Raw genomic sequence first — 57,402 nt, 5'->3', positions numbered from 1 at the left:
ATATTCTGTCTAATGACCTTATAGGATATGGCAACTGCAATATTTGCTTCTCCTTTAAAAGCAGTTAGTGCAGTTATACTGTACATTTTGTCACATCTCCATTTCAAGAGCAAGCCATTAAACCATACCGCTGTATCCCACCAGAGAACCTGACATAGAGGGCCCACTCTCACCAAAATGATATGTAGATAGTTTGACATGTAACAGGTGTAATATAGACCTATGGTGCAAATAAGGCAGATGGTTATTGTCCTTGGCCAGGACATCAGATTGTGGAACACAGGGAAAAACCCCCAGGCCTGCTCCTGTACAATGGGTGCTCCTACCTCCCAACCTTGTGGGGGGGTCCTCTGAGGCGTCATCGGCCGTTTGGGCAAATGCCCAGTGGGACGCTCCATTTATGAGCCGGGGAAGAAAAGCTGAAGCCGAATGGGACCTGAAGCAGAAGCTGCCGAAAAGTGCTGAAGCTGCTGTCGTCTAGGAGGAAGAAGACTGCCTGCCAAATTTTAAAGGTAAGTTTTACTGAACATCAATGGTTTTTTTGGGGTTTTTGTAATACCTGGCCACAGTGGTTTTTTTTTTTTTTACTTTAATAGAGGGAAAGCCTGGCCCTGATTATTCTCATGCACATGCCATTGTTTGTTCCCTAATACCATAATCTGTAATACACGAAAACATTTTTCAGAAGTATCTGATTTCAATTCGCTGTGTACAAATAACCAAACAGGAGCAAGATTAATTGCCTTGCTGAGTGTTCCTATCCTATTAGGTTATTTCGGGAGATTTACTGTACTTGCACATTATCTCGGTAAATTGTGTAGAATAGGTTCTGACTAATCCTATCCAATTAAGGGGAAACATGGCATCCAGCCACATCCTATCATGCTAATGTTTGCAGGATTGACGGAGAAATGGTTTACAGCTGGTGCTAAGGGCAAAGCATCGGTCGGAATAATCTTTCCTGGGCAACCATAGAAAGGCTAATAGTATAGGGTAATAAACAATGTAGTCCTGAGCTCAGAACAGGTTTGCTTGTATTTTGGCTGTTAGGCAGTAATGTATTATTTAAACCAGGGGTGCCCAAACCTTTTGCAACGAGGGCCAAATTTGGTGAGGTGAAAATGTGTGGGGGCCGACCATTCAGCCCGACATTCTTTGAACCATTAACATTAAATTACAGGAATCGTAGCAGTAATATTTGGGCACATTAGTGAAATGATCTGCCACTTGGTCTATACTGCTGCCTGTGTGCTGAAGGTGTTGGCAATAGACACGTACTGGAACGTAGTGACTCCATACTTCTTTAGTTACTGTACTGGCACGTCAGTACGTCTATTGACACCTTCAGCGCTAAAGACGTATGCGAGTGCGGCGCGTTTCTACGCATGTGTCTATTGCTAACACCTTCAGCACACAGGCAACAGTATAGACTGGCAGATCATTTCATTTTCACTAATGTGCCCAAATATTACTGCTATGTGCTGATTGCACTGTGCTGGGGGGCCTCATTATTATTAATTTCATGATGGAGGCTGAGGGCCGGTGTAAATTTGAAAAAGGCCCGGGCCGCACTTTGGACATGCCTGATTTAAACTCACATGGCCACCATTGGTTTCCTCTTTCCTGTTCCTATGAAACAGAACTCCTAGTGCTTCTTATTAGTATGCATCGGACCAAGATCTTCCCATGATTCAAAGCTTTCTGGATAACAGGCTTCTGGATAACAGATCCTATACCCATACTGTATAGGGCAGCTATGTCTCATTCCACAGACTGGTCCAGTTGAAGGAGAATGCACATGCAATACAATATTTCCCCCTGTGCTTTCCAATTGAGTATTCATAAGATTTTTTCTAATTTAATTGCATTCGGCCTATTATGACAGATGAGAGGTATTTTTTACAAAGCAAGATAACCAGGGCTACCTTGGGTGCTGATGCAAAAGTCCATTTTTGAACAATTAAAAAAGAATATTTAAAGGAGTCAACTGGTGGCTTCATTTCTCTAATAATTCCCCCTGATGATTCAAAAGGCTACCTGGAGATCTCTGCCCAATATTTAATTTAAAACAACTCAGGATGGATTAAAGTTTGCTTATTTGCACACATCATTAACTAAGGCCCCTCTAGGTTCCCTGAAGAGGGTAGGCACTTCAATACATCATAGCCTTTCGTCTATTGATGATAGATTAGATGGAAAATGCACATGCAAAATGAACTAAAGGGTGCAAGAGAATGCCCCTTAGAGTTCAATCTAACAGGTATGCTACTCCTTTTATTGCACTTTGCACATCGCATGAAGCATTATGCATGTGCCCTTATGTTTTTTGTGAGTTTTTCAAATGTATAATTTTATTAATTTCCGGTGAATTTTTTGACGCCACAATGCCGTATCATGTTATACGTGTATTTTCAATATATATAATGTTTCTCTAACTACAAAAACAGAACACAGGAGTCTCATATAAAATTGATACAGTTATTGGATTTTTCTACAAATACATGTATGTATATGAATGTATAACTTGATTTGTAAAGCGTTGTTAAGGAGCCGCAAGCACTGTATGCATAAGATTGCATAAAAGTACAATATAAATAAAAGTATACATGAGCAAAACAAATCACACACTGAAACAGAGCTCATATCAGAACAAAGAGTTTAAGTGCTGTGTGGTAAGAGACACAGTGGGAAGGAGGTCCCTGCCCCATAGAGCTTACAGTCTAAGTGGATAGGAGGCTAACAGGCACAAATTGGAGATGAAAAAGTGCACAAGGTAAGGTGTAGTCCAGTAGGTACAGGACTAGGCTAATGTTTTAGTGCTCCAAAAGGTAGACCCTTTGTTTTTTCTTGAAGAGATTGAGAGAGGATTCCTTACAAATGATACATAGACAATCAGATAAATCTGGGTTGGCAACAGGAATTAGGAATCTGCAAAGGCAGGATCGAGGAGTTATGCCTATAACCATATACTGTCTGTAGGCCTGGCATCACTGAGCATGGGCGGGCAATATTATGTATTGGAAATAACAGCCTGCACAACAAATGTACTGAACAGCACTAACCTGCAATAAAGTGCTGAAGTGCTGAACATTGTGTTTGGACTCAGAGAAAATAAAGAGGTTTAAGAATTAACCAACTACTGTTATTGGTCCCATACGGGCTGTTACAATTATTCCAATAAACAATTAGTACATATTTGACATTAAAGCAGAGTTCCATAGTACCAACCAACAATGTAGTTATATAGGCAGAGATTACAACAATGACTAACTGTGTTGTCTATGTCAGTTAAAGAAGCGTAATTTATTGTTTTATGTATTATTGCTTTTTCTTGCCAGGTTTGGACTAGAAGATAGCAAGCAGCCAGTGACGGAATTTGTAAGGGTTCTTACACACGGGCGTTTTTTCCTGTGCTCCCCTGCATTGCGCACGAGTAGATGCACTCAATTATTGTGAAGGGGGCTGTACTCACACAGACTCATATAAGCTCCAAACACAGGTGGGACTCATCATGTTGCATTTCACCTGCGTCCGGTGCATACATGCGTCTGTGTGAGTACAGCCCCCTTCACTATTATTGAGTGTGTCTACCCCTGCAGCTGAACGGAAGAAAGCGCAACGCAGGGGAGCGCAGGAAAAAACGCCCGTGTGAAAGAGCCATAAAGCATCCAAATAAAGTAATAGTAAGAAATGTGTCAAAAGCTAAGCGCTGACCCAGATTTTCCAGCCATTTGAGGGATTTTCCTCTTGATTTCCAGTGAATACTGACACAAAAAAATATTTCTGCCTTTCAGGCACCATTCTTTAGTTATGCTTCTAAAGCACAGTACTGAATAATACAATTCTGTGAATGGAAAAATGCCAGTGAATGACTATGCATTTGTCACAACAATGAAACCTTCCCAGACAGACAGCCATGACAGACAGCTTATAAGGCCACATGCAAAACATCAAATCAGCCGAGCATATGAAACATATCTGATGCTTACGCAAGTCGTTGACTAAATAGATGTAATAATTGTGGGAGCAATAATAAGAAACAGCACCAAAAGTATACAATAAACAAATTATAACTGTTCAATCAAATTCTAGTTTTTGCTTTTGTTACTACGGTTGACTGACTATTCCTGGCTGTTGCTCCAAGTGCTTGACAAAAAAATATGCATTATGGTGTAATAAGGGCAAAAGTGCTAATTATGTCTTGTGACTTACCCAGGTCCCGATTGGTGCAAAATATTGCCATTTTTTTCCTTGTTATTCTGGTTTAAATGCTTGTGATCAGCCTGTGAACTGGAGCATTTACATATCTGTAATGATGCAAAAGTGAAGTTTAGGGGGTTATTTATCAAAATCTGAAAATATTTCATTATTTTCTGAAATATACTCCGATCAAATCTGCTCGGGTTATTTATCAACATATTTATCAACATATTTTCCCAAAAAAATCCAGTGCGGGGAAGAAACTCGTGAAATTCGAATCCTAATTTTTCAGATTTTTACCCGAAAACCACAAAATCATTGGATTATTGCCCGAAACCCAGTGCAGATCAGGATATCTTCGGGACTTCTCCCATTGACTTACTGTATTTACAACCTCAGCAGGTCTGAAATGTCAGATTTTCGGATTCTGACTTTTCCATCCACTGGGAATAATAAATCCCGAAAAAAGGTTTTTTTTTTCACTAAAAATTCTGATTTTATAGTAAAAAAATAGTTTTTTTCTTCAAGTTTTTGGCATTCAGACTTTAATAAATAACCCACAAAATTGTATTTCTCATATATTGTCACAGAAATTTATAACTAGCCATACTCCAAATCAAATTAGACTATACAGTTCATTGAAATAATTTCTGATATTGATGTTGATTTTTAACGCATTTACCAAGATTCTTGAGTTAAAAGATACAGTGAAAATGAACTCCTGATAAGGCATGGGGCTTGTTTATTTCAATTATGCATGTACTTCATAGTAAATAGAAGCCCTTAGGGTGAGAAAGGTAGGTTTTGCAAGTTCCTGAGCCTTATCAGAAAATAAAACAGCTGAATTGAAGAATGGAAGAATGTATCGCTTAAGATAAATAATAGATGAGACCCTGGGAACATCCATGCTTCCTTTTTTGGGAAACAATAGAAGTGGGGTAACAGATATGTCCGAATTGAAACACAGCTGGTATTCTGGCTGTCAGTCTAGTCATTTAGTAATTAACTGCTTCACAGGCAGAAATATAGTAGCTGCAATGAATTAATCGCCAAATGGGAGATGCTATTGGCCTCCATATGCACCTTCTCTGCCATTATTAATAATAATAATAATAATAATAATAATAATAATAATAACAATAATAACAGGTTATATGCAGTATAAAAATAGCTTGGGATGTTTTTATATCTGGCCACTTTATTGCCCTATGTGTCTGTCCATAAATATATACATGGTGGCTATTTCTGCTGCAACAATTGATTATGATTTATTAAACATTTCTAGGGAAGAAGAAAGGTGGGGGCAAGGGTCTGCACATGCCTCAGAGAAATGTTCATGTGTAACACGTCTAAAGGCCGTGACAGGGAGGTAACAACCTTGCTTTGTAAACGGCACCCCATACTAAACAAGTAACATTAAGGGGTTGTTCACCTTTAAATGAACTTTTAGCATGATGTAGCATGATGTAGAGAGTGATATTCTGAGACAATTTGCAATTGGTTTTCATTTTTTTATACTTTGTAGTTTTCGAGTTATATTTAAGGTTTTTTTCAGCAGCTCTCTAGTTTGCAGTTTCAGCAATCTGGTTGCTAGGTTCCAAATTACCCTAGCAACCATGCATCGATTTGAAGAGAGAATATAAATAGGAGAGGGCCTGAATACAAACATGCACGATAAAATGTAGCAATAACAATAAATGTGTAGCCTTACAGAGCATTTGTTTTTTAGATGGGGTCAGTGGCCCTCATTTGAAAACTGGAAAGAGTCAGCAGAAGCCAAATAAATCAATAATTTGAAAAAATAAAGACCAATCGAAAGCCTGCTTAGAATTAGCCATTCTATAACATTACTAAAAGATAACTTAAAGGTGAACCACCCCTTTATGAAGGAACCATTATAGCTACTTGTGTTTTCATTGACATGCTCTTTTCCATAGTGTAGCGCTTTTCTTCAGATACTATGTAGCATCACCATTAAGACACAATTCCAATAGTGACAACTTTCTGCTGATACAACTCCAAAAATTGCTTTGGTTATGCAACACTCTGCAATGCTATGGACCTCGTTCAAAATGTGCCAGGTCTCATTTACTAACATTGGTGCAAGTTTCCATTTTACCAGCAACCTGTCAGCTATAAATGGAGTGGTGAAGCCACATTAAAGGAAATATCTGATTGATGAGGCTTCCTGGACTGGGGCAAATTCGTTCCTCTGTACCAAAGGATGTCTCTGCTGTGCCCCAGGAGATGTGCTGCAGGAGATATTATTAGAAAATAAAACCGTTTTACAATTTCATCAGTCACCAGGTGATAAAACAGCAAAGCCAAACATCTATCATCTCCTGCTGATACCATCTACTCCTTCACACGGTGTGACTTTTTAGCAAAGACTTTTAAAGGACTTTTTAAGTGTTAAGCTTAAAAAACTAATTTATAACAGATAGGATTGCTGTTCCTTGAATTAATGACCCATTTCATCTGCATTCTTCAACTTTCTTTTGTATTTACAAATCACAACATGATGAGGAACATGCAGTGTTTGCAAAGGAAAAATCGTTGTGGGATATAAGAGATGACTGGGAACATGAATGGATGTGTGTCTATGGAACGGCTATAGATATAGCTGAAAGGTGCAGAAGAACTGTGACATGGAAGGGTTTATTAAGCATCACGATGTTGGCCATAGAGGGTCTGGTATTATAGGAGGAAACTCAGGGACTGAATGTCTATGCATCACTGATCAGTCGACTTTAACTGGGATATTGGATCTCATAGATATGCACAGCCTGTTTGTACTGATACAGAGATTGATCAGAAGAAGTGGAAGTTCTCAGTATTCAGGCAAAGAACAATTAGTTCTGGATCACATCCTAACAGGGCGGTAACAAGGTAGTTAATCACACAGAGACTCAGTCAGGAAATCTGGAAGGCCACAAGAAAGCGAACTATGTTTCTTAAAAGGGTGGTTCACATTTAAATTAAGTTTTAGTATGTTAAAAAATTGCTAATTCTAAGCAACTTTTCAACTGGTCTTAATTGTTTCTTCATTTTTTATAGTATACTTGCCTTTTTCTTCTAAGGGCTCTTACAGACAAGCGTTTTTACCTGCGCTCCCCTGCGATTCCGTTTTTCTGCGTTCAGCCGCAGGGGAGCGCAGGAATAGACGCATTACATTTTTTCCAATGGGGCTGTACTCACACAGGCACGTGTAGGCGCCTACACGCGCCTGTGTGAGTACAGCCCCATTGGAAAAAATGTAATGCGTCTATTCCTGCGCTCCCCTACGGCTGAACGCAGAAAAACGGAACACGGGAGCGCAGGTAAAAACGCTCGTCTGTAAGAGCCCTTACTCTTTCCAGCTCTCAAATGGGGGTCAATGACCCCATCTAAAAAACAAATGCTGTAAGACTACAAATGTATTGTTATTGCTACTTTTTATTACTCATTTTTCTATTCAGGCCTCTCCTATTCATATTCCAGTCTCTTTTTCAAACCAGTGCATGGTTGCTAAGGTAGTCTGGACTGTAGAAACCAGACTGATGAAATTGCAAACTGGAGAGCTGCTGATTAAAAGCTAAATAACTAAATAAGAACCACAAATAATAAAAAAAAGGAGGGGTTTTGGGAGCACTCCTAAGGCTAAGTAAAAATGTATAAAAGTATAAAGGAAGTGCTACTGACTTGACCAATTAATCAGTGCACATTCCCTGATGCACCGCCATCATCATAATAATGTAGAATGTTATAAGAAAAACTAAAGCACCTTACCACTTCTTGCTGTGAAATGTTTGTTTTGTTGTGCCAGTTTACCACAATAACATTTCGAGGGGTTTACACCTGATAAAGAGAGGTGTAAACTCTCATTGTTCATTGTGGTAAAACTGGCACAGTAACACAATAATTGCACAGCAAGAAGTGGTGAAGTGCTTCAGTTTTCCTTGAAGTATTCTACTTTTGTTTTTTGGCACACTGTCCAAGACAATTAAAAGACCATAAGGGTGATAGGGACAGCAATAACTGCAAGATAGTACGATAAAAAGGTAGTCTTTTCAGTAAATTGTTGATTGTAGATGCAATGTCCATCCTCAGACTCTTGTAAAGCTTTTCCACTTTGCTCTCTCTTACATTCTGCTTCCTTTCCCACAGCTGCACTTGTTCCTCCTCCAGCTGTTTCACACTATGCTGACTCTTCAGGGCTGTGCATCTGGAGGCCCATTTACTGGTTGTGATGATCCTTTATAATATTTATGACCTCCCTGGCTGCTTACAAATTTAATTCAATTTACAATGTAACATCAAGGCCCATGAACAAAATACTACACAGAAATAAAGTTGTACAACACTGTACTCATTTGCAAAATCTAATATCGCCCCCGTTTCCATTCATGTGCTAATGGCACAAGCCTCAAGCTCCACTTATTTTCTCTTCTAAAATATTTCCACTATAAGCATTTCATGCTTTTATACAACGCTATTTAGAGGTGTAACAAAAGACTAATTCAGAAGGTGCTAGGGCTCCCCAGGAGAACAGCAGGACCTATGGGGCATTGACAGATGTGCCATTTCAATCTAAATATGCTAAATAGGCTGCCTTCTCCAAAGGTTGGGTGATGGGAAACCCCAATAAGATTTTATTTTGGGAACCAGTAACTTCTGATTAAGAGACTAACCCTAATTAACACCATAAAATAAGGTTGTACTGTATACCTATGTGTACTGTAGGGTAACAATATGGCTTTCGTGGAGTACAGAGCAGCGCATAGATAGAAGCCAGAGATGCCCAGTGACAAGTGACAGCGCACATTAATAGAGCTCAAGTTCCCAGATCAAACGCTGCAGAGGGAAGATGACAGCAACAGAAACATTAAACAGAGAATGCAGAGTGTCTGGAGGCAAACATATCTGTCCGCATGAGAGATGACCTCAAGATGTTTGTGTACGTGTGCCTAGCCTCGCTCACACTTCATACATATACAATGGTTTTCATAGTTAATAAAAGGGAGGGGAAGGGGGCGACGAACGACAGTGGGCCTAGAGGCGACCACTATGTAAATCTGGCCCTGTGTGTATGGGCACAAGTACCTTTTATTAAGAACAGCAATGTGCAATTTTGTGTCCGTTTTAGCCTTAGTGATTGCAGTAAATAAACCTTCCAGGTTTTATCAAGAGCTGCTACTAGCACCCAAGAAAGCATACACTATTGGTGTTATTAAAGGGGTTGTTCACATTAATTAAACTTTTAGTATAGGTATAGATCCATTATCCAGTAGACTCTTATTGGATGCAAAACTAGTCTGTTGAGTTTATTAAATGTTTAAAGAATTTTCTAGTAGACAATGTATGAAGATCCAAATTATGGAAAACCCCAGGTCCCGAGCATTCTAGATAACAGGTCCCATAATATATGATATAGTATGATATAGTGAGTGATAAGCTGAGCCAATTTCCAATTGGTTTCTACTAGTGAATGTTTCGTGCTTGAAATTGAAGTTTCTGAAATTAGGTTTCTTTACCGGTCTCCTGAAAATATGATGAGTGTGTGATCTCCATAAAACCTTTTAAACAGAGATAATTTGCCTTTTACCATGCAAGGTCCCTTGAAGTCTCTGATACTAAGGCAAAGTCTCCCTCTTCTGGCTGAATTGCAGAGCACAATAGTAAGCAGTCTGTCCCTTGCTATTCACTGCTGGGGTGTTTCTGACTTTTGAAGTAATGTAGCTGATTAAGAGACATATCTGGAGAAGCATCTGACTTGCCCTTGTTTAAAAAGTCAGAAACAGGAGAGCAGAAAGAGAGACACATTTACAAATAACTTTAAATTGAACATGCGTAATTAATGTGTACTGGACAGTTGCATAAAATGATATTCCCTTTTATTAGGCAAAATATTTGTTTTGAGTTTACATCCCCTTTAAGCTATTACAAATGTGAATGAGGATCACCCGGGAGATCTGAAGAGGCTGCTTGTGGACAACCCTTTTCTGTTGTAATCTACTGGCACCAGGTGAAAGATCTATAGATCACATCCTACCTTGTGTGCTGTGAGGCTCTGCTAGATTGGGGATTCCCATATTTTTTTTTAGCCGTGAGCCACATTCAAATGTAACAAGAGTTGGGAAGCAACACAAGCATGAAGACGTCCCTGGGAATGCCAAATAAGGGCTGTGATTGGCCATTTGGTAGGCAAATGAAAAGATCCAATGGCATACAGGACTAAAGCTGGCCATAGATTTTTAAAAGATCAGATCCTGATCGTGAGACCGTGATCTTCTCAGAACGATCGTACAATCGTTCGAATTTACCATCAACTAAAAAGACCAATTTGCCAGGAAAACAAAGGGGAGCTGCCTGCTTGGCCCTGCAAACATAGATAGATTGTACTGGGACCGATAAAGATTTTTTGACCTGGCCGATCAATTTCCTGACAGATGGTGCCGAAAAATCTTAAGATGTACGATCGTTCGAATCCCACTAACCGCACGATAATTTTGAAGTATTGGTCATTCGGCAAGAAGAATCGTCGCGTCTATGAGGAGCTTAATGCAAGTGTTTATTGCAGAATGCGGTGCAACGTTTGGGTGGAGCCCTGCAATAAGCACTTAAGGAGTTGCATTAGTCCTATGTGCCATTGGATCTTTTGTGTGCATGCTATTGGGAGGTGGCCAGACCTCCACCTGTGTGCATCAGGCATCTTTGCTTAGCCAAGAGGACTGGGTGTGTGAGGACCAAAACCATTTGTGGCCATTTGGTAGCCCATATGCGAACTGTCAACCTACAGGAGGCTCTGTTTGGCAGTACACCTGGTTTTTATATGAATGGAAGCAACCCCAGTAACACATGTTCCGATATATACTGGAAAGCCTTCCCAGCAAAGTGAGGTCCAACTCTATATTAATTCTCTGTATTAAGATGGCCATAGACTCAAAGATTCGCTCGTTTGGCGACATCGCCAAACGAGCGGATCTCTCCCCTATATGCCATAAACGGCAAGGCTATATCTGGGGTAATTCGAATGTTCGGCCGTATGGGCGAACTATCGAATTACGATACGCCAAGGGGCTCCGACGCCCCCATACACGGGCAGATAAGATGTCAAATTGGTCCAAACGACCGATATCGGCAGCTTTATCCACACGTATATGGCCACCTTAAGGCAGGATGGGCATCAGATAGGCCTCTCCAGATTTGCAGGCACACGTGAGGCTGGTCTCACAGCCTAAGAATCACACAGCTAGAAGGTGTGCAACGGAACATTATACAGAAAAACGTGTCCGTGTTTGCACAGGTGCCGGATAAAAATAGTTACAGCAAAAAAACAACTAATGGTAACTATTTTCTTGAAAAGAAAAAAAAAAGCTAAAAGTCATCGGCAATATTAGGAATACAGAAATGATGATTCCTTTTAAGGGTAGTCAATGATGCAGGTGCATATGTCTATATGTGGGTGGGATGGTGGTTTAGTGTCAGCATTACCTTGCACCTAGGGTTTCTTTCCAGCATGGGCACTATAAATAAGGAGTTTGTATGTTCTCCCAATTATTGTGCAGCTTTACTTCCAAAAACCAATGAAGTAAGGTTAGCTTCTAATTCAATTGACTAAAGTATGTGAGAGGGACCTTAGAGAATATGCTCCACTGGGACATGGAATGATGTCCAATCGCTGGAAAGATCTATGGAATATGTCAGTATCATATAAATAAAATATAATCATCTAAAAAAAAAAAGGTACGTTTGAGTGGATGCGGGAAATATAGTGAATAAAGTACCCCCTCTTGTAAATTATAGGGATATTATAAGTTATCGAGGAGTTTCATGACCATATAAAAACACGAGGCCGAAGGACGAGTGTTTTTATACAGGTCATGGAACTCCGAGGTAACTTCTAATATCCTCATATTTTGCAACTGGGGGTACTTTATTTATTATAATATACAAGTTTCAGTGAATCATATGACAGAAATGATTTCAGAACTCACCGTTTATAACTGATGACATCAGAACTCACCGTTTATAAGGATATCATTTACAAGATATTCATGGTTTTTGTATATTAAAACATATTAGTAATATAACCAGCAGATGGAGCCAAACTACTGGCATTAAGAGAAAGCTGAGCTGCACATTTTGTAAATCAATAAGGATTTATTAAATCTTAGTTTGAATCAGATATAATGGAAATAATTGTAAAACATTTGGATTATTTGGATAAAATGAAGTCTATGGGAGGTGGCCTACTCGTAACTCAGCTTTCTGGATAACAGGTTTCTAGATATTGGATCACATACTTGTAATTATTTCTATGTATACCATCAAACAGTGATGCAACTGTAGCGGAGGCAGTTTCCTATACAGGTAGAGAAATCCTCCTCCCACGCAGCTGGGCTAAATGGAGTGGGCGTGAGCGGGCAGGTAGGTTCACTCTGGGCCCTTCCAATTTGTTTTGTTGGGGGGGGGCAGTGTCCTGTAGTTAAACCAATTCCCTCAAAGTCTCCCATTCATATCTTACTCTTTCATTTAAAGCACTGCCTGGTTGCTAGGGTAAATTAAAAAAGGTGAGCTAGCCCTTTAATATCATAATGTAGTTTATAATTTGCCAAAGCGTTTGATACTGTGCCCCACAAACAACTGCTTTCTAAACTAAGGTCTGTTGGGCTTAATGAAGTCGTTTGCACGTGGATAGGAAACTGGCTACAGGATCGCGTAAAGAGGGTGGTTTTTAATGGGACATTCTCTACTTGGGGTAAGGTTTTTAGTGGGGTCCCCCAGGGCTCGATATTGGGTCCACTTTTATTTAACTTGTTCATTAATGACTTAGGGGAGGGTATTGTAAGTAATGTATCAGTGTTTGCAGATGACACAAAATTATCCAGCCCAATTAATTCCATTCAGGATGTGGCATCCTTGTAACATGATCTTGACAAACTGGCAATCTGGGCAGCTAAGTGGCAAATGAGATTCAATGTTGATAAATGTAAAGTCATGCACCTGGGATGTAAAAATATCCAAGCCACTTATACCCTTAATGGGACTGCACTAGGCAAATCCATTATGGAAAAGGACCTTGGAGTCCTTGTAAATGATAAACTTGTCTGTAGCAAGCAATGCCAGTCAGCAGCATCAAGGGCAAATAAGGTCTTGAGCTGTATTAAAAGGGGCATAGAGTCACGGGAGGAGGGGGTCATTCTTCCACTGTATAGAGCACTTGTAAGGCCCCATCTAGAATATGCCGTACAGTTTTGGTCTCCATCACTCAAACAGGACATTATTGTATTAGAGAGGGTACAGAGAAGGGCAACTAAGCTGGTAAAAGGTATGGAAAATCTTAGCTATGAGGAAAGACTGGCCAAATTGGGAATGTTCACACTGGAGAAGAGGAGCTTAAGGGGTGATATGACGTCTATGTATAAATATATAAGGGGATCATATAATAATCTCTTTAATGCTTTATTTACCAGTATGTCTTTCCAGCTGACACGAGGTCACCCATTCCAATTAGAAGAAACGAGGTTCCGCCTAAATGTTCGGAAGGGGTTATTTATAGTGAGAGCTGTGAAGATATGGAATTCTCTCCCTGAATCAGTGGTACAGGCTGATACATTAGATAGCTTTAAGAAGGGGTTGGATGGTGTTTAGCAAGTGAGGGAATACAGGGTTATGGGAGATAGCTCATAGTAAAAGTTGATCCAGGGACTAGTCCGATTGCCATTTTGGAGTCAGGAAAGAATTTTTTTCCCCTCTGAGGCAAATTGGAGAGGCTTCAGATGGGTTTTTTTGCCTTCCTCTGGATCAACCAGCAGTTAGGCAGATAAAAAACTAAAAGGTTGAACTTGATGGACGTGCATCTTTTTTCAACCTTACTTACTATGTAATCCACATGAATGAAATGTCAGGATCTGCACTTACAGTCAAGGATATCAATGAGATCATGTGCGTGGTTAACTGGAAAAAGGACACAGGCCCTCGAAGGATCTACTCCACCCAGTTCCACTCGCTGCATCCAAGTCTGGTTACAAGTTGCAACACAGTAAAGTGAGAGGAAGACTGACAAATCCGAAATATGCACTTTATTTGATAAAATGTAAAACACCCACATTATTATCATCATCCTAAACCAACAACGGCATCGTATGGCTTCCTATGTACAAAAACACAAAGTAAGGCTTTGGGGCCAGTAAAGTTTCACGGCCAATGACAGTTTTGGGGGGGGGGGGCGAGGATATTGTCTGTCCAGTACAAATAGCATTAACCATATCATTTTATTCTCATTAGGCAGTGTACAGTTTTCCCAATTACTGGAAAGAAAATTCATGAATGCAAATTTAAAAATGTTTACACAATGACAACAAAGCCTTACTGGCCAATCAGAAGAGCTTCCTCCTATAAAAGAAAGGTTAGGGATTTTTCCCGTTTTTCTTTGCCACTATACATGTACGGAGATTCGGCAGCTTTAAGATGGATAACTGGACTTGCTTTCACATCACAATGAGATAAACAAGGAATTAGAATGGAGTCACTATCTGAAAGTGGAGAGAGGAAAGGTGATTAAAGGTTACAGTATGCCCAGGCTCAAATACAGAACCAATATAAAAGCTGCATTGAGCAGGGCCAGACACTTGAGCTGTTTTCAGGGATACAATAGGTAAAACAGGGCCCCAAGGGAGAAAAGAAAGGCTGGGGCTCTAATTTGGGGGGGAGAGAAAGAACACTTAAATGGTAACTGTCACTGATAAATTGTATTATAGAGAAGCAAATCTTGTTTTTAGATTTATAGTCTTTGGATAGTTAAAGGAGTAGTTCACATTTAAATTAATTTTTAGCAGGGCCAGAACTAGGGATAGGTAGAGTAGGCACGTGCCTAGGGCGCAAAGCTGGGTCCCTCTAATCTGGTCCCCTCTCTCTTTGCTGCATGACTGCGAGGGACTGTGTGAGTGCACCTATTTGCACGTGTGAGAGTCGTGCCCAGCCATGTTACCTAGGGAACCACACAGCTGATTTTTAGTATGATGCAGACTGATATTTTGAAACAATTTGCTGTTGATCTTGATCTTTTTTAATGGTTTCGCATTTTTAATTTAGCAGCTCTCTAGTTCAGAATTTTAACATCTATCTGGTTGCTAGGGTCCAAGTCATGTTAAAAACCATTCTGAGTTAAGGCCTGAGTAGAAGGATCAGTGATGAAAAGTAATAAAAAGGCATAAACCACAATTAAATTGTAGGCTCACAGAGCAATGGATTTTTAAGATGCGGGGGTCAGTGACCCTCATCTGAAATCCAGAAAATGAAAGCAAATTCTACAAAAAAAAAAAAATGGGCACCAACTGAAAAGTTGCTAAGAAAATGGCATTCTAGAATATAATCAAAATTATCGCAAAAGATGAACTTCCCCTTTAAGGTTGTATTGGTAAGCTCCCTTTAAACTAACAGCTAAAAAACAGTTCAGCCATGCTGTGGGGTAGTTTAAATTGAGATCACATACTGGAGTCAAGTTTATTAAACCAAATAAAGAGTCTCCTCTTTCAACCAATCACACCAGTATATTTTGAGCAAATGGCTTTACAGTAAAGTATAAAAAGCAGCCCAGGAAACAAATTCTGCACTGCTTTTCCCACCACAGATATGTGACCCCCTGGGCAGCCACACACACAGCATCGCTGATGAAAATGCCAAATGATTTCTTTTTTACCAGGGATGTTTTCTGACCTGCAGAAAGATGGGGCGAAATGTTGTCAGAATGTTGCCGTGAGACAGGAGAAGCATTAGGATGCCTGTTACCTGTGACAGTTACAAGCCTTCCTATAACATTCTGACTTTTATTATAACTTTAGGCTTCTATAAACAATGCCAATACATCACCCAGACACGCAAATATCTGCATTTTCCTGAAACTTATCAGTAAAAACAGTTAAGTTTATGCCTGTTTTCTTTGCTTGGTGAAATATGAGAGGGGAGTGTTGCCCTTTTTCTAAAGATTAAACATGCAGTTGGTCTTTTCATATTACAATTTGTTTTTATTTTATATAAATTATCCGTCCTATTCTGCTTCTTTCCAGCCTGTGGTCAGGGTTGTTGACCCCAGCAACCAAAAAAAACGGAGATGTGCAATTTTTTAAAATGCATTTCTCAGCTTTCCATTAAAGGCCCTCTACTATTTATCTTCTATTGTGACTTTTAGGGCTCTTATACATGGGCGGTTTTACCTGTGCTCCCCTGCATTTCGCTTTCTTCCATTCAGCCGTAGGGGAGCGCAGGAGTAGATGCAATCAATTATTGTTAAGGGGGCTGTACTCACACAGATGCATTTAAGCGCCAAACGCAGGTGGGATGCAGCATGTTGCATTTCTCCTGCATTTGGCGCATACATGCGTCTGTGTGAGTACAGTCCCCTTAACAATAATTGACTGTGTCTACTCCTGCGCTCCCTTATGGCTGAATGGAAGAAGCACAACGCAGGGGAGCACAGGTAAAACCGCCCGTGTATAAGAGCTCTTACACTAAGGTAATTAAGACCTTAGCAACCAAGTCTAAGAACAAAAAAAAAAAATACAGTAAATGAAGACTGGCCGCAAATTGTCTAAGACAGGAGTCCACAACCTTTTTCAACTGAGAGCAACATTCAGATGTAAAAAGAGTTGGGGAGCAACACAAGCATAAGATATTGGGGATGCACTGCCAAATAAAAGCTGTGATTGGCTATTGGTAGCCCCTATGTGGACTGGCAGCTTACATGAGTCTTTGTTTGGCAGTACATCTGGTTATTATGCAACCAAAACTTGCCTCCAAGCCTGGAATTCAAAAATAAGCTCCTGCTTTGAGGCCACTGGGAGCAACATCCAAGGGGTTGGGGAGCAACATGTTGCTCACGAGCTACAGGTTGGGGATCATTGGTCTAAGAATATCACAGTAGAAGTGCATTTTAAGGTGAAGTTACCCATCAGTTAAATAAACAAGATGAAGCTCATGATACAACTTTTGGAAATAGCATCAAAGCGTTATGTAACAGTAATGAAACAGTTTGAGGAAAGGGCAATTAATGAGAAGTTCCCCAACACCGGGTGTCAGTATCATTGATGGGTGCAGGGGTCTAGCAAGTGAAATCCCCTCTCCATTACGTGCCCTGTACCGATTCTCTTGTGCGCAGTCTCCCTGCCCAAGAGGTAACCCAGTGAACACCAAAATCTTGTAAAATACTTTTGTGGCATATAATATTACAATTGTACATGTAGACAAAAATATAGATCTCATATCTATATATAACATTTGTATATATATTTATATATTGGATTCCAAGGTGTTTTTTTTGGATATCATTTTTGCAGTAGTCACTATGATTGTTCAAGTTTTGCAGTTTATTTATCCCTCCATCACCATTACCACCCCTCCCCTCTCACCTAGTCCAATGGAATTTAAAAAAAAAAAAAAAAGAAGGCATTGGCATAGAAGTTCATGGATTTTTTAACCCATGAAACCAGCGAAGTTCTGCAGGAGTGTAAACGGGCTACTACCAACGTGACCCACGTTCTACACAGTACTTGGCACTAATCACACTTCCCATGTGAAATCGCATTCCTCCAAGTTAAGGTCCTGCTACGTACGGCCTCCCAGAGCAAAAGGGGTTTGGAATATACAGCGTATTGGTAAACAGTATGTACAGAGTCTTGGTGTAGTGAATCTTTAGTGAGGTCGACTGCTGTTAGAATCAGAAGGATGTCTGGTCCTTGGGCTGGTGAAACCGTTCGTGTAGCCGTTAGTCTGCCTCTTGGTTAAACCTCCGTTTAAAATATCCTGAATGTGTTGAACAATGAGGTTTATGGCAACTGCAGAAGAAAAGTAAAACACGGGTTACAAAAACGCCATAGTGTCATATTTACAGTATTCAGTCATATTCAGATGAAAATGGGGCCCCTAATCTTGGCACAAGGGTTCCAAGAAACCCAAATACATACAAGTGATAATATACCCCCCCCCCCAAACCCACTGCTTTGGAAATACAAGGATATTAAAAGTCTGAAAAGAGTTCTGCAGCTGCAAAAAGACACACAAAGGGTCTAATATTTCTTAGTACACATTAATGGGGTTATTTATTTATCAAGTGTCGAATTTTAGAGTTTTTTTTAGACCTCGAATGAACTCACAACTCGAATGGTTTCTAATTTAAGAAAAAACTCGACAGTGAGTCGGGGGATTAAAACCCCAATTAATCGAGTTTTTGAGCGAAACCCTCTGAAACAAACTCGATCATCATGAACATCTTCAAATGGTTCAAGGGACCTCTGCTATTGACTTCTGCGTGACTGACAGGTTTTAGATGGGTTTTTTTCAGATTTCAGAGATTTCCAGGGTAGGGTTTAATAAATCGTGAAATTTTTTTGTTAACCCGAAAAATTGATTTTGAATCAGAAATAGACCCCTAAAACTAATTTTTTTGTGGAAAACACAACTCGAACCTTAATAAATCTGCCCCCTAGTCTAATGAGAATCCTATTGTAAAATTTGTATTGGCCATTTTTCTTCAGAAATGAAAAAGATTACATTATATGGTATAACATAACATTTGCTACAGTTTCGGAATGTTGTTAATGGCTTGTTACAGATCTCAGGTAGTAACAACAGAAATATAGGGAGAAAGCAAAGGCTGTATTGTACTTACAACCAGAGAATAGGGCGGCCCACACAAATTACAATTCATCCGTTTAGCACATGCAATTAAACACATATATATTTAATACACTGTATATTAGACTTTCCAAAAATAAAGGGGGGGGGGTAATAAAAGAACTATCAAGTGCTGGATCAAGGGGAGGATTGTGCAAAGTCTAGGGGATATTTATGAAAGGCTGGGTGCAGAACTTTTTTGGAAGCAGCTAACCTCAGAGAAGCATCAGTGGCTTAGGAAAAAGAAAAAGCAAAGCTACCAGCCAAAATCACAAAAGGGTGGGACCCCGGCACTGCAGTAGGTGTGAAGAGCTAAAACTGCCAAGATGTAAATGCCACAGCAGTTTCAAAAGGTCCCCCTTGTGATCCCATTTACCCATCTCCACCTGGGTACAGCACAGTTGTTAGCAACAGAAGAAACACAGATGCGAGGCAGACTCAACAGCAGCAACTTCATGACATTCTCCCCCATTTACACTCGGCACACAGAACATTCCATCTTTCCGTGTTCCATATTCCCTGGAAACGAGAGATGCCATGTTGTGTGCAGGGATTTTTGTTTTATTGAAAAACACAGAAAATATCAGCTCCCTCTCGTGTATAGATATATAGATGATTGATAGATAGACAGACAGACGAGATAAAGAGAGAGAGACTGGTTATTTAAGGCTGAACCTTTCACTTGTTAAAAATCCTTGATAAAACGTCCCAATAGTGTCCATATTCTATTGACTCTGTGGGGCAAATTCACTGAAGGGCGAATTTTCACCAGGAAACCATCTGCCACACTTCACAAGACATAAATTCATTACCACTGCGCTAATTCACTAAAATACGAAGTTGCGTCTCAGCAACGGAGAGCCGGCGAAGTTTCAATAGCGTTAAGGTGGCCATACACGGGCCGATAAAAGCTGCCGACAGACCGTGTCAGCAGCTTATTGGCCTGTGTATGGGGCCCCCCCGACGGGCTTCACCGACTCTCGATCGGATGGGACAAAAAATCCCGTCGGATCGCGGCCGCATCTATTCGTTGATGCTGTCCCGCAGACCGACCGCCCATTGGTATTCGTTAGGATCCGATCGTTGGGCCCTAGGGCCCACGATCGGATCAGCCCGATATTGCCCACCTCAAGGTGGGCATATCGGGGAGAGATCCGCTCGTTTGACAACATCGCCAAACGAGCGGATCTCTCAGTGTATGGCCACCTTAAGTCAGGACAAGCAGTGATCTTTCGATAGTGTTCATTTCTGCCTAGCTAAACCTTATGCCTACTCTTACGCTAAGGTCAATTTGAATAGGGAGGGTACATAAGGTTGTATAGACATCTTTATTAGAGATGTTGGTGCAAATGCTTAAAGTGGCCATTTATTATCAAAAATGTCCAAAGCAAGCAAAATAAAGACAGAAGAGATCCTCTAATGCCCTAGACATAAGCCTACCCTAAAACAAATGTGGCATGCCCCTCAAATTGGTTAAAAAAAAATTAACAAAAAATCTTTAATAATTAGAATTTTTGCTTTAAAATATGAAAAAACGCCATCGTTTTTTTAGAACTGTTATGACTTTTCAGCATACAGGCTATGATGTCACTGACATAAGATAGAGGAGGATGTAGTTTCATCTTATCAGTTCACTAGGTCTAAGCTCGCAAAGGAAACTCTGGCAAAAGAGGTTAACGTTCAGTAAAATTCACATTTTAGTAAATTTGCGGAGTAACGATCATTCGCCTGAGCGAAAATGCACCTGGCGATAGGGCACTCAACTACGCTAGTGAATTGTCCCTGCAGATGAGATTTCTGGCGAATTTTCGCTACCGACGGCCACTTCACTTCACCCTTTAGTAAATCTGCCCCTTAATCTTCCATGGTCCAGAACAAATACATCAAATACAATTAGCCAGATGGATGGGGTTAACATACACCAAAATACAAGCACCTCAGTCAGCGCATGAGGGGGGGGGAGTAAACTGCCTTTTTTACGGTCTCAGCACATTCTTTGGGAAGAAGCCATCCTATAGACAGTCCCTCACCCACTATTCTGTTAATCCACCCAGGCCAGTCAGAGAGTTATTGTGTGCTGTGCTCAGAGGTCTGCCAAGGACAGAAGCAACAGACAAGGCCTGACTATAGTTAAACCTTGCAGGCCATGAGCAGATAGATACTTAAGCGGTATTGTGTCCCTGCAGCCTACGTTCTTTGCTCTCTGGAAAGCAGCCCAGAGCATATCCCCCTTAACAAGCTTTCTGGAAGTTAATTGGAGCCAAAACAACCAAAGGGGGAATGTGTGGGTTAGCAACATAGTTCATACCTGCTGCATAGGACATTCTAAAAAATGAATGCATGCAAGAGATTCGATAAGATAGACGATGACAGACAGAAAGATAAATGCCAGTAAGATAAAATTAACCGATTTTTTTTTTTACTGGGGATTTTCTAACCTTGAGCACATTTGACTCAATGCTCTAACCCTAATCACAAGTAATCTACTGCAGGCTAAATAGAAGAAGTAAAAACATGACTGGTTGCTATGGGTTACTGCACTAAGGCAGATTTGCCTAAACTTTCTTATTACCTCCCCAGGGTTTACAGCAATTAATACATGATGATTTTGAGAAGGACCCACCCATTCAAGTTTATCTTCTTTCAGCCCAAAGGCAGACAGGATACGTAATCAAGCAATTCTTTAAATGCCGATGAGGAGCAAGGCCCAATGCTTTTTTAAAGAACTTGCTCAAGATGGAAAGCACGTCATTGAGGCTAAGGGTAAGAAGACACAGGACATTGTCCCTGCACAACGTTGCCTCTAGCGTGGGTGACAAAACATCCACTAAATATTTGTATTGCCTGGAATTTGAGTGTCAAACATATGGCTTTAGTTTAATGTGTGTCTCTAATATGAAGCAAGGAACATTTTTCAGAAGACAAAACAAAGATGAAACATGAAGTTAAGAAATGTAGTCTGTGATGTAAGAAGAGACAGAGGACTTCACTTTGGAAGAGTTAAGTGTTTTACTTTGGGGCTTAGACTTATTCCATTGAATATTATATTTACAATCAGGGAATTAGTGCACATAAGTTTCACAGCCTTAAGTGAAAACTCAGCCCCCATCAGATGCCCGCATTGTACCAACTTACCCACATTGTCAGCACCTCTGGGAATGATTACATCAGCATATTTCTTGGTCTAGAATACAAGAGATCAAGCAGATTAAAACACACACACATCTAAATATAGTAGACTATCTCCTTTCCGTATATAAATATCTGACGACTAAAGTTTCTAAATTTCACTGTTCAGGGAGGTTGTGCTCTACAGACTGCATTAGTTATATCTCCTACAGTAAAGTCAAAGGAAAGAAACATGGCTGCTCCCACAAATATCAAGTACAAACAGGAAGAGGAAACAAATTCAGTGCACACAAATGCTACATACTTTAATTTTCACCCTTTTAAAGGGCAAAATGTATGCACTACCTCCCCCTAAAGTTCTCATACATTTGCACTTAATCGCTGTATTTTTGGCTCACCTATGTGTATAGAAAACCAGAAAATCATGCATTGAGTTTAGCTCTCCTTCGGTAAAATGCGGCCGCCGTCTTGGTAAAGGATTTACTGGCTTCCTTTTCCTCTGTATTGCGCATGCGCAAAAAATTCCGCTTAACGCATGAAGCATGCGCAATAGTAAGTAATTTGGCCCAAAGCGACTCAAGGCTGCCTCGGGCAGCAGGGAGGAAGATGCCTGAAATCAATGACGTCACTGGACTACGCTGCATTCTCAGATGAGCGCGGCTCCTAATGCTAGACACCAGGGACACAAAATTTATTACACTCTATAAGTTATCAGTCTAACAGACTTCTCATTCAGCTTTATTTATGATTTGGCTCTCCTTCTCCTTTAGTGCATGTCCTACTTTTATTATTTTATATATTTTTATTTCGTATAAAAACAGACATGGTCCAGGGACTGCAAATACTGGACAATCCCCGGTTTGCAAAGATATATAAAAAGGCAAACATAATTCAGTAAAGCAAATATCCTGGGCCAAGTAAAATAATAAGCGCAATAAACAAGTACGACAAAATATGGGCTAAGTGTAGTGTCCGAGTGGGAAAAGAGAGAACAAGTGGGGTTTCGCCTATAAAATTGTCTCAAGGATTAGAATCTCTGCGTTGAATCTGGTTAGGTTTTCTGTGAGTCCTTTTTCAAGCTGGCTAGTTTCTCTAAGACCAACACAGTGTCTAGTTTTGTTTTAACTAAGTGGAAATCTAGGACTGGGGATTTCCAAACAGCAGCTATAACCTGTTTCGAGGTGGAAAAAAATGTGTTATCAATTTCCTGAGATATTTATTGCCTGCTGAGATTCTTTTATGTATTAATGCTTCTGCCGTGTCCTTTCTTGTCAAACCAGTGACGTTTGTAATAAATGTATAAATACAAATCAAAAACCGAACAGCTTTGGGGCATTCCCACCAGATGTGCATAAAAGTTCCCTGTTGGCCAGAGGTTCTGAAACATATGGGGAAACAGGTAGAGTACCATTTTGCTAACCGTGTGGCTACTAAGTACCATTGGTGCAAGACTTTTTGGGAAGTTTCTTCTTCTTGGCTATATTAACAGAGCAGTGTACATTGTCTTTAATGATATCAGACCATTGATCTTCCTCCATACATATGCGTAGGTCGTTCTCCCAAAGCTGGATAAATCTCAAGTCCTTTATAGGATTCAGATGGGTAAGATGATCATATATTATTGAGCTTGCTTTTGGGAGAAAATTATTTCTCTTACCACAAGGAACCTTTGTAGTGCCTTATTTGGTGGTACCTTAGAAATTTGCTTTGTGGGATGTTGTAAGATTCTGGATTGTTGCTATAATAATAGATAGTCTGATTTGATCAGGTAGTAAACCATGTGTAAGTTATATTGTGTCCACCAGCGAAAGGAACCTTTTTCTGCTCCCGGTGGAAAATCTGTGCTTCGAAATTTGCTACTGGTACGTGTGGAGAGGTCAGGTTATGTTTGGGAGTGATCGTTTTTCAGATCTTGAGCAAATGTGTTATAATTGGGTTGTTACTTGTCTTGCCTGCTGATTTGTTTTGTCCATCTCAAGTTTCCATTAAAGGTGTCCTGTTCCAGTTGTGCCCACAGAGCAATGTCTGTAGTCCAATGCTAATTTATAAGCTGGCTCAACTGGACTGCTATAAAGAAGTTTTTCAGGTTGGGAATGCCAAGTCCTCATTTGTTCCTGTTTCTAGCCGCTGTGGCAAAGTTTAAGCGGGTTTTTGTAGTGACCCAAGCATTCCTTTGCATGGAGTGTCCTGAAAAAGGTATAAGTGAGGAAGTGCTGACATTTAAGGCAGTAATTCTTCCTAACCAAGCTCCAGGAGGTTACTATTTCATCTGAGAGGTTTTGTTATCGTTACCTTGTATAGTAAGTGCGGTATATGTTCACTCCCAAGTACTTTAGACTTTTAGTCTGCCAATGAAATTGGAAGTTAATTTCTAAGAGATTAACGGTATTGCTGGGTAGGTTAATGTTAAGGGCTTCTATCTTGCTTGCTTGAGTTAACGGAGTCCAGAGACATTCATGTAGCACTTGATACAAAAAGGGGAGAGATGTCATGGGGTTTGTGATTGAAAGCAAAATATAATCTGCATATAAGGCACATTTATGATCCATATTACCCACTCCATTTATTTAGCTTTATGCCCTGATTGCAATTGTGAGAGGTTCAATGGCTAGGGTAAGCAACAGCACCCCTGCCGTGCGCCCGACCGATTGAGAATTTAGAAGAACGGGAACCCATATGATTTACATGCGCTGTTGGGTGTTCATATAGGGCTGTGATTACATTAAGGAAAGGAGTTGGGAAACCATAATGTATAAGTTTTCAATAAATATGTCCAGGAGACTGTGTCAAAGATCTTTTCTAGGTTGAGCGCCAGTAGCATGGAGGGAGTGCCGTTAGTATAAGCCAAGTGTACTAAGTTGATAATTCTGTGTATGTTATCATTAACTTGCCGGCCAGGTATAAAGCCTGATTGGTCTCTATGCTGAAGAATGATATCAGTGTTGGTTGTCACTGGTTTCATCAGTTTCCTGAGTTGGATTGTTGTTGGGAAGCTGCTCTGGATGCATTCATTATAGCTTTCTAAGATTTGAAGTAGTGAACTCTGGCTATACCTTTGAGAGGAGCCCCTTGCTGTCTGGGCCCTAGGGCCAGTGAACTCTATCCAGTATTAGTTGTTTAGGTACTAGGTCTTGTAGTAGTTCTACCGGCAGTTGATCTCAAGGTGGAGTCCAGAAGGCCACGGATCCTTATATTGTTCCAGTGCAATCTGTTTTCCAAGTAATCCATGCGATCTTGGAGATCATTCAGCTGTTGCAGCAATATAGCGATGAGCTGATCAAGTAAAGTGACTTTGATGAGCATGTTGTCTACTTTATCCTCTACCGCTGCAGTTCTGTTCCCCAAGTACTGTAGTTCCTTTATCACGTGGTCGGTGATTTTTGCTGTGACTGCAGACAACTTGGTTTGCAGCAGCTTTTTAAACTGACTGAAAAGTATTGCAACTCAGGAGTATGTCAGCCTGGTCTCCGGTTCAGATTCCATCAGTTCTGAGTCCCAGTCGGATTGAGGGCAAGGTCAAGGAGAATTAATGGTGTCGTCGGTCATCTTGGATGCTGTGGCTGCCTGAGGTGCCAGTGGAGGGGAAGTTTTGCCCCGAGGGGTACAGACCTTAGGTATATTGCACATTTTATAATAAATGCTGATTTTTGAGCATGCAGATTCTTACAATATTCCAAGAAGGCTTTCATACAGAGCGCACAGAATAAAGCACCCCTAACAAACCTCCCAGTGTCAGTGCCAACAGTCGTGAGAACACATACACCAAGCATAAATATAGTGGCTAAATATTTACATGCGGCAGCAATTCAACAGAATTCCAACTGAAACCCCAGTGTAAATGATTAACTGGAAATGATTGAAATCTTACACAACATTAATAAAGCTCTTCCCAGCTTTCAGGCTATATTCATAAAAGTATGGCAGCCACCTCCTCCAGCATGAAGGACATAGAAGAAAATCATCTATGTATTATTCACAAAAGTATTTATAGTTCAAAAGATATTCTGCAGCCCAGTGCAATAGAATAGGGTGTACATACAGTAATCACACCAATACTGACTGATACAGGAGGTAAAGAAAGCCCTGCTCATTTACTGAAGCTTTAGAAACATACTGTAAGTACAGTACTAACCAGATACTGAATTTTGATTTCTTAAGACGTCAAAGGAGAGCAACAGAGTTCACAGGCATCCTGCTCATTTCCTGTGTTTGTGTCTCCTTTATAAAGGGCAATTACAAAGCCAGAAATAAGGAAGCACGTCTATTACTTACAGGCAGGCAGAATTCTTCAAAGGCTGGCTTCACAAAAGTGATGTACTGTGTAAGAACTTGCTCCAGGTCCCTCCCGCGCTCATTGATGTCTCGAAGCACTGTGTGGGAGAGAGACCACGGCACATGAGTTGTTTGGGTATTTTTTCCAATAGGCTGTAATTGTTTCTTAAAGTATCAATGCACCAAGAAGAGGGACTCCATACATTGAGGGATGCTGTTGTTGCCTACTGTTATGAGTTTTAAAGGAAATCGCGTGAGCTAAATTCTGGTGATTTCACTTACAGGGGTGGTTCACCTTTAAGTTAACTTTTAGTATGTTATAGAATGGCTGCATTGATATCAATATAAATCTTAGAAACCCCTTTGAGTGGGTTAGGCCTTACGCCTATGGCCCCACAATTCATTTCTTAGTTCTAAATTTAGATTTTTATGTTTGACAGATAACTATGGTAAAAAAAAAAAGAAAAAAAAAAGTAGAACTCTATTTATCCATTTAAAGCAATGGTTATGAAGAGTACTCTAAACAGACCAATTCTGTCCTCAAGACTAAGAAGAATTGTGAAAAAATAAATAACAAACGCTAAACCCCAAGAAATGGGAAAGGAAACCCAAATGTATGTTTTTAAATCTCAAACAGAGAAGTAGCCTTCATATGAAGCAGAGGTAATATAAGGTGGAGACTTGCAGACCATTGGTCTTTAGACCAAGTGTGTAGATGGCACTTGGCCTGCTTTTTACTAGTTAGCACCACTACACCAAAAGTGAGCTGACGGCAGTTGCAAGTGAAGCAAAAGTCTCTGAGACCTGTGACCCACAGACCAGCACCAATATATGCAGATTCAACCATTCAACCTCCAACTTGTGGAATACCTGCACTGCTGTGGGTAAAACACAGGTATCGACCTGCTGCACAACTCTAATAAAGAAATTATAATTGGTCTCATATATAGAAAATAATTTGCCTTTTTAACACACACAAAAAATAACTCTGGCTGACATTTAGTATTTTCTGTACTTCACCCTCCAAGACTGTTTTGTCTCAAGCCAGAGATGAGCACAGTTCTCCCAAGTTTACAGCAACAATAGCTAGCTTTGATTCAAGTGTAAATAAACGGACTATATGGGCTGTTTCCAAACACCAGGGCAAGGTACAATCAGCACAATACAATAAAGGTTTCTTTTAATAGTTACACATTTGTCATCATATACTATTGATTTGTGCTCAAGAAACCTTGCAAGCCAAATGTGGTTTTTATGGATTGCTGTACTTCAGCAGACCTGCTCATATTAGCAGAACATGGCCCATTACCAGTTTTGCATCAGCTATGCCTTATCCCATCCGAGTCTTTTTATGAGTCAGTTGTAACTGCTTTTGCTAAAGTCCCAGCATAATCCATTGAGAAAATGTACAAAACTTTCCCAGAACACAGAGGATACTACACTCGTGTTTCCCTTACCTCATGCCAAAAGACAAGAATATGAATATCAGCACCAATTTAGAATGGTACATTTTGGATCTTGCTTATTACACAATCAGAACTTGTTGGAGAATGCCTTCACTGGACAGATTTAGAAAGTGTAACGACAGCTTCTGCTATCCGCTCATCTGGCGAGGGAATACAGTTCTACAAAAGCAGCACCCAAGGCTATTTGTGCATAGATTAATGCATCTAAGCTCACCCTACAGGCTTCACATTCTCTCTCATTGCACTTGTACACCTGTGAAACTATTATTGGCTACATTGAAGCATTTAGATTTAATGTATATAATAAATAATACCTAGAGGTTGCTTGCTCGCTAAAGATGGCATGTTACTTGTAGCCGAGTATGGCAACACTGATCTGTCAGGTGAAAACAAATCACCACAAGATCCTGGCATCCAGTTGTGCTTGCAATAAATTCTAGGGTGATAAAAACATCTTCTCTAGGATTTCTTTGCAGGTGATAAACGCAAAGTGTGATTCTAGCCTTACAAAGTTGCCTTTGGTAAAAAAAAAAAAAAAAGGCCACAGATATCTGCAGTTGAAGGAGGGATAAAAACCCTTACCTCTTCTTGAGAGTCTTGTGTCTGCATCAGTGTCCACAAAAAGCTTCATTTGGAACATGTCCCTAATCTCCTGCATATAGAAGGCCAGAATCCCTTCAAACAGAACCACATCTGCAGGGTACACCGCCAGAGTCTCCTCCTTCCTGCAATTTATACAATAAAATTGTAAAAAAAAAAAAAACTCTGAAGGAGTTCTTTGGCAATGTGCCGATTACGGGACTTCTTCCAACCTTTCTGAAAATTAGCTGAGCTGTACAGACATTAGTCATGGCTTTTAGACTGAAAAGGCTTGTATTATATTTTCTTGTAACTGATTGAATTACATTTTAGAACACAATACAGAAAAATAAAATTTTGAGAGGCTGAAAAAAACAAGCTCACATTACTGAACTATTAAATACCATACATATACAATACACAAGAGCCATTGATATCCTGTAAATTCTATCCTAATAAATGGTGGAGTGTCATCAGTTATATTTGGTGCCTATTGTTGTCCTTTATGTCACAAGACTCGCTGTTTTATAAAATATTTCAACCCCCTTAAAAAATGAGGATATGAAGTCATAAAAGCACTTGGCCTGTGGCCTTGTACCTTTATTTGGTCATGGAACTCGCCAGTGACAGCTTTCTAAAAATTATTCCTAATTCTATTCTGCCCATATCCAGAAACCAATATATTTTGTTAATTCTTGTATACACTGCATAAATCCTTGTACCAAAGGATCACTGCTAGGGATTCCTTCTAATTACCTGGAGTGGGAAACAAAGTCATACACAGGAATCTGTACAGTTTTGCCTTCCATGATCTCTTTGAGGGTCTTCAAGATAAGTTCATTGTCAAAGGCATCTACAAAGGGAAAGAACAGAGTACATATCTTCAATACTTATATGTAAACACACAATTGTAAAAGGTCTTACAATATAGTTTAAGAAATTGTATGCAGTCACCACTACAAAGTTGGAGGGGGCAATTTAAAGGAGACCTAAAGCTTAACTAAAGAAGTAGCTAGAAATGTTGTACATTGTTTGGGGCTTCTGTACCAGCCCAAGGCAATCAGAGCCCTTTAGCAGTAAAGATGTATCTCCAAAGATGCCCCAGTAGCTCCCCATCTTCTTTTCTGCTGATTCACTGCACATGCTCTGTGCTGCTGTCACTTACTGAGCTTAGGGACTGACTCACAATATACAGTACACATAGAAAATAAAGGTCACAATATAAGGCTGATTAGTAATTAATACATATAATTACTACATGGCAGCTGATAAATCAGTACAACTAGCATCAGAATTTAATAATCAGCCTTTATTACAGGCCAACCTCATTTTCTGCTTGATAATTTGCGACAACCCCTAAGCTTAGCTTCTCAACAGCTCCTCAGAGCCCACGGAGCATGTGAGTGTCACAGACACTTTCGAAGATGGTGACCCCCTGTGACAAGTTTGAAGTCCTGGATCATTGCTGCTATTGACAAGCTGAAACTTTAGGCTGGTGCAATAAGTGTAGTGTATAAAATATGGCATTTTTAGCCATATTCATTTTTAGACTTTAGTTCTCCTTTAAGAGTGCATGTGCCTCTCAGGCCATTAGGGTAAAATGACAAAGAGTGACAAGTTTTTTCAGCACAAATCCCTGTGTGATTAGTAAAAGCAAACGGGATTTCCTTAAAGAATGCTCATGCCAAAAGGAAGCAACCCATTAATGTTGGTTCATTGTACAACATTACAGTGAACAGTAATGACAAACATGCTATAGCTCCATGCTTTGCAAAGATTAAGCTAGAGATCAGCATGCAAACCCTGGGAACACTTTGCTGGCATCCGATATTTAAATTAAATCTTATGGTGGTTACCCCAGAAGACAAAGAGGCGTTGCTACACCCACTTCTTTTGACCCTTTAAAAAATTGTTAAAATGTTTGAAAACTCCAGGAATACAGCTTAATTGCATTAAACCATCTTTTCTGTTATCTCAACAAAGCCTCACTACTGTGTTATGTAGAGCCTTAGGGTTGAGACACACAAGCAGATCGGGGAGATTTAGACGCCTCACAAGGAAACTTCAGATGACTTCGGAAAACGAAGCCTCTGTGTGCTTTACCGCAGGCAACTTTTCATTATAGCGGACGGGAAGACACGCAGAGGCAGTTTGGGGAGATTGTCGCCCAGGCGAAGAGACAATTAGTCGCCAGACGACTAAATCTCCTCGAATCTGCACGTGTGTCACAACCCTTAGCTGTTGCATATTCATGAACTACCTTCAGAAGCCCTTTCAGAAACCCTACTGATACCTTCAAGTAAAGGGCCAGTAAGTCCAGGAAATAAAAAGGCACACAACCCATTTAATAATGATGTAGCTTAAGTGATGATACAAAAGGATTTGCAGGTTTGCTTAAAGGATAAGGAAGTATTTTATTTTTAAATTCTTCTAAAATTACTCTAAATCCCCAGAATAACATACTTTTCTCCCTGCATTCAGACTTGTGTCCCTTCGCTATTACAGCCAGTTCAAGTGCAGCTCTTTTATTTGCATCCTTGTCTAGTATGAAGCCCTGTCCCCTTTTGCTTTCTGAGCTCTCCTTCTCTCTCCAACGAAGACCTCAAGAGGTGCCTACTGGCAATGCTTCATACTAGACAAGAAAGTAACTAAAAGAGCTGCAGTTGAATTGGCTGTAATAGACAGAAAATAAATCTGCATGCAGGAAGAAAGGTATACTTTTCTGGGGGCCATTTAGAATATTTTAGTGATAGGAGAAAAAAAGGTTTACTTATTCTTTAAATCTTTAAAAATCAGTCATTAAACAATAAAACATTAGGACATCTGAGGGCTAGGGAGCTTCAAAACTACTACTGATCATCCAAATCAAAGTCCACTTATAAAAACGGTTAGGATAGAGCTGTCATTACGAGCTTACCAGGGTGATCAAAATTAAATTGTCCCTTTAGTGCTTTGCTTTTCTGCTCCGGAGTCAGTATTCGGTAGAAACTGTCTTGACTCAGCATCACCACCTGCTTCTGATGGTGGTCCACCTCATTCTGCCCAAGGAGCTGAACAATCTTCGAGCATACCGAAGACTGTAATAAGAAAATGGGGGAGAAAAGCAATTAGCAAATTTATTTTTGGTGAACTGAACTAAAGCTTTTATCAGGACATATGGAAGGCATCGCACTAGTGATCAGAAGCACTATTTATACATTTAGGTCTATAAATATTTGGACAGAGACAATTTTTTTCTAATTTTGGTTCTGTACATTACCACAATGAATTTTAAATGAATCAACTCAGATGCAGTTGAACTGCAGACTTTCAGCTTTAATTCAGTGGGTTGAACAAAAAGATTGCCTAAAATGTGAGAAACTAAAGCCTTTTTTAACACAATCGCTTCATTGGGCTCAAAAGTAATTGGACAAATTAAAAAACTGAAAATCAAATGTTCATTTCCAATACTTGGTTGAAAACCCTTTGCTGGCAATGACAGCATGAAGTCTTGACATCACCAGATTATTGGTTTCCTTCTTTTTAATGCTCTGCCAGGCCTTTAATGCAGCGGCTTTCAGTTGCTTAGTCTTCAACAAGTGAAATGCATGCTCAATTGGGTTCAGATCAGGTGACTGACTTGTCTGGCATACAGACAATGGCTGTGTAGGTAAACCGATGTTGAACAAGTAATAGATATTAGTCATCAAAAAAGAATATTAAAAATAAAATTAAGTTAATACACATTCCCTCTATTATATTAAACAAATTCATAGGGGTGGAAAGAAACAAACAGTACAGCCAATATTTAAAAGAGAAATGTGTTCTCCCACCAGCCACTTATATATCCATGAAAGGCAAAGAAACAAGAATTTAACGAAGATGTCTGTCTCAGGGTTAACCTCATAGGAAGCCAAGCTAGGAAAGGTATCTGATGTCCCTAGTCTCTTCTGTACACCTTGGCACATCTACGATTTACAAAATCAAAGGCTGACTTCATGCCAAAACACATCAGTGACTTCCACGTGCTGATGCTGGCGTGAGAACCTCTTCTGTTTCACTAACAGTAAAAACATGTTAAACCTCCCAGTCTTGTGGGTTTAGTTTCCATGCCAAAAATCCTCTCTTCGTATGCTCCCTGTCTGCACGTTCAGGGTCACCTCACAAGATTATAAGCAATACACTTCATAAATGCATTACATGTGCCCCACAGATGCAAACGTGCATCATGTTGTACTTGATGATATGGCCTCCCCTAAACGTAGCTTCTCAGAGCATAGTGAGCACGCGCAGAATCACAGACTTTCAAAAAATGGCAAGTTCCTTTTGTTTTTTGTGACATGGATCAGTACTGTTATAGGGCTGCTAAATTACTCTGCTGGTACTGTCTGTTCAGTACAGGTATGGGATCTGTAATCCCCAAAACCCCATTTTATCCAAATAATCCAAATTTGTATAAATAATTTTATTTTTATTCTGTAATAATAAAACATTACATTGTACTTGATTCAAACTAGGATATAATGAATCCTTATTTGAAGCAAAACCAACCTATTGGGTTTATTTAATGTTTATATGATTTTCTAGTAGGTATGTAGATACAAATGACAGAAAGATCAGTTATCTGGAAAACCCAGTGTCCTGAGCACTCCAGATAACAGGTCCCATACCTATATATAAAAAAAAAGCAATTAGCCACATTTATTTTTAGGCTTTAGTTCTCATTTAAGTGCCTATAAGCAGTGGTCAGCTATTATCTGTGGCTCTTACATTAAACAAGATCTGCTTATAATATATTTTTTGGCAAATTTGTGATTCTTCCTTTATACCAAGAGTAACAAAATTAACTGTACCATGAGGTGTATGCCCCAGAAACTGACTGATTTATTAAGTGCTAGTGTTAATCATAAACAGGGACTCTCTCTCCAAAAAAAAAAACCAAACAATTTATGCTCAGACGTTGTTCGTCATATTAAGTGGTGTATAACTTGCGGGTGCTATATAAATGACGATAGCTCAGGCTAGTTTGCAAATTAGGGTATCAGACAAGCCATTCATATTTGATTGTAGCTTCATACCACCACATGCCTGGATTCCCCACATAGAGCTCTCTGTAGCTTGGAAGATTCTGGGAGTGTGCCTCTGTGCTGGCATGTAGGCTATGTGAACAGGAGTTGCTTTTCTGCACAGTAAATGAACGGTATAAGGACAACATAATGACCCCTTTGGGCAACATAAAGATGCACCACAATGACACTCTCTAGCCAATAACATCTCTCAACAAGTTCTCTTCTCTACAAAGGACATTATAGGAAAAGCGCCTAAACAAGTATAAATATATGAAATGAACACATGGTGTGTGGGGTAGCTGGAAAATTGCCATATGCTTGTAAAACAACAATGAAAGGCACATACACTAGGGTGTGTATATATTTCCACCTCCCTTTCACCGATTTCACCGACTATTGTCAGGTTGGTGATCCTGTTAAAAATTGCTCATGTACGGGGATCTGTCTAGCTTAAAGGAAAACTATACCCCCAAACAAATACTTGAGCAACCAATAGTTTATATCAAATTAAGTGGCATATTAAAGAATCTAATCAAACTGTAATATATATTTAGGTAAATAGTCCTTGAGCCACCATTTTGTGTTTGTGCCTGTGATGCCTTAGAGATCATATGATTAAGTGTCCTTGGTAGACACAAAACGCGTCAGGCCTGGTTTCTTAATTATGGAGAATAAAATGAAAGCTTTTTTACAATCTGACTCCAGCTCTACTACTTTGTGGGTCAGGCTTGTGCCAGCCACTTTTGATGTTTCCTGCCTTAGAGATCACCTGACCAGAAATACTACAACTCTAACTGTAACAGGAAGAAGTGTGGAAGCAAAAGACAGAACTCTGTCTGTTAATTGGCTCATGTGACCTAACAAGTATAGCGTGTTTGGTTTGTGTGCACCATGAATCATATAATCCCAGGGGGCTGCCCTTATTTTTTAAAATGTCAGTTTTCTGTTTATGATTACCCAATGGCACTTACTACTACAAAAGTATATTATGAAAATGTTTTATTTACATGAAGCAGGGTTTTACACAAGAGCTGTTTTATGCAATATATTTTTATAGAGACCTACATTGTTATGGGGTATAGTTTTCCTTTAAGTGAGTTCAGTGTCAGACTGGGGTAAAAAGGGCCCCACTTTAAAACCTAAGGCAGGGGCCCACCAGCTACCTCCTCCACACTGCCTGATAAAATCTAGCATTCCCTGCACCGCTGGATGTGCCTAGGCCGATGGAGTTCACCGGGTTTCCTCCAGGTGGTCTATTAGACCAGTCCAACCATGAACAAATTGATAGTAAACCCACAAAGTTTAGGGAATCTGTTAAAATCCCTTATAAAGGAGCAACGTTGAAATAATGACATACTACTATTTTACTTTTAAACCTTCTATAGATATAACGAATATTTCCCCCTGAAGAAGAATCTTGCAGCCCAGCTCTGACTCTGCAGAAATGAAAGCAATTGGTAGCCATGATGTAGCCATGCAGGAGCAACTGGAAATGAGCACACACAGCGCCTAAAGTACATGCCACTTTAAAAGGAATTCTAACCAGGCTCCACAAAATAAAAATTTGCTTTTATTTCTGATACCACACCATGAGGCTTGATATATTCTGTATCTGCCACTTTTCATTCGATCTGAATGAATGAAGACAAAATGCATGAATATGAACTCAACAATCAGCCCAGAGCACACTGAGCATGTGCAGTGCCACTGGCACACAAAAGATGGCCCAACAAGATCAAAAATGGGAAGCAGCCATGGACAACTTTCCGGTCACCCTATGAAACATTTCCAAATTCTTTTCTATCATGTAAGTTGGTTGAGCAAAATAAACTTCACTTGCACTATATTATTAAGATTTTGTTTTCTTCACTTTTGGAATTACAAGATCACACCAAGCAGGCAGCAGCCATTTTGTGGACACTGTCATTTAGATAAAATCTTGTATAAGCATGCGAATGAGGAACCTAATGCCCATACATAGTTTCCTACATAATTATAGGGCCTGGGGCAGGAAGGGGCAATGCAAAAGTGTAGTGACATGTAGGAAGTGCTGAATGGAAAGTCAAAGTAATTGACTGCCCCGCCTCTATGCCTCAGGCATAAAGGCAGGGGCAGGGCAGATATTTAATTGACAGCTCAGATATTTAAACACCTTTATAACAGGTATGGATGTTGTTTTGAAAAAAATTCTAATGCAACAACTGTCAAAACAGTTCAATTCACAAGGGTTTCACCAGATGCGGTCTCCCTTAGGACAGGCTGTTTATTAGCAGGCAAACTAATCCCTACAAAATAACAGTCCAGCAACTATATTTGGTGTACCTGTGTTGGGAGGAAGACATCTGCCAGGCAACCACTCAGGGAGTATTGTGACATTCCTCCTAGCTCACAATAACTACGGGGGCAATTAGAGCCTCTACTCTACTATTATAGAATTAGCAGTCATTAAAGGGAAAGGCAGGCTTTCTATTAACATGTTAAACAGGTCCCTCTTGCCAAAATGAACTGGTGCTTACTGCGCTATTCCTTACAGATTATTGACTGGCAATACAATTGCTATGCAAATGAAGACAGAAGCAACTGAACCACGCACTGCACCCGCACCATTACTTCTAACTGCAGCCAATTGCTGCAAGAAGAAAACAGGGGTCGGTGACCCCACTCCTGCACTTAAAACAGGTAAGCTCTGCTTTTTAAAATTTAATAGAAAATAGCGATTTCTGATAATACACTTTTTGTCATTGTCCATTGTATATTGACAAGAGACACTTATTGAACAAAAGGCAGACTTTCCCTTAAACACAAATCATCACTGATTTCTACACTACACAAGGAAGCCTGGCTTTACCACTCCCATGGGAATCACATACTACTAGAGCTAAAATATAATTAGGCCTGCCAAAACAAGCAGATCTATGCTCAATTTGGCCAACTGCATGGTGGATACAAAGTCAATTCAGGGGATGAAGGTATATGGCACTGGCCTAGCCACTCGCCACTAGTAAATCCAAGTAGAAAAGAATGCCAATACCTGTAGTTGCAGCAAACGGGGTGATCCCAAATTTATTCAGTGGTGCTATACAACACTTTTCAAACGATCAAAAACTGCATGGTGGATCACATTATTGTACAACATTGACTGGCTCATTATACAGCAGGAGTACTGCAAATATAGGGTCCCTGCCCAACAGGATTTTGAAACGTGCCAATATTGGTTAGGCAGGCAGTCGCGAGTGCCTCATACCCTGGCCAGAGAGTTGCAACTTGGTCTGGAGGGGACTCCTGGGCACATTTTATCAACCCGTGTATGACCTGCTTAACACAGGCCTTTCAATAAGAATTGCATTAAAAAAAGATTATCTAATTTGGAGTGCGGTCGGAAAATCCCAAACAGTACACCTGAAATAAAGGAACCCTGATATGGAATCAAGATTGTGGCCCAAGGAATGGCCAGTATGTATATGGAAAGGACTGCCACACAAAGGCTACCAATAATATGAAACAAAAGCACTGGACACACAGTACAGGTATGGGATGCGTTATTCAGAAACCCATTATCCGGATAGTTTTGAATAGACTCCTTTTTATTCAAATTTTTAAAAATGATTTCCTTTTTCTATGTAATAATAAAACAATAGTGAGTATTTGATCCAAACTAAGATATAATTAATCCTTATTGGAAGCAAAACCAGCCTATTGGGGTTATTTAATGTATTTTCTAGTAGAATTTAGGTATGAAGATACAAATTATGGAAAGATCCATTATCTGGAAAGCCCCAGGCACAAAGCATTCAGGATAACAGGTCCCATAACTGTACAAGTTTCAGCATTCTAAAGACTTATTCTTTCAGACGCACATCCCAGTAAACAGATTATTTTTTTTTATTTCTGGTGCTCCATAAGGACAAGTAAAGCAGTATAATAAAAACAGTGGCATACGCCAGCACAGATTAACACAGTTTCTCTGACTGGGGTGACAGATGGCTAAGATGTCTGGAACAGCAAAGTAGGGGAAGGAACACAACCACCACTTACAGTCCACGGCACAGTTTCTGCACACCGACGTCCACAAGCCTATAGAAACTGTGGTCTGCTGGAGAAGAAACTCAGCAACCGTAATATTATTGTTATCATTTAGGCCTACACCAATAACCCTATGCAGTTAGGCCAGTTAAGGTTATCCACAATGCTCAGGAGCTGGAGTTTTTCAGATAACGTATCTTTCTGTAATTTGGATCATTACATCCACTAAATAATCAAACATTAAAGCGATACTGACACGTTCCTATAAAAATCATAGGAACGTGCAAGTAACTGCACCTGGAATAGTTCACCTCAAAGCCCCCCCCATCCCCACGAACCTATGTGCAGCCGACCCGCTGACACTATTAATGGATCTTCCGTGTTGCTTCAGTGACGCTGGGCTGGGGGCGGAGCGATCCTTCCATAGGCTGAAGTTCTATTTGAATTCATAATTAGTCTATGGAAGGATTGTGCCGCCCCCCAGCCCGGGGTCACTGAAACGCTACAGAAGATCATTTAGCAGTGTCGGAGGGTCAGGTTAACGCAGGTTTCCGGTGGCTGGGACGGCTTTGAGGTGAACTATTCCGGGTGCAGCATTTACTTAATTGTATCTTAGTTTGGATCAAGTATAAACTACTGTTTTATTATTACAGAGAAAAAGAATCCCATTCCTGTACATGGGGTCATCTAGAAACACTGGACAAAATTGCATTTGGGCAATAACCTAGGGCAAATCAGTGGTTTGCTTTTATTGTTCTACCTGCAGATGCTTTGAAGGGTGGATGTCATTCCTGTCCATTGCTAAAAGACAGGGCAGCACTAGGTGGCGAGTATACCTGGTATTAGCCATAGCCCACACAATCGCCTAGCACTAAAGGAAAATAACGTGCATCATGATTGCTCAATAAGTAATCCTCCCCTCATCATGCCTCAACCCGCAGCATCATAAAAGAATGAGAAACGCGCATAATGAAGCTTACCATCTCGGGAATATTTTTAAAGCCGCATAAACAATCATTTAAAATTGCAACATCATTCCCACACTGACCTATGGTTTTAGAATAACTTTTTTTTTTTTATATATATATATATATATATATATATATATATATATAGCTGTATAAAATTATATTACGTGATAAAGCATAAAATAATTGATGTCATTATTTTACACCAACTCGGTTTAGAACACGTGCAATGCAATGGGCCAGATTCAGGTAGCAATGAATTTCAGCTTTAAAAAGCCCTGATTAAGTGACGGACACATATGCTGCTTTTAACACTGCTTTATTTTTATTTTTTTAACACACTTAACATATATGCTAAAATTCTTTGCACATCTTTATAAATACAGGTATGGGATCAGTTATTCGGAAACCCATTATCCAGAAAGCTCCAAAGCTCCCATTATCCAGAAAGCTCCAAATTACAAAAAGGCTGTCTCCCATACACTTTTATCCAAATAATCCAAATTTTTGAAAACATTTTCCTTTTTCTTTGTAATAAAAATAGTACCTTGTACTTAATCCAAACCAAGATATTATTAATCCTTATTGGAGGCAAAACAAGCCTATTGAGTTTATTTATTGTTTACATGATTTTCTAGTAGACTTAAAGTGATACCGACACTAAAAAAGTAAGTTTTAAAATATGAATGTACTTTAAAAGTTACCTATCATGTTGATCGTTTTTTTTGCGGAGAGGTTTGTTTTTGTAAGTGGTTAGTTGAAGTTTCTAAACCAGACTGTTTTGTCAACCTGACTGTCCCATCTCAGCCCGTCAGTTAAAATTTCTAATGCGAACGGACTCCTGCTGCACAAATATGGCAGCCCCCTCATACAGGAACATGGGGCATCAGACAGGTAACGTAAAAGCATTGTGCAAAGTTATAAGTAGCTTTCAAAGACACTATTATGATAAATGTAAAACAGTTTAATTGCTGGTGTCCGTATCTTTTTAAGGTATGAATATCCAAAGTACCGAAAGATCAAGTATCCAGAAAACCCCAGGTCCCAAGTATTCTGGATAACAAGTCCCATACCTGTATGTGGTGTTGTACAACCACAGTGGCATCATGTTAATGCTTATTCAATGTTAATTTTTTTCACATGCTCTTTATAAGTATTCCCCAAAGTTAAAGTGCATTATGTTTTTCTCACTCTTACATGATGCTGCAAGCTCTGGAATTTGTAGGAGAGGAGATCAAGATGTTTCCATCCTTGAGAGCTGTAAGGGCTCTTACATAGGGGGCATTCTTTTATGAGTTTTAAAAGCATGTTTAACAGATAAAATACATATATTGCGTTTATATATTTTTTTTTAGATGCACATAAGTGTGTTTTCGTGTGTTCCAAACGCGACACTCTATTCAACTGGTTTCTGAACATGCATCATTTGAAAATAAACGCAGAATTTCTCTTCTGGAAAATGAATGCTCAGGAGTACAGGCAGAGCCCTATAATTATCTAAGCAACACAGGAGCAACTTTAGTCAGTGATCACCGCAGCAATTTTCCCTTTTGTTTTTCAATGGGGATTTTTGGGGGTAGTATGTAAAAAACATGGCAAGTGGTTTTGCTTTTGGATTGTAGATTTTTTAATCTCTGCGAAGGGCATTTAAAGGAGAACTAAAGCTTAACTATAAGGCTGATTAGAAATTAATAGAGATAATTACTACATGGCAGCACAGAAACCAGTGCAACTAGCATCAGAATGCAATAACCAGCCCTGTAGCATCAGTTTATATTACAGGTCAATCTTATTTTCTTATTTTTAGCTGCTCAGAGCCCAGTGAGCATGTGAGTGTCGCAGACACTTTCCAAGATGGTGACCCCCTGTGACAAGTTTGAAGTCCTGGACCATTTCTGCAAAGAAGAAGTTGAAACTTTAGGCTGGTGCAATAAGTTCAGTATATAGAATATGGTATTTTTAGCCACATTCATTTTTATGGTTTAGTTCTCATTTAAATATTGTTGACATGTTGTGGGTATGTGCTTGGCATAGCTCTCCTAAAGAGGGAAAAGTGTTCCCATTGTTCCTGTAGAAACACACAATAACATTTAAGTAACCTCTTATGATAAGAAATTAGATTAGGAAAGGTTTGTATTGTGACCAACCCATGTCCCATGGTTATTATCCTTGATTTATACTGTACAAACATATTCTGCAGCAGAGATTGTTAGGACACTGGCCTTTGCCCAAGTAAAGCTTACACTCTAATGGGGAAAGTAAGAAACATGCAAAGTTTGCAAAAGTCTATTGACCCATAACAGGCAGTTATTTGTGATCACATTGATTTATCAGTAGATGCTACCTTCCGATTGGATGCCATAGTTAACTAGTAGCAAGCTTAGCATCATAGTATTTTACTACCTTACTTCCTACCACATACAGGACATTTTCATCGAAATTGAATTGCTTGATTTTTTTGTTTTATACTTTGGGAGAATTCTAGAGCACCGAGAAGAAACATAAAAACTCCACAGAAGCAGTACTGGTGGTAACAACAGAGCAGGATTTACAGAAAGGCCATCTCCCATAACCTTCAGTTTATCCAAATAATCTTAATTTTTAAAAATGTATTTACTTTTTCTCTGGAATAATAAAACAGTACCTTGTACTTGAGTCAAGCAGATATAATTAGCAAATTAGGTATGAAGACCCAAATTACAGAAAGACCCATTATCCAGAAAGCCACAGGTCCTGAGCATTTTGGATAAAAGGTCCCATACCGGCTGTTATTTCTAGATGGCAACAATAAAGTGCAGATTTATTAAGGGTCGAATTTTAAACATTTTAATTTCGTATTGTGAATTATCCAAACTCGATTTGAGTTTTAATTCGAATTTCGAGATGTGTCACACTCAGGCCCTTTAAGAACTCAAATTCAACTATTCGCCACATAAAACCTGCCGCATTCCATGTATAAGTCAATGGGAGAGGTCCAGGGATCAATTTGGACATGTAACTAGCCTTCCTGACATTCAAGTTTTTTTTCAATTCGAGTTTTCGAATGGGTAAAATTAGTGCGAGTTTTAAGATATTCGAATTTCATGCATATTGGAATTTAATAGAGTTTAAAAAAAAACGTTTGAATTCTAAATTCGACCTCTAATAAACAGAGGCCCGTCTGTCAGCGCTCTTTGTGCTTCACAGACTTTGCATCTCACCAACACCGGCAGTGGTGACAATTATACAGAAGCATTCGTGATGGCCACGGTCAAAATGCTTCTTGCCTACTATGGGATTGGTAAAAAATGCTTGTAATTATTAAAGGGGTTGTTCGCCTTTAAATTAAACTAACTTTCAGTATGATGTAGAGAGTGATATTCTAAAACAATATGCAATAGATTTTCATTTTATTATTATTTGTGGTTTGCAAGTTATTTAGCAGCTCTTCAGTTTGCAGTTTCAGCAATCTGGTTGCTAGGATCCAAATTACCTTAACAACCATGCATTGATTTGAATAAGAGACAGGAATATGAATAGGAGAGGGCCTGAGTAGAAAGAAGAGTAATAAAAAGTACCAATAACAATAAGTGTGTAGCCTTAGAGAGCATGTTTTTTAGATGGGGTCAGTGGCCCCCATTTAAAATCTGGAAACAGTCAGGATAAGAAGGCAAATAATTCAAAAACTCAAAAAAAAAAAAAAGTGAAAGCCAATTGGAAAGTTTCTTAGAATTAGCCATTCTAGAACATACTAAAAGTTTAACTTAAAGGGAAACTATAGTAAAAATGAAAAAGTTATATTAGCTTCAGCATACTGAAATAAGAAACTATATAAATACAATCAATCAATTAAAAATTTTGTACGTTTTCTGAAATAATCAAGTTTATCTTCACTATTCCTCTCAGCATCTGTTTCTCCTCATTCTGTCTATATTCAGGAGTTGGGTGTCAGGTGAATGATCCAATATATCTTATAGGGGGCCTCCTTTTGCCTAGAAGATGTATTAGTGCTCACTCATTAAAATCACCAGACATCATGTCTCTCTACATGCAGAATTTGAGCAAAAGGCAGTTATTTTGTTAGATTTTTTTTGTACTGGAATCAGTTATTTGAGTGAGCTCTAATACATCTGCTAGGAAAGGAAGCCCCCCTATAATATATATTGGATCATTCATCTGACACCCAACTGCTGCATGAAGACACACTGAAGCAGGGCCGCTTCTGCCATGAGGCAAGGTGAAACCCTTGCCTCAGGCGGCAGCGTGCGGCAGTTACAAGGGGCAGCAAAAAGCCGCCTCTTGTAACTTTAAGAGCCGAACTTCTGAGTTTTAACCTGGAAATTCGGCTCCGCTAGTGCAAAGAGCGCTATAGCGCTGAATGCACTAGCGATACTGCCCCCTGAAAACCTCTCCGACGCTAATTTTTAAGCGCGGAGCGGCATCTGGGCTGCTGCCTCAGGCGGCAGCAGCCCCAGAATCGGCGCTGCACTGAAGAGAACAGATGCTGAGAGAGGAATAGTGAATATAAACTTGATTATTTCAGAAACAATGCAGAATTTTTAATTGACTGTATTTAGAAAGTTTCTTACTTCAGTATGAGGAAGCTTATATTAAATTTTCATTTTCGCGATAGTTCCCCTTTAATGGTGAACCACCCCTTTAAAGGAGAACTAAAGCTTAACAAATAACGGATCTAAACATGCTATACCTTTTGTGTATTGGCTTTCTGTGCCTTAACAACGCCAACACAATCCTTTAGCAGGATTCTGATTATGCCCCCGTAGCTACCTATATTCTTATAGTCTAAGATATAATTAATCCTTATTCGACGCAAAACCAGCCTATTGGGTTTATTTAATATTTCATGATTTTCTAGTAGACTTAAGGTATGAAGATCCAAATTACAGAAAGATCAGTTATCCAGAAAACCCCAGGTCACTCTGGATAACAGGTACCATACCTGTACAGAAAGTTCTTTAGGCTTTAGTTCTTTTCTATAACGCCTTAACCCAGATTTGAGTTTTACTCCTCATTTTCATCTCTGCTCCTTGAGCTTTTATTTAAACTAGCTTAAAGCAAACATTTAACAGGATATCCTTTCATACTTTAGCAGCCAAAAGCTGAATACATGTGCTACACGGAGTATACCAAACAGAGCATGTACAAACTCCAGGAGAAATGTAATTCTAGTGTAGAGCCATGCACACCCAATGGCAGAAATTCTGCCTACTTCCTTACTTCGCATTAATTACAGAAATACCTTTCTCAATCAAACCAGATGTGTTGTACAGGTATAGGTTCAGTTTTGCAGAAACCAGTTATCCAGAAAGCTAAAAATTACGGAAGGCCATTTCTCAGAGTCCAATAGACTTAACTTTTTATCTGTAATAAGAATAATAATAATAATAATAACAACAATAACAATAATAATACCTGTACTACAGAAGCTTGTACTTGATCTCAACTAAGATTTAATCAATCCTTAGAAGAGGTAAAACAATACTAATGGGTTTATTGGATGGTTGTAGACAAAGTATGGTGATCCAATACTTATCCAGAAAACCCGGGTCCCGAGCATTCTGGATAACAGGTTCCATAGCTGTAGTTGTATTGTAAAACGAACATTGGGGGGGCTCATAGTTTGCCATTCTCAATTCTGTGCACGCAACATGGTACTTGCTCTAAATGATGTGGAGCACATATTTAACTAATTTCACCTGTTATTAACCCCCTCCAAACATGCTCCATGCAAGCACACAAAGACCATAGAAAATGGGGTATAAGGCAAGTCATACCTATAATTTATTTAATTGTATATAGCCATCAGTGTAAGTGCAGTACACAAACTTGTACCCAAACATTTGATTTTTAAGCAAGGCTTTTATTTTTAAGCAATTCAATTTATATTTATTTTATATTCTTTTCCTTGAATCCTTCAGAACAGAATGAAGAAGACTAAAAGGGCTGCTGGCAAAGAAAGCTCTCGGCTGATAATTTGGCACTAAAGAATGATAACCATTGCAGTTGGAAGGAACATTAGGATGGCTGTAAAAAATATTGCACAAATAAAGCCAAAAACAAATATCACAGAAGCTATATCTGGAAAAAAAGAACCCTTTTAAAATAATTCATTATATGGACGTAGTGTGGCACCTGCAGACAAAACCAGCTAGTTTCACAGAGGCAACAGATAAGAGCTAGATAGAGTCAAGCAGGTTCATTTTATAGATGTGATGTTGAAACACTATTCAGCAGGATAACAGGAAGTTATAATGGTAACGGACACGTAACCACTGATCAGGTTCACAACATCAAAATAAAAACTTGCATTTGTGCCACAAAACAGTGAAATGTTTAGTAAAGCACAGAAGTGCATGGGGGTGATTGGAGCAGAGTCCTTTCAGTCTTTCAGATTCATTCTATGTAACAGGCTTTGGAACATATGCAACAAATTTACATCACATGACATCCATTAGCAAAATAATGGCAGTAAACACCAATAATTTACTTTATCAAACAGTTATTGTTCTAGTTGACCAACACCTTGTTCGGCTTCTTCTTCAATTTCTTACAAATGGGGGTGCCTGACCCCATCTAAAAACAAAAGCTCTTTAAATGCTACACATTTATAGTTATTGCTACTTTTTATTCAGGCATCCCCTATTCATATTCCAGTCTCTTACGCAGATCAGTGCATGGTTGCTAGGGTAATTTGGACCATAGCAATCAGATGGCGGAAATTGCAAACTGGAGAGCCGCTGAATAAAAAGCTAAATAGCACAAAAATCACAAATAATAAAACCCCATTGCAAATTGCCGCATAATATCACTCTACATCATACTAAAATGTAACTCAAAGGTGAACAACCCCTTTAATTTGGCTATTCATGGATAGTACTCACCAACCAAGAGGGTATATGCCCGATTTGAAGTGGACCAAATCAGTTACCTGGTCTTCGGAGATCTGCGTAAGTCCCATATGATCATGAGGACTGCATCAACGTGGTCCTCATTTGACTGCAGTTTTTAACATGCCCAACAGATATTTGCCAGATTTTTCAGCCAGACATCATCAGATGGGCCAGCTGATCAGAGGGCACATCACTTAGATCAATAAGCTGCCTAATATTTGGAGTGGGCAGCTTTGATCAGTTTGTGTATGGCCAGCTTTATATTTTTATAAATATATGCAACAAGAGACTTCAAGAAATCACATTTGTCTGGACAAACCAAGCTCACTTAAGCTGGCCATAGATGTAAAGATCTTTATTTTTTTTAAAGTTTTTATTTTGCAGTTTTTATAACACAACAAAAGAAACCATACATACAGGAAAAAAAAACATTAAAGATGTAAAGATCTTTTCGTTATCGTGAGACCACGATTATCTCGAAACGATCTTTTAAATGTACGATTTGTCCATCAACTAAAAAGACAATTTCAAGCGATATTGCCAGGAAAACTTGAGGGTAGCTGCCTGCTTGGCCCTGCAAACATAGATAGATTGCACTGGGACCTGGCCGATCGATTTTCTGACAGATGTCAGACGAAAAATAGTAAGATGCGCGATCGTTCGATTCCCACTAACTTCATGATAATTTGACGGATTGGTCGGATTGCACTGACATCGATCATTCACCAACGAAAGATTGTTGCGTCTATGGGGACCTTTAATGGGACTGTGGTCTGTCCAAACTGCCCATAAGCACGCTGATTTTATAAACTGCCGATCTGTCAAACTGTTAGAGATGCCCCACATAGACAATCACAGTTCAGATGTCAAACAGCAGAAACAAAATGAAAAGGAAGCAAACATCATGCATCTGACCAGCCATCCCAGAAAAGGAATGCATAAAGTAATATATTAGGGGGAAATGGAAATTCCAGAAGCCCCCAGATATGTCCTAATCGGCTTTAGCTGCAGATCCTCATTCTGCACATGCGCACCCAAGGCCACCTTCTCCAACAACAAATTCATCCAACATGACAAGTTCACACAAGCGCTTCCTTCATGCTATGCACACAGACACTCACAACCATATTTTTCAGTTCAATTATACATTGCAACATATTTTGGCCCTAACCAAGATATAAGATATTATATTCTTCCCATGAGCTTACCTTTGATCCTTAAAATTGTATTAAGCAATACATTATAACTGCCTACAGACCAGTGAACAGTGAGCAGATTATGTAAACTGTGTGTTACATTTTAAACACTGGCCAAAGACCACCAGTTGTATACACACTTAGTGGAAGAGAATATATAGTATGTGTGACATGTAAATGGGTTGTAATTTATTATCAAACTGATGTTGAAAATTCCAGAAAAAGGGCTGATGTGTCAGCAATACCAAACAGCTTTCTTTGCAGTGTTAAGGTGGCCATAGACGTAGCAATTACGATCTTCCTTGGAAAAGATCTTTCCAAGAAAGATCGTTCATTTCAATACACTCGTGTAGAGCTGAATTGTCAGATATACAGGTAGAAACAACAGAATTCTACCTGTATCGGACGATTCAGCACTAACAACGGACAATGTTTGGATGCCTTCAAAGGCACCCAATCAAAAATTTTCCATCCAGCCCGATCAACGAGCCAACCGATATCCAAGTCTTCTGCCGATATCGGTCGGCTCTTTTCCCACCATTCATGCACCGAATACCGTACAAAAATTTGTTTCTTTTGATATTCTGTGTGTCTATGGCCACCTATAAATATCCCTAGACTTCTTCACAAATATTTAGATGCTTTAGATGGGGAGATAAGAAAATATAACAAAAAGCAGTTTATAGGAATCAAAAAGTCAGCAGTTCTAGCAAAGTCGATGCAACATCTTCTGCAGCCAAGGAACCAGTACAGCAAGTTTTCCAGCATTACAGACTTGGTCACCGTCACATAAACGCAGTTAAGCAGCATCTCCAAACGTAAGCAGCACCACAGACCACACCAATAATGGCTAATCCCTGTGCTAAGCCTCAGATTTAGAAGTTGTTAGTGGAACCTGAGCAAGTATTCATTTTACATCATGAAGACTGAGCAAACTTGTGAGAAAATACAAATGGTCGGATCTACTGCTGGGCAGAGTTGAGTGAAGCATTGCAGTACTATAGAGTAGAGGTAAAGGGCTTGTAGAACACAGACACCTCCTTTGGCTAGGTCTTACCCTTTATCAGTGTCTGCCTTCCATCAGGGTTCACTTACCAGTATCCTAGCACCCTGCTTGAAGGCAGACACTGATAAAGGCTTATTGCAACACTGATATTATTTACCAAAAAAGTTGCTAAATTGCATTTTCCCTCTAGAACAGTGCTGTACAACTTCTGTGGTACCGAGGGCCAGGATATTTCTGGCCTACATGGTGGAGGGCCGATAATGGCAGTCAGTGTTGATCACTCCCTGTTTTTAAACCACACCTACTTTAACCCACAAAATCATGTCCACATTAATGGTAGTAAAAAACCAAAAAAAACAAATGGTTGGTGCGCACTGCAGGGATATCACTTATTACTTATTAAACAAGTTTAGTAAGTCATATTAAGACATACCCAAAATAGTTTAGTGTAAAAATAAAAAAATTGGTAAATAGATAGGCTGTGCAAAATAAAAAAAAATTCTAATATAGTTAGTTAGCCAAAATGTGATGTATAAAGGCTGGAGTGACTGGGTGTGTAACATAATAGCCAGAACACTACTTCTTGCTTTGCAGCTCTCTTGGTTTACCCTGACTGGTTCAGGCAGTAACCAATCAAGAGACTTGAGGGGGGCACATGGGTCATATCTGTTGCTTTTGAACCTGAGCTGAATGCTAAGGATCAATTGCAAGCTCACTGAACAGATATGTGCCATGTGGCCCCCCCTTCAAGTCGCTGACTAACTCAGAGTTAGAGAGCTGAAAAGCCGGAAGTAGTCTTCAGGCTATTATGTTAGACATCCAGTCACTCCAGCCTTTATACATTACATTTTTGCCTAACTATATAAGAAACATTTTTTTATTTTTCACAGCCTAGTTACCTAGTTTTTATTTTTACACTGAACTGTTCCTTTAAATCCATATGCTGCCTCCTCCTCCCCTGTGGCTAACACTGCACCCCCAGCACATGATTAAACACCTTAAGGTGCCCCTAATAGTTTTCAAATGCTAACAAACCCCAGAACTAATACCAGGCTTATGTTCCACAGGCAGAGCACACATTCAGAGTATGGCACGCACAGGGAGCATAGGAAAGGTAGAGTATGGCACACCCAAAGAGAATAGGGCAGGCAGAGTATGGCACAGACAGGTAACATGGGGCAGACAAAGTATGACACACACAGGAAGAATAGGGAAGGCACAACTGAGTAGGAGACAGGACCACTCTTAGATGTGCTACATACAGTGACAGTGCTGGTGCCCCATTAGCATTTTGTAGAAAGTGTGAACAGGTGAACAATGTTTCAGTGAGGCAACTTTGGGCGACTATTGAAAACGCATCGCCGCGTGTGCATTAGCGCAGGCGACTTTGCATTGTAACCTATGGGGAAAAACGCCAAAGCAGTTCAGGGAGATAGTCGCTCAAATGACGAGGCGATTAGTCGCCAGGTGACAAAATCTCCCCGAATCTCCTAGTGTTGACTAGCCCTTAACCTGTGCCATATAGCCGTTTTTCAATTTCCGCCATTGCTCCACAGCAGCTTCTTTATATGAACTATAGTAGTGTTTCTGAAGCAAACAGATCCGTTTTACCAGTGCAGGGCAACAGTACATGATATTTTCATTACTTAAAAAAAAAAAATAAACTTACATTTTTTGGTGTTACTGTTCCTTTAAGGTAGCCATACATGCTACAATTACAATCTTTGCTGGAAAACATCTTTCCAGGACAGATAGAACATTTCAACTCACTCGTGAAGAGTTGAATCGTCAGACATACAGGTAGAAACAATAAAATTCTACATGTATGTGACAATTCAGTTCTAAAACAGTGGCCGATATTCGGAAGCCTTCAAAGACACCCGATCAAAATTACAACCAGCCCGATCAACGAGCCAACTGACATCCAAGTCTTCTTTCGATACCAGTCGGCTCGTCTCCCGCCATACACGTACTAAACATTTACGAAAATTTTGTCGATAATATCAGTGAGTGTATGGCCACGTTTACTTATGGAATATGGCCTTCCCATAATTTGGTGCTTTTATGGATATCAGGTTTCCTTACTTGTACTACAAAGGCATTATAGACCAATAATGGTTAGTCTAGGTCATGCACATTTATTCTTGGACCTCCAAAATAAAGCTACTCCCTACCCTCAGCATTGCCACAAGCCAGCAGATAAACGCTATCCTATGAGCATGCCCTTCGTAGCAAAACTGCAACACAGAACAGAAGAGACAGTACACAACAAGAGTGCTGCATTTATACAGACAGAGAGCATAATTGGGACAATATTTAAATATATATTCATGATATTTAAGATTCGGAAAACTACTTTGAGAGAGAAAGGAGACTCTCATGAACAAATGTAGCAAAGTTTACTCCACTTCTAGAAACCAATAGCAACCAGTCCACATCCACAAGCTGCATTGGCTTGCCAGCTGTTTGAATGGCATCCTATAGTTCAGCAGACCTGGCACATACTGTGTGAATGATATTATAATGCCAACATGACCATTTGAGGACACTGCCCCATGCAAACGTGGGGTTGTTTCCCCAAACTCACAATAATATTGTTTGAAGGCACAAACACAAACTAACGTGTTGCACTACAACCCTAAATGTTGAAGTGCAATTTTGAGGCAGAGATCGAAAGTTATGTATTTTGATTTATTATGTTGCTTATGACTTGGTACAACCACACAGATGAGGACTCACCCAGCATGTGTTTTTAAAGGGGAACTTTTTAATGAAAATTCAATATAAGCGTCAGTATACTGAAATAGGAAACTTTCTGAATAGAATCAATTAAAGGTTCTGCACTGTTTTTGAAATAATCAAGTTTATCTTCACTGTTCCTCTCTCATCATCTGTTTCTCTTCATTTTGTCTGCATGCAGCAGTTGGGTGTTAGATATTCATTGACAGTTAGATTCAATATATCTTATAGGGGGCTTCCTTTCCTATAGCGGATGTGTTAAAAGTTCATTCAAATAACGGATTCCAGTACAAACAAAATCTAACAAAATAACTTGCCTTTTGCACAAATTCTGCAAGTAGAGAGACAGGATTTCTGGTGATTTTAATAGAGTGAGCTCTAATACATCTTCTAGGCAAAAGGAGCCCTCCTATAAGATATATTGGATCTAACGGTCAATGACTATCTGACACCCAACTGCTGCATGAAGACAAAATAAAAAGAAACAGATGCGGAGAGAGAAATAGTGAAGATAAAATTGATTATTTCATAAACAATGCAGATTATTTAATTGATTGTATTTAGAAAGTTTCTCATTTCAGTATGCTGAACAAGTGTATCAAAAATTGTACAATCTGTTATCATGCATGAATGCCCAACTTGTACAGGTCTAACTGACTGGCCCATAACAATGTTAGCATTTACAATTCCTATCTCGTCATAAAACCTGGAGAAGGCTGTAACAAATTTTACATAAACACATTCATGTACTTTAAGCGTTAGATCAGGCCAAGCCCTCCAGCTGCTGAACTCCCAACTGTCAATTTTGTAAGGCTCTGTATTTATTGTTAGGGGCGAAAATGGGACCGGGGGGGGCCACATTAGCTGAATTGGGGAGGATCCCTGCCCTGATCATTTCTTGACGTACTTTCCCCACACAGGAAACCGCTTTAATACCCAATAGCACATTTGTAACATGAAATTTGGTGTACTCTTACCAGGAGAGAAAAAACAAATGTTGCAAAGAAGTTGTGTGTAAGATATAGTAGGAATGTACGTTACCTTGCAGACAAGTGTGACAGGAGGCCCACTAAAGCAAACAGGGACTTCCCACTGCATTATGCACCTGTGTCATGTAACAGTGTGAGTCTGCCTCCAAGCACAGTGGCCATAACACAAAAATCCTTACACACGTCCAACTGAACAGTGAAGCTTCTTTCTACCAGAATCAGCTCAAACTACAGTAACTGGCAAGTGGTTGTACTTTAGCATATTTGGAGCCAAGTACAAATCTTTGTGAAGTGCTAAACGTGGTGGGCGATTTTATACTTATCCAACATCATATAAAGGAGAAAAGATTATAGTATCTTTTTAAGATCAGCTTAAGTGTTCATGGAACAGCATTCCTTAAATGAACCACAAGCTTGATGAAAGGTCATATTGTCTTTTGGCATTGCCACCTACACAGCCTATCATATCATCACTGCTGTAACCTACACACACGATATTGAATTTCTAGCACCAGGGATATCTTACAAAAAAAAAAAATTTAACAAACAAGGGTTTGCAGAGTAAGAATTGGAATAGAGGACCCTACTCACAAGAGTTTACAATCTAAAGGGTTACAGTAGAATGGGATTATAGAAACAAATTGGTGATATATGATGTGATGCATTAAAGGGGTGGTTCATGTTTAAAGTAACTTTTAAAATGTTATAGAACGGACAATTCTAAACAACTTTTCAATTGGTTTTCATTATTTATTTTTTATAGTTATTTGTCCTTTTCTTCTGATTCTTTGCAGCTTTCAAATGGGCGTCAATGTCCCTTTCCAAAAAAAACAGATGCTCTGTAAGGCTACAAATGTATTGTTATTGCTACTTTTTATTGCTAAGCCTTCTATTCAGACTCTCTCCTATTCATATTCCAGTCTCTTATTCAAATCAATGCATGGTTGCTAGGGTCATTTGGGCCCTAGTTACCAGATTGCTTAAAATGCAAATTGAAGAGCTGCTGAATAAAAAGCTAAATCACTCAAAAACCTTCAATTATAAAAAAATTAAAACAAATTTCAAATTATCTCAGAATATCACTCTCTGCATCATACTAAAAGTTATCTCAAAGGTGAACAACCCCTTTAAGTCTGATTAATCAAAATACATTTAAGAAGCTTCCCTATACAGGTGCATTTGAAAGTTTGGAAGTGGGAAATGCTATCTGGGGGAGATTAGTCGCCCAGTGACAAATTGTCTCTTCTTCGGGTGACTAATCTCCCCACAATGCCTTCGCCAGAAGAGGAGATTTGTCGCTGGGCGACTAATCTCCACAAATAGCATTGTGTGCCTCTACCCTAAAGAAGATACCCTGCTCTACAAACCTACCTTGCTACTTAAAAGGGCTGTTAACCTTCCGACCCTTCTTTCAGTTCAGACTTTCTTTTTCAGTTAGTCTATTTTTGACCATTTTTCTGATATTGAAGTTTCATTTTTCATGTTCTTATATCTTTCTAAAGCAGCTGGGGGGGGGGAGGGGTCAAAGGCTCTGTAACCGTACTAAACTGATATAAGGACTATAAGCCCAGTATTCATATAAACACACTAACAAGTACAAGTAGATGTAAGAACAGTGCCTATTGACAAGCACAGCTAATTTTCCAACAAAGCCCACGGTCCAATGGCTCCAGGCAAAGGAAATCCAGCAGCAAACACCAAACCTAATTCAATAGCTCAGACCTGACAGTCACATCCTTTATCTAATAAATGCATGGAGGGAGGAGTAAAAATGTTCTAAAGTGATACATCAGTTGATACTTTTGTTATTTTTGGCCTCCTGAGCAGAATCCCTGAGCGTTATTAAAGGCGACTGTTATAATTGATAAAATTGTTTCTAATATTTCACTGATGCTGCTGAGAAATATCTCAACTAATGTAGCAAATTGTAACACTTCAAAGTCAATTTAGGAAAAATGGTCAAAAATGAAATGTGGAAAGCAACCCTTATTTGGCACAACCCATGAACATTTTTCATGCTTATGTTGCTCTCAAATTCTTTTTACATTTGAATGTTGCTCACAGGTGAAAAAGGTTGGAACCGCTGCCATATTCCTACTGTTTCTATTCACTGTACCTAGAGGTATGTGTGTTTGGGCGGGGGGGATGAAATTCGCCCCACCAACAGCTCTGTTCACTTAATCGAAAAACTGTTGATTTTTTTTTTGGAGGAGACAGGGTGAGCGCATGTGTATATATATAGTAACTAAGTGCCACTGTCACTAGTGGTGTTGGGACAGAGCAGAAAGTTTGGCAATGGGGTGTGGTGGCAGTGAATATGGCTCCCCATCCATCTCTGGCGACAACTGGTTGGCCCAAACATACACAGGTAAACCCCAACAGAAACCTAGAAAAGAACGGATGTACGCTACATTGTTTCTGACTGCAAGACTCTGAACCAGGGCCATTTTAATAAATGGCCAAAAGGGACATGTCACTTTTGCCCATCATCAAACCTTTCATTTGCTAAAAATGTTGACTCTATATTGGGACAAATGTTCATAACAATGGCTAAATCCCCATTATTCATATAAACACACTAACAAGTACAGGCATAGAATTAAGCATGAGATTAATAAAGCAGTGTCCATGGACAAGCACAGCTATTTTTTCAACAAAGCTCATGGTCCAATGGCTCCAGGCAATGGAAATCCAGCAGCAAATACCAAACCTAATTCAGTAGCTCAGACCTGACAGTCAGGTCCTTTGTCTAATAAATGCACGGAGGGAGGAGTAAGAAGTCGGTGGGTTGACTTGACCTAATTCTAGATTGCATCACCGTCATCACAACGCAAGGTAACAAAGGGAAACCCAGTTCTGCATAACAATGCACAGCAGTGGCTTTACATGCACCATCATCACACATTCACATGCTAATCAAGCTCACATTTTGTATACTCTGCCTTGAGGTACATGCACAGGGGCGAGATGTTATTTGGATTCCTTAAAGACCTGCCGTCCCAAGATTGTCTACACCCCTCATCATGCTTTTAACTTTACAGAATTTTAGGAGTTGTAGTCCAGCAACATGTGGGAATTCAAGGTTAAGAAACAGGGTTTTACCAACCATTATCTGACCAAAAGTATCCAAACACCTGCTGAATTGTGCTTCAGTCTGACAGTCTGGATTTAGCAAATGGTAGAACACTACCAGCCTGAATGCATAATGCCAACAGTATGGTATAAAGGTAAAGAGGCTACAGCATACAATAACATTGGAGATTATTCCATGCTTCCTTCTTAGTGGCAACTGGTTGGGGTAGGTTCTTCTCTGTTCCAGAATAACTCTCCCCCCATCCCACCCCCATGTACAAAGTGAGGTCCATACACAATGGGTTTGTGGACATGGGAGTGGAAGAACTTGACTGGCATCCAAAAATCCCAAATGAACACGTGGGATAATATGGAACCCCGTCTGCAAACCAGGCCTGACCACCAACATCAGTGTACAACATTGATTAAATTGCTGGTGGAATGGAAGGAATTATTGCCCCTTCCACTTGTTATAGCATCAAACAGACTTTATTGGCTTGGTATGCATCCAGAGATACAGGTAAAATCAGACACAATCTAGTAACCAATCAGTGATTACCATAAAGTGATCCAGAACAGTTATTCTAAAAGCAACTGCCTGGTTGCCATACGTTAGGGTTACTGAAACCATGTATGGTATGTATAAATGTATTTATATAGCAGGATTGTGTATACAGCTAGTATGCCAATTAAAAAATAAAGAAGAACTCATTGATGTTCCCAGCATCAGCCAGATGACAGAACGCACCGATTCAAGCCCACAGGGCAGTGACGCAAACTGTATGAGAGCAATAAAAGCCAGCAGGAGGCCCTGCGTCACAGGCCAGTGACTCAATGAATGAAGCAACATGGCTGCCCCACCAACCAGCTCAGTGACAGTAGCAGAAGGTGAGGTACATGGTTGTTATGAATGAATGTGCAACATGAAGATCACACCAGGGAAATGGGCTACAACTTCCAGTTAATTATTGATCGGATGACAGGGGAGCAGGTGTATCAGGATGCCTATGGGCTTTTGAGGAGACCTATGTTATAAGCCATGTGACCTTTATAGCCAGCGGCAGCACGTGGAGCACAGCCAGAATGGAACAGTAATGAGAAGTGATGACATCACCCAGCAGGACTTCCCTACATTTCATTTGGACTTCACTTCCCAGCATTCCCTGATGTGCTTCTCTAACAACTGGAAAAACCGGAGAACTATAACTCTTCCCCTGGATGAAAGGCGTATTCACCTATATATCATACACCGAGAAAAATATCTATACGGCCGTCAATAAAAAATGTAATCTGATTTCTTTCCGATATAAGCATTTCCCCACATGGATACTATAAACAATATTGACCCAATAACCAGTCGGTGAGATGCCCCCCTATATTCCGCTGCCAGTGGTGCCTCCCACGTCCCTTTCGCTCATGCCGCTGCCGCACACTATGATGGAATTCCACTTCCTTGCCAATAGCCATTTGGGCACGGGGCAGCCTATTTTGCAGCAAGGCCGCTGAGGTGGTAATAGTCGAGTAGCGGCTGTGTGTAACCTTCCTCCTCCATTCTGTGCCAAAGAACAGCTGGAGGGCCTCAGATTCCCCCATTGTTCTAGAGCAGACAAGGGACACTTGCCCATTGTTCCATGGCAGCCTGCGCTGTACATCCCCCCCCCATTATATGGTGATGGCTCAGTCCATGCGTGACTCGGAACACATGAAAGCCGGGATAGGGGGAGACTGGGAGCCACGCGGTCAGCTTCCCTTGCGGGCGGGAACCGGAAAGTACGAGAAGGGGACACACACATATTATATGTATAAAAATAAAGCCAAGCAAGCGGATGAGAGGGACAAGATGGGCACATCCAATCAGCACGCCGCTCTCTCCCCCATGAAGTCCCCCAGTTCGCTAGTAGTATCGGCTGAGCCCCAGCACAGGCTGCTGAGAGAGAGGAGCGCACGCTTACCTTGCCACTGGCCGTGCCCCCGCTCACCCCGATCAGGAAGGGCTGCCCATTCTGAGGAGAGTGTTTGGGCAATGCCTGCTCGCTGTCCCCAGCCATGCTTTCTCTCAACGTGTGTGTGTCTACTCCCACCTTTCTCTCTGTCTGACTCACAGGCTTCCTTCTATCAGCCGGACTGCCGCTCCTCCTCTCGGCTGTGATGTCTTGCTCTCTTATTTGAGGAGTCGGAGGGGGCTGGAAATCTGGCCCCTGTCACTGCGCCCCCTCTATGTGCTCATTAGTATGTGTAGGCCTAGTGCCAGGCTGCTGTAAGGCTGACCAATCACACTGCCAAGCGCTTCTTTATGCCCAGCTCACTGCTGCTGCCACTCCCCAGCCATGTGCTGCTCTATAGGCTGTGTGCCTTACACTTACACTCTAAAGGTGGCCATAGGATGTCACAATTATAATCTTTTCTCTATAGGTTATGTGCCTTACACTCACTCTCTAAAGGTGGCTATTGATGTCACAATTATAATCTTTTCTCTATAGGCTATGTGCCTTACACACACTCTCTAAAGGTGGCTATTGATGTCACAATTATAATCTTTTCTCTATAGGTTATGTGCCTTACACTCACTCTCTAAAGGTGGCTATTGATGTCACAATTATAATCTTTTCTCTATAGGCTATGTGCCTTACACACACTCTAAGTTGCCTCACAAGGAAACTGCGGGCAACTTCGGAAAACGAATCGCCGCGTGTGATTAGCGCCGGCAATTTTTCATTTTAGCCAGGCGCAGAGTGAGTGAAGGCGTTCGGGGAGATTCGTCGTTGCAAAGTCGAGGCGATTAGTCGCCAGGCGACTAAATCTCCCCGAAATCGCCCAGTGTGCCCCTACCCTAAAGTTGGCCATTGATGTCACAATTATAATCTTTTCTCTATAGGTTATGTGCCTTACACACACTCTCTAAAGGTGGCCATAGATGTCACAATTACAGTGTTTCTTGCAACCATTGGTTCATTTTCAATACAGATGTGTTAGAGCAGAATCGTCAGATATAAAGGTAGAAACAATAGAATTCTACCTGTATCTGATGATTCAGCACTAACAGTGGCAGATGCTCAGGTACCATCAAAATTCTCCTGCCAGTACAATCAACAAGCCGACTGATATTCAAGTCTTCTGCTGATATTGGTTGGCTTATCTCCCACCATACACACACCGAATATTGTACGAAAAAC

General features: G+C 39.9%; 1 protein-coding gene across 1 annotated transcript; it reads right to left on the bottom strand.

Annotated features, from left to right (window-relative positions):
- Positions 1-17,454: 17,454 nt before the first annotated feature.
- Positions 17,455-56,456, bottom strand: LOC108714503 (uridine-cytidine kinase 2). The gene is made up of 7 exons (XM_018258798.2): positions 56,182-56,456; positions 31,216-31,375; positions 29,055-29,151; positions 28,302-28,444; positions 26,254-26,351; positions 21,988-22,036; positions 17,455-18,014 (listed from the first exon to the last, which is right to left on the bottom strand). The coding sequence occupies exons 1-7, from the start codon at positions 56,275-56,277 to the stop codon at positions 17,872-17,874; spliced, it is 786 nt and encodes a 261-aa protein (XP_018114287.1). The 5' UTR covers positions 56,278-56,456; the 3' UTR covers positions 17,455-17,871.
- Between the last annotated feature and the right edge of the window lie 946 nt (positions 56,457-57,402).

This window comes from Xenopus laevis, chromosome 4L, assembly GCF_017654675.1.
Source record: "Xenopus laevis strain J_2021 chromosome 4L, Xenopus_laevis_v10.1, whole genome shotgun sequence".
In the NCBI taxonomy this organism is placed as follows: domain Eukaryota; kingdom Metazoa; phylum Chordata; class Amphibia; order Anura; family Pipidae; genus Xenopus; species Xenopus laevis.
The sequence above is the reverse complement of the archived record's forward strand: the minus strand, read 5'-3'. Positions and strand labels throughout refer to the sequence as shown.

Coding starts and splice junctions, on each gene's coding strand:
- LOC108714503 (XM_018258798.2), bottom strand. CDS start 56,277: ATGGCTGGGGACAGCGAGCAGGCATTGCCCAAACACTCTCCTCAGAAT. Junction 26,352..28,301: donor CACAAGACTCTCAAGAAGAG/GTAAGGGTTTTT, acceptor TCTCCCACACAG/TGCTTCGAGACATCAATGAG. Junction 18,015..21,987: donor CAGAGGTGCTGACAATGTGG/GTAAGTTGGTAC, acceptor TTTCTTCTGCAG/TTGCCATAAACCTCATTGTT.